This window comes from Nelumbo lutea, chromosome 8, assembly GCF_056320005.1.
Source record: "Nelumbo lutea isolate HS-2025 chromosome 8, American lotus-T2T, whole genome shotgun sequence".
NCBI lineage: Eukaryota > Viridiplantae > Streptophyta > Magnoliopsida > Proteales > Nelumbonaceae > Nelumbo > Nelumbo lutea.
In genome coordinates, this window is record NC_142691.1 from 21,369,547 (window position 1) to 21,437,104 (window position 67,558).

Sequence of the window (67,558 nt, forward strand, 5' to 3'; positions counted from 1 at the left end):
CTCATGTTTTCTCCAAAATTACTCTTTTAATTTTTAGTCCAAACGATTTCTACTACAACTGTCTCTTCACACCATTACAATCATACTCTCATCTCCTTGTCCCATTCTCTCTCTCTCTCTCTTTCTCTTAAATTAATTACTTTTTAACAAATATATACCCAGTTTTCTCTCTCATTACACCTGTCCATTCCCTCTCTCCGGCCCTCTCTCCCCCTCTCTCTTTTATTAATTATTTTAAAATAAATGTAATGTATCCAAAACTAATTATCTTATTGAGTGGGCCTAATTTACTTAATATAATTCAATTAAGTAAAATAGTTTAACACAATTCAATTAGGCAAGTTAGTTTTTAAACTTAACTCAATTGACCGATAAATATAAATTAATCAATTAAATCAACTTGGTCAATTTGAATTAACTAACAAAATGAAACTAAATAATAATTTAGGTAATTGGGATACGCACGGGTGTCTAGCTTCCCCAACCTGATAGGGTTAGGATGGGGATAGGGAATAACTAGGGCCCTATTTGGTGCATCTTTTCACGTGAGTTGTTTCCTATTTAGAAAATTGGCAATTTACGTTTTTGTCTTTTCCCATTTGGTTGGGGGAAGATCTAGCTGCCAAAAACTCCATCCTGAAAAAGCATGGGAAGTCTGTTTCGGACTATTTTCGGAAAGCTCCAAATGCAGCTTTTCGAGTTTTTTTTTTTTTTGTTTTGTCTTCACTTGGAAAAACGCATCTCCAACCAAACAATTTGTGGGCTGCCAAGATCTTTATATAAAAGCCCATTGTGTCTTTTGGGAGATCGGCTTCAGTTAGTGCAAAGCCCGTTTGAACAGTTTTTACAGCCTTGCATCGAGAACATCTCCGTAGTTCTACACTTTATTTCATGAGGAAATATTCCCAATGCAAGGTTATGATGGTTGTTTGAATGGTTTTTACACTGACTGAATCCCATTTCGTCTTTTGGCTTGTCATATCTTCCTAAAGATCTTCCAAAACAGATATGCCAAACGACACCCAAGATACCTGATTGGGGATCGACAGGGCGCCGAGGATAGAGAGTGAAGTCTCCATCTTGATAGAGAACCCATTGGAGCAAATTGGGAATTTGTACAATAATGCCACTTTGATAAATTTCCATGCTATATTAATGATGATAGTTAAGTGTTAAACCAATTTAGACTTTATTTTTTTCTTTATTTTAAGTAATTCTTTTTTCTAGAGAAAACTTTTAATTAAAAATCAATTTGGGGATTTGGGTCCTTGATGGGGAACTTGCCTCTATGAGGCATGAAGGTTCACTTTTCTCCTCAATAAGGATCGAGGATGAGGATGGGGAGTATGGTCCCAAAGCCTGCCCCGTTGATACTCCAAAATTCTATTATGTCAATATATTAGATTAATTAAATTAGATATGTAAAAGTAAAAAGTTAATAATTAATAATATATAATACCAATACATAAAGTTAGTCATAATAAAATAGTACTAAGAGAAATCGTGAAAATTATAATATGTATTAATTAATAAATAAAACCAAACAAGTTAATAAGTATATATGCCTAATATTTCATTAGATGCTTTAAATTAGCCATGTGATCCAAAATTATTATTTGTATACTACACCTATATTTAAATTCCATTAAAAATGAATAGATCTAATAAAAATAATAAAAATAAAAACAATTTACCTATCAAAAAAAGAAAAAAATAAAATTAATTTAAATTCAATTAATACTAAAAGTTAACAACAATTTATCTAACCATAATAAAAATTAAGAAGCACTAATAGAAATATTAATACAAGTTTATCTAATAATACATAACCCTGAAATAATGCTTAGGTTGGAATCAATTTGGCTTTTTCCCAATTGAAAATGTTATTAGGGTCCTTCAACTGGATTTTGTTTAATAAATCTCGTGCATAGACACAAGATCCCTCTTAGATTACATATGTCAATTTAATTAATGCAACTTAACCATCTATTCTAATTTAGTTTGCATTGAATTAAAAATCACTTAGATTAATTATACCTATACGAGGTTAAGTTAGGGCCCATTTGGCACGTCTTTCTACACGGTCTTTCAATTGTTTACAAGTTGGGAAGACCAATTTTCGGTCTATTTCCATTTGACACGCGGAAGAGCTAGCTGCCAAAAGATAGGGCACCGAAAAGATGCAAAAAGCCCATTTTAGGCTGATTTTGGGAAACTCCAAATGAAGTTTCTCGTGTCTTTCGCATTTTAATCTCGCGCAAAAAGATATGCGGAAAAATGCATATCTACCAAACATGCTTTAGGCTGCTCAGATCTTCATGCAAAAACTCAATGCCAGAAGGTCTTCCAAAAAAGACATGCCAAACAGGCCCTTAATTTATATATTAGATTTAGCTCATATTAGAAGTGATTGGAGATAAAAAAAAATCGTTGATATTAATATAGAATTGCACCATTTTGTTTATATATATATATATATATATATATATATATATATATATATATATATATATTCATTTCTATTAATACTAAATTAATTAATTAACTATCTTAGGGCCTGTTTGGTTCACAGGAATAGAGGTCTGGAATCAGAATGGACCATTGTGATTCCAACAGTTTTGTTGGACAAAATCAGAATCCCTTCCCATTCCATTCCTAATGGAATGACATCCCCCCATTTGAGGAATGACCATTCCTTCCCACTCCCATGGGAATGAAATCCCATTCTAGCTAACTCCAATTCCCATTCCAATTTTTGTTTGGACCAAACAGACTATGGTATAGACCGCAAGCCAATAAAGCCTTAGATTAATCAATTATCTATTTATATATTTTTATTACATAAAATATTTTTCTTCTCGGGTAATGATATAATGTTTACATTTCTTTTTAATCCCTTATATCTTCATATTGGATATCTGGGTATTCCCATGCATCACACGAGCCCTATTAGTATCTTTCTATAACAAATGTTCCAAGTATATAAATTCATAGCACAAGATTCCATTAAAATGCTACATAACCCTAAATTTTAAAAACATGAAAAAAAATTCAAGATAATTGAAATTAAGTGAATAACATAAATTAATATTAGTCTTTTATTTCTATGGAAATTAATATTCAAAATTGTTTTATAGTACCAATATGATAATGAAAGGGCACGATACATTGATATCTAAAAAAATTAATAAACCAATCAACCAATATCACAGAAGTGGTAATTAATCAACCATTGCTCGTCAAAATTAGTTGGAATAGGATTTGACTATGATACTAGAAACACATGATACAAAAAACTTATAATCAATCAGCTCGTATCAAAATTTGATAATCAATCACATCCCTTGTAGGTTAGAACCAATAAGTATCATAGATTTATAAAAAAAAAAAAAAGTGAGATTTATCATGTAATTTTTTGGGGTTAGATTATGATACTGATGATATTGAAAAAATTTACAATCAATCAATCAATCGACATTATAAAAAAAAAAAAAAAATCAATCCCGTACGTTTTCATCAAAATTCACGGGAAGTTGTGATTATCAAAACCTTTTCAATATAATTTTCCAGCATCATAGATTTTCCCACAACATCTTTATGGTGCCATACAAATTGCCTTCCAAGTTCTAAGCTGTGACTATTTCATCTCCAACATTACGTCACAGATGGCCCAGAGTCTGACATTTATAAATGGCATTTATGCAAGGAATGACGTTAAAATACGTCAGTAATTTTATATTAAAATGGTAAATTACAGATTGATTTCCTATACTTTGAGAGTTAGGGACAAATGGACAATTGCCTCTAAACTTTTATTGGTAATAAAAACCCCTGAACTTTTGACAAAAAATTTCATAGGAAAAACCAAATGATACGGGAAAGATATGAAATGGAAAGAGTTTTAATCAACACGTTAATGGTTTCAGTTTATTGGTCAATTGTTTTTCGGTATCATATATTTTCCTGTTTTTCATATCATAGTCGAACCCAAAAACTGCCATAAAAAAAGTCAAGAAATTTGTATGGTAACTTGGAATTGCAACAAATATACATGCAATTAATATCAGCTAAGCCAATAACCTTGAAAAAAAAAGGCTTAAAAATTGTTGATTAAAAACTATAATTTGGGAATTTAAAAAATTTCAAGCAATAAGGTGTTTGGCATTAATGTCGTTTCTTTAAAATTGATGCTACATCAGCACTACATCTAAAATCTGTTTTTCGAAATATGTCTTATGTTTGATTAACCATTTTTATGAAAATGTTTCAAACCATGTATTGGAAATCGAGAAAGGTGTGGTGTGAAAAAAACACTTTTTTGATGCCTTTTTGTTTTTTCCATTATTGCAAAATAATGTATGTTAACATGGTATTGAAAAATGTCTATGTGGCTGCAAGTAGAGGTGTAAATCTGGCTATGCCACCTGCGGCCCGGCACTAGGGGTGTTCACATTGAATGTCAAACTGACCAAATCGGTCCGATCCAACCCGAGTTGGTCGATTATTTTAACCACCGATCGGTTTCAGTTTGAAACTGTTAATTCGGTACGGTTTCAGTTTTCATACATGAAAATTGAAATCAAACCGAACTAGACTTATCCTATATGTTTAACTGTTTAAGTAATTATTAATTAGTCCCTACCCTATATGCTAAAAGTTGATATATTTTGTTTGTGTTTGTTTGAACTTTGAAAAAAAATTGTTATTTATGATAAAAACCAAAAACATAAAACCAATACAAATATAATACAATGGTATAATAGTTAATTCAGTTTTGTATAAATTTAAATATATATTGACAAAAAAAAATAGTTTTTCATAAAAAACTAATCAATTTAAATATATATATATATATATTACTTTTCATAAAAACTAAAAAGAAATAAACTTAAATATAAATAGATATTTTAGTTTAATATATATATATATAAACCGACTAAACCGATAAGCCAACCCAAACCGACCCTTCATGTTTGGGTTGGTTTTGCTTCAGGGTTGAATAGTTTCGGTTTAGTCAATAAATAAACCAATTAGGTCAGGTCGTTTGAAGAAAATGACTCAAATTGATCCAATTCGACCCATGAACACCCCTACCCAACACGACTTTGGATTGGCCTAGCACAATGGTCGGGGCCGTGCTGGGCCTAGGGTTTTAGGCCCACAGGCCAGGCTGGCATAGCATGACCAAGCGGGCTGTGCCGCTCATAGCCCGCATGTCGACACAACTCAACACGACCCATGTATATATTATAATATAGATATAGATATAATATAATATATAATATATTATATAAATTATAATTATATAATAATATATATTATATAATATATTAATAAAATAAACAATTGTTTTGAATTTTATTATACTAATTTATTTAATTATTGTATATATAAGTAATTATATACATCAAAGTTCATATAAAATTAAAATTTTAAATTTTTTTCAATTGCTTTAAATAAATAGCTTTGACCCGATCCACGGCTCAGCTTGGCCTAAGGACTAGCCCGACCTGTGGCATAGCATGCTAAGGCATGAGTCAACACAAGCTTGGGCTATGGGCTATGCCAAGACAATCCTCAAGTTATCCTAAGGGAGGGTGGCAAAGCCTGACATAGACCTATGGGGTAGTGTCAAATTAGTACCCAAACTTTCAAATGTGTCATTGCAATACCCAAAAATTTAAAAAGTGTCAAATTGGTCCTACCATTAATTGGCCGTGAGTTATTGATCACGTGATGACATGTACAACTTAAAATTTTTGAAAATATCAAAATTAACCTTCAAAAAAGATACATGAGAGTCATAAGAGAAAAAAAAAGAATATCGTCAACTCTCCTCTTTCTCTCTCCTTTGACTCCTAGAAAACCTCGAGTATCAAAAACGATACACGACCGTTGATGGCGAATCTGCCCCCAGCACTTTTGCTCAACCCTCCTTATGGCGGTCCAAGCGCTTCTTCCATTAATGCAAGGGCTGATCTCAGAGAAATTGTTCTTCTTGATCTCTCCAAGGTAAAGGTTCATTTATTGGGTTTGTTTATTTTTCCGTCCCTGGTGTTTGCTCTGTTTTGATAAGAGAATTAAAAGAATCAGCTTTAACTCATGTTTCGTCATAGATCTCTTCGCCTACTTCCATTTATGGTTCAAAATGCATGAGATTTTGCACATCTAAGAAGGCCAGTGCGGCAACCAAATCGGTGCCAAGAGGATTACCATGTAGGCAAACATAGTTTTCTGTCGAGAAGATTTTGCACATCTTTGGTGTAATGCCCGTTGGCCCAGTTATTTCCGACACCAGACTGTCCAAAGACTAGCTGATCGGAGCACAATGAGTACAGGCCGGTTTCATCGTCTCCTTCTCAGTGAACTCAACAAGCTAGCCCAACACTGGACTGTTCAAAGAATAACCGGTTGCAGCCTTGATGCTGTTGCTTTACGGAGGCGCAATTGTAATTGAGTTTCTTGAAGCTCTTTTATCCCTTTTGTTCTCACAGACTCGGAGGAATTGCAGAGAAATCTTGGTTTACACCTTCGGTGGATCTAAAAATCTAGTGATTCTGACCATTAGCATCCCAAATCTTTTGATTTGTTTCCGTTTCCGGCAGTGTTGGACGGTGATTCTGAGCACGGTTGCAGGAAAAGGGAATCTAAGAATTCGGAGAGGCATTCGAATATCAATAGATGATGGGTGAAGGGCATTATTGTCCTTTTACACGATATTTAACGCCCGTTAATGGATTTGGACTAACTTGACAGTTTTTCAAAGTTTGAATACTGTAGCGACTTATTTAAAAGTTCAGGTGCCAACTTAGAACTACTCCCAAAGTTCAGGGTACCAAAGTTCAGAAAATATTTTTTTGGAAAAACAGCCTACTGTATACTTATACCAACGTTTTGAAAAACGATCCGGAGATGGAATCGTTTTGGCCACTGGTTTTCAGGTTGATAGTCTGACCATCCGATCAAATAGACGGTTTGTTTTGAAAAATAAATAAAAAAAATAAAAAATAAAAAAGGTAAAAAACCGTTCAATGGGGTCAATGGGTAAATGGTTCGACCACCCGAGTCAATGGATTATTGACTTTTCAATGATTTGACCAAAAACCGGGTAGGGTCAATGGGTCAATGGTTTGATTACCCGAGTCGATGGATTGTTGACTTTTTTTAATGATTTTGACCGAAAACAAGGTATTGGGTAAAATGGAACTGGTTGCCTGAACGATTTCTGGGCCAAACGGCTAAACAAAACAATGAGATACATGGGTGTTTGTTGAAATGCCTATGTGGATCCGTGACACCGTTTTTTTGAAAAACAACCACAGTTCCAAACATCTCTCAAACACCCATTTGAATGTTAATGGAAGGGGTATTTGTTGAAATTAAATAAACGATAATACGACAGACATAATCAGTCTATGATCGGTTTCGTTCTTACACCGTCTCAACAGTACTTGCAATGTTGAATGTAAAATATCTCTCATGAAATAATAAAGCACATGAATAATGAGATATTCCCAATGCAAAGGCTGTAAAGGCTGCTGGAACGGGCGTTGCCCCGACGGAAGCCGAGTTCCCCCAGTCGGCCCTGATCTCAACGTAAAATAGAAGCCCCCGCCAAAGGTGACGACGAGAGAGAAATCGATGAAAGGTTCATTGCGACGGATTCGAAAGCCAAAGTTTAGCCAAAATCCATAAACCGGGCAGAATCCGGAGCGGATCCCTGGATTCTCTTATACTTTTAGTATTTCTTATATTTCATCATTTCATTCATTTTTATTTTCCGTAGTAATCTGACTTCATTTTCATTTTCGTATACAAAAGCAAGACCGAGTGAGTGAGTGAGTGAGCGAGTGAGCGAGCGAGCGGGCGGACGAGGGAAGAAAGAAATAATCAAAGAACTGCCGAAGAGAGAGAAAGAGAAGGAAAGAACAGAGGATAACAAAAACAGAAAAGAAAATGGAAAATTCATTTTTATTTAAATTCTCAGGGGAAAAACAGGTACAATGAGAAACTCGGCCAAACATGGTCTTATGTTGGTTTCTTGGTTCTTTTCGTTTTTCTCTGGTGCAAAACCCTAGATTTTCGTTTGGTTCTGGCCTGGCTCTGTTTTGAGCCCTAGCTCGGGCTGTTGTCACATCCATGGTTTGGTTTCTAGGGTTTGTTTAGGGTTTCAATGGTGTAAGTAGCAGTGGAGTTCGAAGCTTCGAGGATCTGCAACGAACAGGAAATGGCGTCCTCGGAGAAGGCGTTGGAAGAAATGCTATTGGAAGCTGGGGATAAGCTCCTCAAACCTCCCTCGTCGGTCAATGAGCTTCTTCTACTACTTGACGTAAGCCCTTGTTTCTTATCTTCTCTGGTTTCTTATTCTGAAGGTTGGATCCCTTCGGAGGGTTGTGTTGTTTGACGGATTTCTTTGTAATATGCACCTCCTTATATAATTTGGATATCTGGGTTGTCTCAGTGAGATTTCTATATTTGATGAGTTTTATTTTATTAAATAGAGCGGTCTGAGAGGTTCGTATATTATATTTTATTCTTACTTCCCGAACTGAATTTAAGTGTCAGATTTCTCTTATGAACCAAATTTAAGGTATGTAACTTCAATGATGTTTTCTCGAATGGGTTCTTAACAACTATAAAAGGAACTGTTCTATCAGAGATTGATTGCGTGTTGATGGTTTTCTTTGTTGTAGATGCTTGTTCAAGAGTGTGACAACTAAGTGTTTTGAGCCCTTGATATATTGAACACTTTTTTAATATGATTTTTAATACTTTTTCAAGTCTTATTAAATCCGGGTTTGGCATTAGGCTTTTTGATTAAACACTAGATTAGATCAGAGGAAAATCTCAGCCCGATTTTCAATCCATTCCTCAATCAATTAATATGCATACAAGTGTGGTTTCCTCCATTTTCTATACAAAAAAATAGCGTGTTCGTTTCCTTAAACTCCACCTAACGTCCGAGCTGAACTTGCACTCAACAAAAGCTTGTTCCCACTGTATGGGGCTGGCTATATGAATCCTGTTCTGCCATTCCTCTCTATTCAGTGCCATGCCTGTACGTCACATCTATGCTATGGTTTCAAAATCTAACTGGTTTGGTCTTGGAGATGACAAAACCTTCTACTGATTGCATGCCAAAATTACTCCCTTGGCAAGAGGCTGATATGTTCACATGCATATGCTACTAGTATGCTACTTCATATCATACCTGATTTATTACCATCTAGGATGGAACTCAAAAACAGGCATGGTTTATACGTTATGTAAGAAGGGACTTGGTGTGATATCTTTAGTCAGTAGGGGGCCTCTTGCATCTCTTTTAACATTATGATTTTCTTTTCTTTCATGCTAGGATATGCTACTGATTTAAAAGGAAGTCTTAGTTTTTCAATAGAAAAAAAGATGTCATAGTTCAGTCAATTCCAATTTGGAATGACTTTTGTGAATGGTTTGAAGCCTGAAAATTCAACCTCTTTGTTGGTTGCTTCTGTTTAACATTTCCACTGGTTTCTTTTTGGGTATGTTGATAAACCGTTGAAGGACATGGTTAAAAGCAACAGACTTGTTTGTTTCTATCTTTCTCGGGAGGGGTCTAATCAAAATTGTCATTCATGTGTATTGAGTTCTGGTAAAATTTTTTGTTACTTTGGTCAGTTTTTCTGCACTCACTTACAGTCTCATCGTTTTGATGAATTAATTTTCTTTTCACAAAGAAAATAGAAAAACAATCACTGTGCAAACTGGAAAAGTGCTTAGTTATCTTTTACTAATGGTTTCATGTTTGGTGTCTGAGGAAATTGACCATCAACAATACAAAGTGGAGAGGAAAGAATTGACCATCAACAATACTAATGGTTTCATGTTTGGTGTCTGTGAAATGAAAGGTCATGAGAAGCCACCAATATGTCAATAATTCTTATCTGTTTGCTTTGACATGGAAAATAGTTGATAAGAAATGATGTATACTCACTTTCAGTTATAATTGTGACCTTTCTCATCTCATGTCAGCCTATCAGGAAGAATATAGGCTAGATTCACATTTTCCTTGCCTTTTTTTTGTTTCTAATATGCATGGTTGGTTGCTGTTGCTCTATTTTCTCTTTCTTCTTTTGGTGCATTGGATCAGTTACAATGCTTCTATTTTCTTGGATTTTTTATGTTTTTGCTAAAATTTTGTCACCACTGCAATAACCTTTGAGCATTCAAGGATATTGTTTTAATATGAAATTCTAGTCTGAAGTTTTTAACTTTCTATTTTTTTTCTTGTGTTGATGTTAAATTTTCATGTTGATTATGAATGCTCAATCCTCTTCATTAGGGAACTTGGCAAGTTTGCTGAACTTATTGTGCGGCCCTTCCTTGTCATCTTCCTCTCTTGCTCGTATGTATATATAATTGGATTGATAACCAGGGGAAAAGTTATTGAGTAAATATTTTGATCAATATCCAAAATAATTCTTTTTCCAGGTTATCAATCAATCAATACATATGTACATATATCCGTCTGTATGTACATACGAGTATAGATCCTTTTTTTTGTTTCAATGGCTAACATGTCTGTTCTCTCTTCTTCAAACTGCTATCATGTGCATTTCTTTTAGCAAGTTGAGAATTATTTGTCAAGGGTGGAACAATCACCATCCAAGTCAATGCAAGCTGCACTTTGTCCCTCATTGAAGGCTCTGGTTGCTAATGAGCTCCTGAGGCATTCAGACATGGATGTGAAAGTGGCAGTGGCATCTTGTATCAGTGAGATCACAAGAATAACAGCTCCAGATGCTCCCTATGATGATGATCAAATGAAGGTAATAGGACTATCTTATTGAGTGATGTGATTTAATTTGTGTGCCCTATTTTTAGTGGTTTGCATTGCAGCTATGTATTCTGCAATTTTTGGTTTAGTTTTTTCCCTTTCCTTTTTATTTTGTACTATCCATCTGCGCAGTCTGAATTAAAATCTTCTTCTCCTCATTATTCTTTCCTCTGCAGGAAATCTTTCAACTGATTGTTGCATCATTTGAGAAACTGTTTGAGATGTCAGGTCGTTCATATTCAAAGAGGGTTTCCATACTTGAGACTGTGGCAAAGGTTCGATCATGTGTTGTGATGCTGGACCTTGAATGTGATTCATTGATTCTTGAGATGTTCCAACATTTTTTGAAAGCTATTAGGTAAGAATATAGTATTTTGTTGCTCATTGTATTTTCTGTTGATCATTTAATCTTAATGTGAGAAGAAACCTTTCTATTGACTGTCATGTATATGCTGGGTTTCTTTGTTTGTTTCGTCTTGTGTTTTGTTCTGGAGTCTTGTATTGTTACATTCTGTTTTAATTGCAAGTTGAAATTCTTCACAAAACTGGAATAACTTAGCCTGTTTATTGCATTAATATACACAAGAAACTTATGCCACTTATAGAGTGGGCATAATCTAATTCTTGGACGCTGAAGCGACTATAGAGTGGGCATTATCTTATCCCCTATTCTTTCCAAGCTTGATAGGTTTTTAGTTTCACCTGACTGGAAAGAGCATTGGCCAGGGATAATTGGGAGAAATTTACCAAGAATCACCTCAGATCATTGGCCTATCTTTTTGTTTGAGAGAATCAGTGATGGTGGCCCAACTCCTTTCAGATTTGAAAATATTTGGCTCACTCATCCAGAATTTAAAGAGAAAGTCAAGGTTTGGTGGAATAGTATGGCTGTACTTGCAATGTGGGAAGGACAAAAGTTCCTAAAGAAGCTTCAATTGTTGAAAAAGGAGATCAAGGAGTGGAATATGGAGAGGTTTGGGAGATTGGAGGAGAAGAAAGTTGATTTGATTTCTCAGATAGAGGCATTAGATAGAAAAGAGGTAGAAGGAACTCTAGTTGAAGGTGAAAAGGAGCTCAGATGGAACTTGAAGAAAGCTAGGGGAGACCTTATTGAGAGAGGAGATATGCTGGAAGCAAAAGTCAAGAGAGGGATGGATCAAAGAAGGAGATGGAAATACAAAATTTTTCCATGCCATTGCAAATGGAAGGAGAAGGAAGTGCATGATTACTTTCTTAGTGGTGGGAGAAAACGAGATCACGGACCAAGAGGAGATTGCTAAAACATTCTCGGAGCATTTTAGTTCTATTTACAGAAGACCCTTAATTGAAAGGTGGAGGATTGAAGGTTTTGTTTGGGAGACTTTGGAGGAGTTTGAAGTCCAATTTTTGGAAAAAAGGTTTGAAGATGGAGAGATTAAGGAAGCAATCTTTTCTATGAATAGATCAAAATCACTAGGACCAGATGGTTTCACAATGGCATTTTATCAAGATTGTTGGGACATAGTTAAAGGAGATCTGATTAGAGTGTTTAATGAATTCCATAGGAGAGGGGTGATAAGTCTGGGAATGAATTCTACTTTTTTAACTCTAATCCCAAAGAAGACTAATACAACCAACTAGGGGATTTCAGGCCAATAAGTCTAGTACTAGTATTTATAAGGTGATAGCAAAGGTGTTGTCTCTGAGGATTAAAAAGGTGATCTCCCCAATCGTTTCTCAAGCTCAAGGGGCCTTTGTGCAGGATAGATATATTATTGATCAAATCTTAATTGCCAATGAATGCATGGAGGCTTAAAAGAGATTAAAGAGAAAGGGAGTGGCTATCAAACTGGATCTGGAAAAAGCCTATGACTTAGTGGATTGGAACTTCTTGATTGAAATTATGAGGAAATGTAGATTTGGAAATTTGTGGTGTAAATGGATCACGGGATGCCTACAAACTAGTCACTTTTCAATAATAGTTAATGGGACAATGTATGATTTCTTTGAAGGATTTCGTGGACTTAGGTATGGTGACCCTCTTTCTCCTTTTCTATTTACTTTGATTGTTGAAACCCTAAGCAAATTGATTTCAAAATCAAATGGTGTGCCATTATTCAGGGGTTGGTCAGTTGGGAGGGATAATGTGTTAGTCACTCATTTATAGTTCACAGATGATATTCTTATTTTTTGTGATGGAGAAAAACAGGGAGGGAGTGGAAAATTTGAGGTTGGTTGTGAAACTCTTCGAGATGATGTCTAATTTGAGGATTAATTGGTCAAAGAGTTTATTGGTTGGAATCAATATCAAAGAGGATGAAGTGAGAGTTCTAGCAAATTCCCTAGGTTGCGAGAAAGGTGAGCAGCCAATGAATTATTTGGGTTTACCCCTTGGAGATAACCCTAGATCTGCTAGCTTTTGGTCTCCGGTAGTGGAAAGGATAGAGAAACATTTGGCGGCATGGAAAATGAACTATATCTCATTGGGGGGGGGAGAGTAACCCTAATTAAATCCACTTTAGCAAATCTCCTAGTGTACTACATGTCAATGTTTAGGATGCCACAAGGGATAGTGAGGAAAATTGAAACAATCATGAGGGATTTTCTCTGGGAGCTTGGGGAAAAAAAGAAGTATCATTTGGTTAGATGGGAAAATGTGAGGAAATTGAAAGAGGAAGGGGGTATGGGAATAGGGAATGTTAGACTCAAGAATCAGGCTTTGCTTAGCAAATGGCTTTGGAGGTTTCCAAATGAAAATGAGAAATTATGGCACAGAGTGGTTGCAAGCATTCATGGCATGTCAAGCAATGGATGGGATGCTAGATGTCTTCGTAGGGCTAACTTGGCTACTCCCTGGAAGGCCATCCATGATGTTCTCTCTACATTCCTAAATTTTATCAGGTATGACTTGTCTTCAGGTAGCAAAATCAGATTTTGGGAGGATGTGTGGATCGGGGATATTCCTTTAGGTGAGAAATTTCCTTCTCTTTATGACCTATCCAGGTTCAAGGGTAAGCCTATTTCAGAGTTCCTAAGTCAACCATCTCACCTTCCAGGGTTGAATTGGAACTTTGAATTTAACAGTAACCTTAGAGAGTTTGAACTTCTTGCAGTGTCCGAGCTGCTAGGATTGTTGAGTTCAGTTTTTTTGGGGGAAGGTGGGTCAGATTCTAGAATTTGGGGTCCCAATGTCGAAGGTTCCTTTTCTTGTAAATCCTTTCTACGCTCGATGGTTGCCACACAATCTTATTTTCATTTTCCAATCAAAGAAATTTGGTGCCCTTCTATCCTCCTAAAATCAGTGCTTTTTGTTGGGAAGTTTTTCATGGTTGTATTAATACCTTTGATATACTTCAAAGGAAAAGACCAAATTGGTGCTTGTCTCCTAACTGGTGTGTCCTGTGTAAATTGAATGGTGAGACTGTTTTCCACTTTCTTATGTCTTGCCCTTTTGTCAGTTTTATTTGGAATTGGTTTATTTCCCTTTTTGGGTGCAGGTGGTCCTCTCCTGACAGGGTGGAAGGCTTGTTCAACCCTAATGGTATCAGTGGTAAGACAAGGAGGGGAAGGATTCTTTGGAAGTGTACTAGAGCAGCAATACTTTGGACCATCTGGGAGGAAAGAAATGATAGGATATTTGAAAGTAAAGAGAAATGCAAGGAAGCTTTAGTTGAAACAATAACATTGAGGGTGGCTCATTGGGTAAAAAGTTCGAAGCTGTTTTCATCCTTTAAGGTTGAAGATTTATTCAGGGTTTGGGGACTTATTGCTGCTTCATCATCTATGAGGCGACAGTTTGTTGAGACTTGGTCCCCTCCAACAGATGGTTTGAAGAAGCTAAACTTTGATGGGAGTTGTGGGTAACCCAGGCCCTTCAGGTATTGGGGGCGCCATTAGAGACGAAAATGGTTCCATCATTGCCCCGTACTCTGATCCTGTGGAGGTAGGTGATGTGACAAGGGCAGAGTTTCTAGCTGCAGTATATGGGGTTGAGAAGGCTAAAGAGTTGGGGATCATTAGACTGATCATCGAGGGAGATTCAAAAACTGTGATAGGATGGTTGCAGAAAGGGGAAGGGGTGAGATGGCAGTTGAAGAATGATTTCAGAAGATTTAAATAGATGTCAAGGAACATGTCAATTCAGGTGGGATGGGTAGGGAGATCTGCCAACAGTTTGGCCGATAGCTTAGCAAAGCAAGGGGTTCAAAGAACATGTATGTTTTCGGCACATTTATAATTCTGTACCGGGTCAGCTTACTATGCTGATTTCTTTTGTAACTTATTGTTGTATCTTAAAGTATTTTAATCAATAAAAGTTTCAAAGTTATTGATTAAAAAAAGACAGCTGATTGTATCCTAAGCCATAGCTGTGGGAAAAGAGTTTTTTCCCATAATCACCCTATATGTATTTAATACACCTTAGTTTACCACCTGTACATGAGAAGCTTGGGATGATATGATCAGGATTGACTTGTTATTAAAAACCTGTCACTAAAGCTTAAATATACAGAGAAAAGAGTTTTTTTTTATATATATATATATATTTTTAATAATCCATAATCACCCTATATGTATTTAATACACCTTAGTTTACCACTTGTACACGAGAAGCTTGGGATGATATGATCAGGATTGATTTGTTATTTAATGCATTTATACAGTTATATAAGGTCTTTAGCCTTGGAATCGTGGAAAGTAAACTCACAAATGTCTTTAAATGGGTTTTCAATAACCTAAATAAGTATAGTCCTTCAGTGGCTTTAAAACAATGTTTTATCTTTTTATTTTAATAAATTTGTCTTTTCTTATGAAAAAGTCGTAGTTGATTTTATTCAAATTATATCAGTTGGAAAAGCCATTGACTTGTTATTTAATGCATTTATACAGTTATATAAGGTCTTTAGCCTTGGAATCATGGAAAGTAAACTCACAAATGTCTTTAAATGGGTTTTCAATAACCTAAATAAGTATAGTCCTTTAGTGGCTTTAAAACAATGTTTTATCTTTTTATTTTAATAGATTTGTCTTTTGTTATGAAAAAGTCGTAGTTGATTTTATTCAAATTATATCAGTTGGAAAAGCCAATTAACCCACTTATACGGCTAGTCATGCTCTTTAACCTACAATACATATAATGGAATCATGAAAAATAAACTCAAAGCATCTTTAAATTGGTTTTAAATAACCTAAATAATTCTAATATAGTAGTTTTAAAACAAAGTGCCATTAAAAAAATATAAGAAATGCCAATGTATGGAACTTTGTTCTGGTTGATTTGTAAGAAAAAAAATCCTAGTTGAATTGATTAGAATCATGTGAATTAGACAAGTCATAAGATTTGAATCAAGTAGTAAGATTCAAATAATAGCTGTAGTGCTGTACATTTGTTTTTCTGAAAAGAAATTGGACGTAAGTTCCGTGTCAACACCCTTGAGGTTCATGATCTGTATCAGAAAGGAATGTAGCAGTAATGGGCAAACTCAAAATTCAATTTTGATGGGCCTTGGGAATCCAGGAGATTCAGGTATTGGGATTATAATCAGGGAACCACAATGGACACATGGTACTTAGCTTTCCTGGGCCCATTGATGTTGGAAATTCTCTAGGGCTGAACTGCATGCTTTGATTCATGGGTTAAAACTGAGAATATGGAAGGAATGAAGAATGTGGAGTTTGAGCCTTTGGATGAGAAAACAAGATACGATTCCTTGGTAAGTCAGGCTGATGGTGAGACAGGCACAGTCCTTGAGCACCATATTGAATAGGTCATTTAACTAGGTGCCATGAGGTGCTAGTTGAACAGCAGACTCTAGCCAGGGCAGGGCTGGCAAGGAATGAGTTTGAATGGGGATGTCCTGGGCCGGGTTGCAATCTGTAATATCCATTAATTTCTGTAATTAGGGCTCCATGAAAATAGGAGCTAGTATTGTACTATCATTAATCTCATTTGTATCAGCTTAACCCTGCTGCTTTATTTTTTGATCATTGTGGATGTTAGATCCAATGAAATTTTATTGTTCCTTTCAAAAGAAAGTCATTGGACTTTGGCAACTATGAATATGTGTCTAACAGAAGGGTAGAGTTTTGATTTTCTCCCCATTATTACGTTGTTCTTCGTGTCAAGTTTTCAGCATTTCTCAACAAATATAATTTTATTAGTTTAAGGACACATGGTTCAATTGCTTATGCAGATGCTTAATACCACTCCTCTGTTGCCATCCCTTTTGTTTGATACACAAAAGTTGGGCATGTTGCTGAGGGTTCACTTGGGTGGAACTATGCCTTATTTTTAGTTTTTAGTCAACAAGTAATGTTAAAGATGGAGTTTTTTTTTCCCCCAGGCATGAGCGTCCATCATGTGCAAAGCACCTGGAATGTAATGCAGTGGGCCCAGTATTGGGAGAACCACTTGAACTGACAAAATGTTCCAGATGTCTGGTATAAGATGCAATGTACAAGAAAATGAATTTGGTGTCTGTACTGCATTGCTGTTACATCTACATGCCTGTAAAAGAGTGTCATATTATGTTGATAGCTTCATTTTTTTAGTGTAAACTTGGCATAGTGATATGACTTCTTGTAATCTCGTCTAGCTATATTGACACCATATCTGGGTGACATAATTGCAGTGTGTTTTCATTGCACTTATTTTCTTCTATATGCTCACTAAGTGACCTGGGTGACCTCTTTTTTGTGCAACTTTCAGGGAGGACCATCCAGAAAATGTATTTTCTTCCATGGAGACAATAATGAGCTTGGTGTTAGAGGAAAGTGAAGATATCTCACCTGAGCTTCTCTCTCCTCTCTTAGCTAGCGTGAAGAAGGAAAATCAGGTCTACTCATTGTTTTACATGATATTCTATTCTGTGTTTTTCAGTTTTTCTTTTCTCTTTTTGTGTCTTGTTTTATTGATAATGTTTTTTTTCCTATTTCAGGATGTTCTTCCTATTGCACGGAAGTTGGGGGAAAAAGTAATGGAAAACTGTGCTGCCAAACTTAGACCATATATGATGCAAGCAGTGCAATCTATGGGCAATTCTTTGAACGATTACAGTAAAATTGTCACATCTATATGCCAAGAGACATCTGATACTGTTGAGCATAATGATACCAATGCTTCTGGTGAACAATTGGTAGGCATCTAGCTCCTTTCTATATAGTTCTTAATCAGCATAGTTGGTGATAATGAAACTGTTAATCCCTTCTTGCCTATCAGTTCTTTCTTTTTGGGTTATGAACACCGACAGCAATCTTATTTACCCGCCTTAATTGGCACCATTTTCCTATTTTGTACCTTGATTTTTGAATGCCTTGTTATTGGAAGATAATTTACCTAGGTGAGATTAGGTGGTCCTTTGTTTGTAATGCCTAATAGCTATGCCTATATATGGTTGAAAATATTTTCTAGATGGAAACCAAACCAATTAAATGGTTCTCGTCAAAAATCAAATTATGTTTTTTGATGAGTAGTCAAATTCAAATTATGTTATTTCCTCTGTACATTGTTAATATTATCACGCTTATACCATTTGGACTCTCCAATAATAAAAATATCTTTTTGTTTTTTGTGAAACCAAGTAAACTCTTACTAGGATGGTAGAATTAAAAAGTGGAAGTGCACACCCACTGTACTCCTAATTGCAAGGAATTTTCCCCAGGTTTGGGAGTGAATTAGGTATTTTGATGTTGGATGGTGCTTCCCTTATTATGGTGAAACAAATTTCATTTTTGATCAGTTGAGCTTTGGAAGTGAGGATGTACTGGCATGTCCCAATAATTGCCTCAAACCTGTTTACATTTTTTTGAAGGTAAAAGAAAATTCTTTAAAAGAAATTAGTACAAGGAAAGTGATAAGGAATCACCTGAGAGAAGCGTGAAACCTGTTAACTTGGTCGAAAGCTGACCTCTCTGTTTGGAAAATATTTTATTGCATGCATACTCTCTTCATGTTTGTATATTGTATTTTATACAATTTAAAGGTTTAAGGTTGATTTTAGATTATTTCATCTTAGCTTCCTTGCAGTATCATGAGATCTCTTGTCCTCAATCTGCCAGAAAAGGCATCTAATGCTTAAGACTGTAAAGGCATGCCCAAGTAGACATCATGCCACTGAAGCTTCCTTTCATCACCTGGTACAGACTAAACATTGAAAAACCAGAATTCCAAATGTAATAAATAAAAAGGCAAATGATCAATAAATGTTCCAGAGTCTCTTGCCTCATGATAGTTTGTTACCTCATACAAAGCAAATATGTGTTTCTCCATTTAAAGTCCCACCTCAGACAACTTACAGTTACAGGTTACTCCAGAGGGTACTTTTCCTACCTTAAATCCTGCCTATTTACTCCTCCACATGGCAGGGTATCAGCCAGTGAGTTTACTGATTTAGGAACCCAACAGATTTTTGGTTGTAGTCTTAGACATTGATCTTGATTCCATTATTTTAAGTTCAGGTCTTCAGGGGCTATCCATGTCTCTCTTTAGCCCAATGTTTCAAAAGGTGTGGGAGGTGTACACCTGGAGGCGAGCCTCCAGATGCATGTGTCATATGTCTTGCATGAGTCATATGTCTCATGCACCTCATGCTCACCCCATTCACAAAGATAAAAAGAAAGAAAATAGAAAAGAAAGGAATGGAAAAGAAATGAAAAGTAAAGAAAGAAAGAGAAGGAAAAAAAAAGAGAAAAAGCAGAAAGGGGAAGGGGAAGGAAAGAAAGTTTGGGCGAGGGGCTCTGCTTCAACAAGACCCCCCCCCCCCTTCAGCTGGTGTTATGCATCTTCATTCTTCTTAATAGAAGACACTTTTCATAAAAAACAAAAAAAAGGTGAGATCCTCCCTCCTCTTCTTCTTCGTCCTCTCCTATTTTTTCTTCGTCATCCCCTTCCTATTAAAGAGGCTTAAGCCTCTTTGTTTTCAGGAGGCTTACAGCTCTTAAGTTCAAAACTACGGCTTACACCTCTAGGTAGTGGAACACCTTGCATCACCTTCACGTTTTAAAACATTGCTTCAGCCATGCTACTATTGTTTTTGAGTCTCTTTCCACTATCATATCCTGGCTTTGTGCTGCAAGCATGGCTAGTTTTAGCCCTTGTGCCGCTTGTAGCTCTGCATCTATAGAATTCGCATTTCCAATAGGTCATGACAAAGGCTGTAACAATATCCCCAAGATGATTTCTTATAATTCTGCCAATGCCTGAAGGCGCTGGATTGCCAGTACTGCAGCTATCAAAGTTCAGCTTCCTTGCTACCATCAACCAACCTCTTGAAATGTCATCAGATGAGAAACATGACAGGTCTTTAGAGCTTTTTTGTCTAATGAATAATTCTTATCTTGATCAAATTGATTAGATCTTCTAGAGTGACTTTTCTCTAGAAAAACCCTTGCATTTATTTCTTTCCATATAGGCCATAAAATTGCAGCTCTTGTTGACCTCCATAAAGTCCTTGCATTTATTTCTCAAGAGAGTTCTGCCATATACATAGGAGATTAGTAAGTGGAAAATTGTTCCACTGCTTGTCTAATACAAGAAAAACATATGAGGTGATAATACCCACTTCAGCCGCCTTCTTTGTAGGACTTCCAGTGTAGGGGGATTTGGTAGGGTAAGGCAGTCTGGAATCCCTAAAAGTGGTGGTGAGATGTGCTTGGGTTGGTTTGTCTTGGTTTGATGAGCTGGGGGTTGGGTCAACCCTTGTAATGGTGGGCTAGAGGTGGGGCCGAAGGCTACAACTAGTAACCGAAGTTAGGGTTGGTTGAAGACTTTGAAAAGAGGGGACTGAGACCAAGACTGAGCTAGGTATTCTGTTGCCTAGAAAAACTTGTTTGTCTTGGGGATCTGTTCCCCTTTTTATCGTCCCTCTTGGTCTGTTGTGCTTGGACCTTTCTAGAATTGCTCTTTTTCTTTATTCTTCTTTGTTTTCTTCTCATAATTGTCTTCAAATATCTCGAAATATCTTTTTTTTATTAAGGGCACGACATTTACGTTTGTTAGGAGCTGTATCTCTTGTTAGGCGGCATGCTAATCAGTTATGCCATGTCAGCCTGGTTGGTTATGATTTAGTTCCCATGGGACATGGTAGTACTATGACACATACCTTTCCTAGTCTCATGTGTGCCGCTTTATGCGCTTGGTGTTGAGGGGGTGTGCGGAACTCATTTCACTTTCATACTTGAGTTTTGTTCTAGGTTTTGTAAATGGTGTTTCACAAGTCTATCCAGCTTGAACTGTGCGATTCGCATACCTACTGATGTTTGTGGGCGGTGTTGTGCATGTCTATGCTCTCACACTCAGGTACAGTGATTTAAAAGGTGCATCTCAGATGTGCCTAGGCACTCAGGCGTGGCACCTTTTAATAGGGGTGTACAATTGGTCGGTTTGGTTAGAACCGAAGACCTAACCGACTATTTGGTTTGACCATCTCACCCAATCGAACTGAACCAGACTATAATTTAGAACCACACCGGCCCTAACCAAATTCAGTTCGGTTTGTTTTTTTGTTTGGTTTAATAATTAATGAACAATTAGCTATTAATCTTTAGTCTAGGTTTTAATGAACAATTAATACAACTACTGTCATTTAATGGGCAATTGAATGACTAATTATTAAAGCAACTCCACTCATTCTTCACAAACAATTAATGAATAATTAATAATTAGTCTAGATTTTAATACTCTAGTTGTTTAGAGTCTCTAGGCTATTTAATTAACTATTATATTAATTAAAAGCTATACTAGGCCCAACCACCCAAAGCACAATGGGGAATTGTGAATTGACCATTGCCCATTGGAAAAGATAATAATTATTAATTAATGAGTATAAAGTATTGAATAGAATATTATATATTTAATATACTTAATTAAATACAGCCACTAATTCAGTTTTCGGTGTGGTTCGGTTGAAAATCTCAATCAAACCGAACTGAAACTGAAAACCAATTTTTTAGTAAATAAAAACCAAACTGAACTGAAACTGAAAACCAATTTTTTAGAAAATAAAAACCAAACCGAACCAATACCTGAATTATAACCGAACCAAATTAGCTTAAACACCCCTAAATTTTAAGGTATGCGCCTCGCCTAGGCCCTAGGCATGACATTTTCAAAAGTCGTGTGTTGGTGTGCCTTGCTAATGCTGTTCATTCATTTGTCCTAATAAAATATCTTCTTAAAAGGCAATTAAAATTATAAAATCATTTTTTGTGTGAGAATTAAGAATTTAAGACCCTAACATGGACTTGTTTGGGCTTGCCTCGAGGGGCTTGGTACAAAGGTGGCTCGTAGAATCAGGAAACAGGAATGCAAAATGTTTTACATCACATTAGCTATTTGTCTCTAGTTTTGTGCCAAATCTGGCTCTTACATGTAGTCGATCTGGGTTCTCTAATGTTTTTGGGCGTCTTCTTAGCACCTTCGGTTGTATACAGCTTATGCTCTTTTTCTTTTAGTGATACCTTACTCTTTAAAAAAAACCATTAGCTATTTGAAGTAATCAAATTGAGGAAAAAAAGAGATTGTGGGTTTTACATGCTTGAAAATGTTTTTTATGTTTGTTTCACCAATTCTCCTTTAATGACATCTGGAAGAATCAGGCAGCAGTGGCAAGTTGTTCCTCTTCCAAGATTAAAGTGAGAACAAGCTGGTCATTACCTCCTGCAGGCTTCTTGAAGTTGAATTTTGACAGAAGCAGTATAGGAAACCCAAGTCCTTCTTTTGTAGGTGGGGTGTTGAGGAATGAAGTCGGGAAAGCGATATTTATCTTCTCAGGTCTGTTAGGAGTGGGAGACTCTACTAGAGTAGAAATATTTGCCACCCTGCAAGGTGTAAAGTTTGCAGCTCAATTAGGGGTGAACCAGCTTATAGTTGAAGGTGACTCAAAGGTTGTAATAAGCTGGTTGCAAGACCCAGAGACAGTAAGTTGGTGCTTCAGGAATGAAATTAAAAATTTTAAGGTGCTGACAAGAAACATGGACCTAAGAATACAATGGGTGGGGAGATCAGCAAATGCTATGGCGGGCTGTCTAGCCAAGCAAGGGGCAGCTAGGGAAGTTTTGTATTGGGCACAACTGTAACTTATTACTTTTGTTTTCTTCTTTAGTGGAGAGATTGCAGCTCATGCCTCTCCATGGGCTGCGTTATGTTTATGTATTTTAATTTTAGATAATAGGTTTTTTAAAACATATATTTTAAAATTTAAGTTTATATTTTTTATTAATTTTATGTTTAATATTTTTAATATTTTGCATTTTTTTTGAAAAATTTTGACATTTTTTATTTTTTTTCATTCTTTTTGCTAACAAAAGGGTGTGCACCTCAGGCACAAATTTCCCCTTGCGCTTTTAAAACATTGCTTTGATATTGATCTTTTGATGATACACTTTTCAAATTCCAACAAAAAACTCTTATTATGAGAGGTGTAGGTCCTATCCAAATTGCTTGTTGGAAAGGATTGGGGGGCTGAGATAGTTCTGTTAGCAAGAGGACATGGAATCTTTTTAGTCAGGGTCCAAGCATGTCTCATCTAAGTGCTTGCTAGTATACCATTTGGGTGCTGACCATGAAATACCCTTGAATCTTAGGGGTGATAATGAATTGAGCTTTTCACGAGCTATTCGAGCTTGACTTGTGAAAAGATCGATTTGGCTCGGTTTAAACTGGGCTCAAACTCAATATATAGGTTTGTTTGCTAATTGAGCCGAGCTCGAGCCCAATGAAGCTCGGCTGATTAGGTTCGCGAGCCTAATCAAGCCTAATACATATATACATATATACATATATATATATATATATTATATGTGTAATAATGGTTTTGTTTTTTATATATAATAATAAATAAACTTTAATAAAAATAATTTTTATATGTATGATAATAAATATTTTTTATTCTTAATTTTTGTATGTAGAATAAAAAATAATTTTTATTTTTTTATAGAGCATCCGAGCTAAGTCGAGCTCGAACATCCGAGCTTTGAGTCAAGCCAAATTCAAGCTCAAGTCTCTAGCTTGAATCGAGCTCGAGCTCAAGCTTGAACCTAACACTTTTTTGGCGAGCCAAGCCGAAGTCCTTGGATCTAGATGGTGTACCTAACTACCTACAGAGTTTTGTAAATTTGTGGGTGCCCTTCAACATAAATGTTTCATCAAAATTGGAAAGACAAAGAAAATGCCAAGCAAATGGACGAAAAGTACCATGGTGCCTATATACAGTAAAGGAGACAAAAAATTGCAATAAGCGTGAAGGGATTAATCAAAGAGCTGATTATTTAGCTAAGTCAGGTTCTGAGAGGACGTTCTCGTGTAGTATTGAAAGTTTCCTGATGTTTGAAAGGCTTTTGTTTTCTTTTGTTAAACCCTGTGTTTTTTGTGTGTACATACTTTCATGTACTTTCTCTTTTTGATGAATGAAATTGTTAGCCTTTGTCAAAAAAAAAAAAAACAGAAGAAACTATTAAGGGATTAAATTGTTGAGTTATACTATAAAACATTTTTGGAGTGAAGGAGCAAAGAGCAAGACAAGAAACCAGGGTTTCAGAGAACCAGTGCAGCTTCATTCCTGGAAGATGAACCATAACCATTGAAGCTATCTTCTTACCAAGACAATTGATGGGGAAGCTTAGAGAGAAGAGAAGAAATCTCCACTTGGTCTTTATTAACTTGGAGAAATCATATGGTGGAGTGCCTATCAAGAGTAGGGTAAATTGGATACCCGGCTTTAATATTTTACACTGCATTGGGCCCGGTTTCTGGGCCGGGCCTATTTAAATTTTGACTAAACCCCAGCCCAAGCCCTCCCAAGTATTACCCCCTTCCCAATTGAGAAGCTGCAGAGAGGTTTTCTTTGGGAAAATTCAAGCAAAAGGGAACACCTAGTTAGTTGGAAGGTTGTTTGAAAACCCGAGAAGGAAGGAGGTTTGAGAATTGGGCATATTTTGGACAGAAACCTCGCACTTATCGACGGTTCCCCCTGAACAATTAATTAAGCTTTGGACTTCCATCGTTTGAAGCAAATAGGGAATACATCTGAATGGGTGGGACAACAAGCTGAATTTGTACAAAATTTCCTCTGTCTAGCCTTTGAGATAATACCTTTTTCCTTCTTTTTTGAGATTCAGTGTTGGCATTGGGAATAGAATTATGTTTTGGACAGATTTATGGTGGGGCTCCCAATTATAACCCTATCCCAGCCTTTTTAACCACTCATTCAGATGTATTAAATCAGCCTTTGCCAATATTCCCCAAAGATCTATAGATCCATATAAGTCTCACAAGAGATAGTATATGGGAATATTGGCAAAGACTGATTTAATTAAAGTGATTCTCCCCCCCAATGAAATGTAGAATGGAAAAACAGTAGATCTGGTGTTATCTCCTAATGAGAGTCCTTAATAATGTGATGGCCACTCCACTGCTGATGAGCCAGTAATTAAAATGGTCACTTAGGCATCTCCTCTAATTTGGAGGCATGGGACATAACCCACAGAATCACAGGCTCTTCGTGGTTGGCCAGCGGGCCTGCATGCACCCTGCTCTATCGCACCTCCGAGTCCCATGTAATGTGTAGTATGTGAGTGATACCCAAATAAAGTTCATTCCAGAAATACAGCTTTGCCAAAATTGACCTTCATGTTTGAGATACACTTGGAGCACTTAATAAGGTGCTCTAAATTCCTGTTCTTCCTTTCTATCTTCACAGAATGTAATGATATCATTTTGTGAACTGCAAGTGGGCAAACACTATTTGATCTCTCTTAACTTATATTCTTTTTGTGGCATAACATTTGTTGAATGATTTGAGAATTGATATATTTTTTCCATTATTAGTTTTGTCATATCTAGCTGTTGTAGTTGGTTCGTCTGACCGATTGCATCATTAACTTGATTCAGGCAGATGAGAGCAAACTGTCAGAAAGGAATGTTTCAGATGAGCCACAGCAGGCATGCAACTTTATTGGATAATACAAGCATTATTTCCTTTTTCTTTGCTTTCAATCATATCGTGTTTATTTGGAAAAACCATTTAAAACTCAATTGGTCATTCATCAGGTAGCTAAAGAGGTTTCACAAGAAGTGGCTTGTCCTGGAACATCTGATTCTGGCATGGAGAAAGCACCAAAATCAGTGATGAGCAATGGAACTGCTCGGGCTGTGACAGATGACTCTACAGCAGAGCCACAATCCCCTAAAAAGAAGCTTGATCGTTGTCATCGTGTTAATCAATCTAAAAGTAGTGATGGAGCAACAAAAGCTGAGACTGATGGTTTAGAATCTCAGAAGGTTGTTAAATCAGAAACAAAATCTGATCAGGCTACTAAGAAAACAAGGGGTCGAAAACCTAATACTTTGATGGCTCCGGCAGAGGCCTCTGATCCTTCTCGGACTGACAGTGAGAAAGAAGCTGTGCAGATGCTTGATCGTGAAAAGGGTCACAGTAAGGAAACTGACAATGTGCCTTCAGAAGGCCCATCTACTAAGGATGAAGCTGTGCCATCTGGACAGGAAAAGGAAACTCAGGTGCAGTTATCCTCTCCGACAGGATCACAGGGTGAGGTTGCAAATGTTGCTTCACCCCCAAGCCAGAACCTTACTGATGGAAGTCGCTCCAAAAGGAGCCGGCGAGGTCCAAAGAAGAAAGAGAGCACAAGTCAGGAAGCTGACCCAGGATCACCTTCTGTTCCAAAGGAAGTTTTGCCAAGTGATCATGCTGAGGATGAAGCAAAACCTTCTACTGCTGCAATCTCAAAAAAGGAGTCTGAGGCTACAAGTGATTCTGAAGCAAAACCACATAGACGCTCAGGTAAAAAAGCATCGTCTGGGAATGCTAGTGATAAAACTCCTGCTCCTGTGGATATTGCCAAGGAGTCTTTGCGTACAAGTGATTCAGAAGCAAAATCTCAGAGGAAGTCTAATAAAAAAGTAGATGAGAAAAATGCACATGAAGATGAATCATCAGGAAATGAGCAAGAAGGAAAAAAAAAGCAGGGAAAGGGCAAATCTGTTTCTGAAAAGGATGTGGTTGAAGAAGCCAGTACCAAGGTACTATTTTGAGGGTTTGGTGATTATTGTTTTACAGTTTTGCTGGTCTTGGTTGTTCTTTTCCAATCATGTGTTTCTTTTGAGAAGTTGTCTCTAAGTGGATAACACATGGTGGTAAAATTATTTTTCCAACCTCTAGGCTGATAAATTCGTGTTGTTATGAATTGTACAGAAAATAGTTTCTTCACCTAGGGCTGCAGCCAAGACATCAAAAAGAGATCAAGCTCAACCTGAAGAAACCTCAGTGACCAAGTCAAAGAGGAAGCGCACTCCAGGGAAGGAGGAGGTATGGGCATCTGATTGTGGTTTTTGGGCCCTTTTAGGCTTTTCTTTCTGCATTTGCATAAACTTTAGCTGAAAGTTGTTGGGATTGTTATTTGTACTTCTTAGGACTTACATGTATGATGAATCTAAAATTGATGGAATCTTGTGATGATGTAAGTCTGCATACCAAATTGGAACTTTTTCCATGTAAAAACATGTAGTTAAATAATGAGGATTGCTTATCTTGGTCAAGCATTTTATTCCATGATAGTACATTATGCCTAGTATTGTCAATTTGTTATTAGGGAAATAGAATTTAAATATTAAATTGGAGAAAGACTTGAATTTAGTTTTAAAAGAGTAGATTTCAAATACTTGGTTGGTCCCTAAACATGCCTAGGGAGTTGTTTCTATGACATGTGAATGCTGAACCACGCCTTGAATGGTTTAGATGTTCAAGATTGGGACTAGCTTACCGTTGCTCCCAATATACTCTAACCTTTTCTTTTCCTTCATTGCCTTAGTTGTGAACGCAATGTCTTCAATGATTTTTCCAGCCAAGGATTATGTTTCTTTTATGTTTTGGGAATTCCATAGGTAGCTGGGGTGGTATTAATGGCAAATAAAATCTCTAAGTTTTGTTCCAACATGAGGGATAATAAGTATAAGATCAATATTGATAGCAGACACTGGGCATTTAGAAACGATGGGGATATGGTGAAGGAAAAAGTAGTATCTAAGAACCACATTAAACTAGATGGGATGATTAGACCAGGTGATAATGCCATCCGTCCCCAGAACTTTTTCTTTTAATTTTGAGAAAGGGTAAAGTATTGCATTAATTCATAATCAATATTTTTAAAATGTATGCCTGCACAATAAGGCAATGTGCAAGAATGACAATTATTTTGTACAGCATCTACTTTGTTTGATTAGATACAAAAAGTATATTCGAAAAAAGAACTATAGTGGTATGTCCTCGAAGCAATTGCCACCTATGAATATATCTTGCTCCATAAAATCTTCACCATTGAATCTTCTATGTTGGCTTTGTTCTCAAAAGGCTTCAAATTTCTCTTTGCCTATATGGTCCATTCCACTGCCAAAGACATTACCTCCCTTATGATTTTCCCCTTTTGCTTAATCCTTTCAATTACCAGCTCCATAACAATGCTTCCAAAGTCCTTCGGAAATTGGAACTATAATTGTGCTCCAATAACTCCTAACTTATTGCCACAAACACCTTGGAAACCTGCAGTGAATGAATAAATGATACACTTCTTCTATTTCCTCTTCTCCTTGATTCCTCTCCTTGCTAGGTTATCTGCTGTTAAGCATTCAAACAATGTAGCTGTCCATACCATAAAGACTACTTTTGGGTGAGCTTCTGTTTTCCAAACTCTAGCCTCAAGGAATCTCAGTGTCTCAGCAACAGCTAGATTTTTATAGAAAGACTTCACTGTGAAGTTTCCTGATCTGTCCCAATGTCACATTCTTCTCTCTCTCTTCTTGCTCTATTCATCCTTATTGAGTTAATTCTCTGCTTTAGTTCCATCCATGGTCCTACCTCCCAATCATTTAAATTCCTTCTAAATATGGGGCATCACTTGGTTCTCTCTCTCAAAAGAAAAAAACATCTGCAAACATGCACTCTTTGTTCTGGCTCTTCTGGGCAATCTTATATGTTGGATATGCCTCTTTCAGTGTCTGATCTCCACACCATGTGTCCTGCCAAAACTTTATCCCAGCTCCTTTTCCCACCTCATACTAGATTACCTTTTTGAAGCCATTGTGATGCTTCTGTATACCTCTCCATACTGCATACTTGTATGGTGTACTGGTTACTCCTGGGTGTTAATTCATGATACTGGATCGATACTTGGCCAAGATTATTATCCAAAGGCTAATTGGATGCTCACTCCATATTCAGTACCACTTGTAAGAGGTATTTCTTTTGCTGGGTTGGGGTTGTCCAGGGCCGGGCTGTAACCTGTAAGAGGTATTTCTTTTGCTGTTTTTGGTCTTGTTGGTCTCTTTTGGTTTGATTCAAAGGCTGTTTGTATTTTAGGCCACCTTGCGGTGTGGTTTCTGTTCTTTAATGAATTGTTCATTGATGCTTATCAAAAAATAAAAATGAAAGTGTCTTTAAATCCAAGTTAGTAAGCAATCTTATCTAGAGTGCATTGTTTAATATCTAGGCTTAGCTTTGGAGGGAGTATTGAGATGATCTATTATGCATTTAGGGGCTGTTTAGCAATTGCATTTATTTAACATTAAGGGGAGCCTAACGAAGGGAACTCTTTTCTACAAACTTAACCCTAAAATATCAACAAACATATTTAGAGGTTAAGAGATGAAAATGTCAGAATTGTGGCTATGTTTTCAGGACCAATAGGAGACTCATTGAGAGCAGAGGTGATGTCCTTGCTTCAAGGTGTAAGATATGCCAAACAGTTGGGTTACACCAGATTGAGATAGAGGGAGACTCTAAGTCGTTGATTGAGTGGCTGCAATTCGGTAAGTTGGGAGCCAGGATTTATAGACAGCACATAAGGGAAATCCTTAACACAACAGGGGAGATTGGTGTGTGCTTCAAATGGACAAGGAGATCAACTAATGGTTTAGCTGACACGTTGGCTAAACAAGGGACTGTGGGAGAGAGTGTTCTGGGCAGTTCTGTAAGAAAGATTACTGGCGGCCCAACACCTGTTTATGGGTTGACAGCTGTACTTATTACCGTTTCCTTCAAAAAAAAAAAAAACTTAAGAGATTAAGTTGAACTTGTAATAGGACTTTGGAATTCTCTGGATGTTTTATTTTTGGCATGTACGGCCATACAAGGATCCTTGCACTAATGCCATTTTGTAGGAGTTAGTGTTGTAATTTGAAATTTCATCTTCTTGAATTGGATGTATTTAGTGATGGAGCTGATTATGTACTTTGTTCATAGTTGATAGTTTGCTTATTGAATTGTTATTCTTGAATCTACAAAGAATGTTTTTAAACATCAAAAGTATTATTATCATTAATATTATTTCTACAAACTTAACCCTAAAATGTCAACAAGCATATTTGGAGATTCTTAAATCAAACTTGTAATAGGACTTGGGAATTCTCAGTGGAGGGTTTTTTTTTTATTTTTTTTTGGAGGGGGGGGGCATGTGATAGCCAAACAGAGATCCTTTCTCTGATGCCATTTTATAGTTGTGTTAGTGTTGTAATGTGTAATTTCATTTTCTTGAATTGGATGTATCTAGTGGTAGAGCTGATTATGTACTGAATATAGTTGATAGTTTTCTTATTGAATTGTAATTCTTGACTCTACTAGGAATGTTTTACAATGTCAAAATTATGTGTTAAGGGGGTTGATATTTGCCAATGTTATCTGTTTCTCTTGCTGTTATTTAGTAGTGACCTGTGGTCAATCTCATACTGTGCCTGCTGATATCTTCATTGATAAATATTTTAAGAGGAAAAGGGGAAACCTAATTAATACTGCTTAATTTTCAGTTAGAACCTTTGCTTCATCTTTACATAGATGTCAATGTTCTATCCTTTGTAACTGTACATATTAACGAGGAATAATAACCATTTTTTTTCAGGCTGCTGAAACACCGCATAGTGTTAAGGATCATGGTGAGAACTTGGTCGGTGCAAAGATCAAGGTTTGGTGGCCAATAGATCATCAGTAAGTTGTGCTTTTGTCATTCCCATTTTGTAATAAGTGCAGTTATGCATACTTTTTCTTTTGATCTTTATACTTTGTAGGCACATAGTGAATTGTAATAAGGAATAATTTAAGCACCCATAATTCAATGATGGATATGGCACACAACAGAATGGTGAGACAGGATTCATGTAGCTGACCCCATAGCTGGGACAAGGCTTAGATGATGATGTAGGCACATAGTGAATTATAAGCTATTTTTCCTTTTCTTTTTTCAACAGCTGTCTTCTCCTCTGACCCTGTTGTATTGTTCAATAAGGTATGCCTAAGGTCGATTCATGTTATCATTGTTTTGCAGTTAACCAGCTGATTATCTCTTTTATGAGCAACTATTAGATACCCATCAACACACCTGACAAGAATAAAAGATACAAAGTGTCGAGTGAATTCCTTTTCCCTTGGGAGTATTCAAGTTACAATCTCCTGGCTTGTGGAGAGTACCTTTGTGATACCTGTAGCTTGATCATTCTATGCATTGTGGACATACTTTGTAAGGATGGTTCCATTGTTGAGTTTTATGTATGGGATTTGCCTTGACCTAAATCTGCAATACAGTCATAAAATGAAATGGCTAGATGGGCCAACCAACTTTTTCACTTGAGTTCTAAACCATGTTGTAGTAGGAAGTTCCTTTTGCAGTATCCCTTTAGTCTAATTACATCAATATAATGTAATGTTCAGTGTCTTGGTCAGCTTTTGCTGAAATAGCAAAAGCTTTTAGACCTTGTTTGGTGTTTTTCATGAGTCTTATGTGATGGTGTTATTGCTTTTCAGTGAGTTACATATTCCAATATTTCTTGTTTGGGGGTCTTTATTTGGTACATGAATGGTGTCCATTTTATATTCTGTCTGGCTTGTTTTGCTGGTTACTTAATGAACTACATACATAGGTCTGGTATTGGTCAAAGTTTTGATATAGCAACTCTCATGTATTTTATCCAAATTGTTATTTTGCAGGTTTTATAAAGGTGTTATTGATTCTTTCAATCCTGTTAAAAAGAAGCACAAGGTGAACTGGTTCTCATGGTCCACATGTTTATACATATCTTCTCAACCTTCTGCATTATTTTATGCATTTCTACTTGGTGCAGGTTTTATATGATGATGGTGATGAGGAGATATTGAATCTCCGTAAGGAGCGATGGGAATTTATTGGAGATAAAGTGTCAGATGGGGTGGGTGTGATTCCTAATTCTGTATTAGGAATTTATTATATCTGATTTTGGTATGTAGTTGTATATGATATGTTTTTCTTGACAGGATCAAGAAGCTGACCTTTCAAGTCCTGATGCTTCTGAAATGTAAGTATCTGTTGGCTGATATTGAACTCTGTTTAGAAGCATGCTAAATTATGCATGGAATCTCTGCTGGAGTCTGAATTGTGGTATTAATTTCTTTCTTTTTGAAGAATAAAGAGAAATTCATTGAAAGAAAAAGACAATACAAAAGGAAGGTGATAAGAAATCATCTGAGAGAGAGAAAACAGACACTAATACAAACTTATAACCAGTGTTTTAAAAGGCGTGCCTAGGAACATTTCAGGGTAGGTGCCTCACCCAGGTCCTAGGTACAGCCCTTTCAAAAGGTGCACGCTTGGTGTGCCTTGCGCCTCAGCCCAGGCATGCACCTTTTGAAACTTTGATGCTTTTTTCTTCGAGAACCCCCTATTTGGTAATGCTGTCCATCCATTCATCCTAATAAAATGTCCTCTTAAAAAGCAATTAAAACTATAAAATCATTACTTTTTGTGTGAGAACTAAGAATTTAAGACCTAACGTGGACTTGTTTGGACTTTTCTCGAGGGGTGTGGTACAAAGGCGGCTTGTAGAATCATGAATGTAATATGTTTTACATCACATTAGCTACTTGAATAAATGCAATTGAGGAAAAAAGAGATTGTGGGTTTTATATGCTTGAAAATGTTTTATATATTTGATTTGATTTTTAAATTATCATTTGAATATGCTTTTTTTTTTATGAATGCTCATTTGAATATGCTTTACATGTTATCTTTATGTATTTTAATATTAGGTAATAGGTTTTTAAAACATTTATTTTAAAACTGAAGTTTATGTTTTTATTAATATTATGTTTAATAATTTTTTTAATTTTTTTAATTTTTTGAACGTTTTTGGATTTTTTTTTTGTTTTATAGCCCTTTGTTTTTTATTTTTGCGCCTTGCTTAAAAAGGCGCACGCCTCAGGCGCAAATTGACCCCTGCACCTTTTTTGCACCTTGCGCTTTTAAAATACTGCTTATAACCATTGACACCAGATTACAAGACAATCAAAATGAACCAAAAGCACCATTTCCAGACACTTATAGTCCTTCACCCGTCTCTACGAACTCCAAGACTATTCAAGACCCAGACATTCATTTCCTTAATCCTCTCCCTCGAACACTTCCTCCTGCCTATCATCATCCTCATCCTATGTCTCTCCCTTCCCAATTACCACTTTCTTCAAACTCTCTTTCCTTCCTCTTCCTCTTGAACTCCTCAAAGGCATTCTTCTTAGCAAACTCCTCACCTCCAAAAAACCAAAAGAACAAGCCAAGACTTTTGCCAATCTCAACATCCTTCTCCACAATTTTCACTTTTTATGGTATAAGTTTCATAGAATGCTTATATTTCCATCTTATTGCACAAGGTGTATGGTTTGAACTTTGAAGATATGGTAATAAATTACGTGAACACTACTAATGGGTGTCACAGTATGATATTTGGTAGTTTGTTTAAACTGTTAAGAGTTCCTAATTTTCCTAGCACATTCTTTTTTTTTTCTTGCTTTCATCGTGGGTGTCCTCTGTCATACATGAGGTCAATTTACTTGGGCATCGCTAGACTCTTTGACGTGGGCAATGTATTTTTGTTTGGCTTTTTGCAATTTTTTAAGGCATCTTGTATATGCATGTCCTCTGTCATACATAAGGCAAGAGAATTGGATTTGTTGGGCATTGTTTTTGGTCGTCTTTTGTGAAGTTGGTGGTTTTTGTCAGTCTTCTACTTTTCTCCTTTTTCCCATGTCATGTGAATGTGGTGAATTAAGAAGTTTGTACATTGGGAAGAAGGAAATTATAAGAAACCCAGGCATTACTAAAAGTTGAGTGGCATTTTGCATATTCTTGCTCTACAACTGGTCACTATTTCTGGTTATGTTTACGTCCATATTTTATTTTAATGATTATCGTATTGTGATTGGTTGTTTGACCAGGCACCAGAAGAAGAAAACAAAAACAAATTTAGATTCTTCAACCAAGCAAGCAAGGTCTGATGCTTCCTCAAAACGGTGAGTAAATATCTTCTCTCATTTATTTTTGGTGGTTAGTCCATTAATTTTGAAGATTGAAAGTTCAAAAAATGGGATTCTAGGGGTGGAGGTACTTCAGCCAGCAAATCGAAAGTTGAAGCGAGAAAATCTGGTAGTAAATCCAGGGATGATGGTAAAGTAAATAGCAAATCCAAAGAAGACACCCCTAAGGCAGTTGGAAAGTCAAAGGATGGTGGTGGAAAATCCAAGGATGATACTCCTAAAGCTAGTAGCAAACTGAAAGATGAGACCCAAAAAACGGCTGGGAAATCCAAGGACGACAATCAGAAGGTGAGCACGAAGTCCAAGGATGAGACACCTAAGGTTAGCAGTAGCAAGTCCAAGGGTGAAACTCCCAAAACTGGAAGCAAGTCCAATGCCAATGGAAGCTCCAGTAAAGGAAAATCTGGTTCATCAAAGGTGCATGAAAGTGAAGAGTCGTCTAAAGGGAAATTGTCAGATTCAGCCAAAGCACAAGAAAATGAAACAAAGAGTGGGAAAAAGCGGCCGAGGAAGGTCAATGGATGATGATGTAACTCAGAGCTGATTCTTCCTCGTAAATCAAGCGTTTTTTTAATCTTGTCACCTGGGTTCCTGATGGTAAATATAATCTTATTTACTTTATTCTCTCTTGGAGGAATACATTGTTGCTGCATACACTGCACTGCAATGTACTTCATGGTGCCCAATGTGGTTTGGAATTTCTCCAGACGTGGCTAGTTTGTAGAATCAAGGTTAGGACTTAGGAGGGTTATTATTGGCGATGGGGAGGGAGGTCTTGTAATAGTCTCAGCCTTTCTTGTTCTAGATGGAAAAAATCTTTTGCGCGGTTTCACAATTTACTTGGGGCTCTTCTGTTCATCTATTTTTATAGATAGTGAAATAGTTTAATCAACTGTGATCCTAAAATTTCTTTTCTCTGGTTTTCTTAAATGTTTGTGGAGAAACCAGCATATGTTCATAAAAGCTGACGATAGGAGGGTTTTTACTTTTTAGTGACTAAGATGCCTTTGGAGCCAATTGTTTGCATGTTTCTCCCAAGGAGTCCGAGTTGTGTGATATTGAATGCTGTATTAGTATTGAGAGCCTTTGGGGTTTTGGATTTAATTAGGTTGTGTCGGGATTGCGGGGCGGGAATGCGAATTAATTCCGTTCCTGTCGTGAATTGCTTGGAAATATCCCATCAAAAAACTGTTTTTGACACTCGAAAACGCAGAAAAGAAAGCTTGAATACTGCCGTCATCATCGAAGAAAATCCGATAACAGCAAGGGGAATGCTAGATTGCTAGTGCTGCGGGTGCATGGGCCTCACGCATCATTCGTGGCACGTTTTTGGATTTTGTGGGGTTCATGGAAAATTTATTTTTCAGATTTACCTGGATGAATGATACCTCTCACTCAAGTGGATAACTTTTTCATCAAGGAAAAGTTGCCAATACTTGAATAAGATAAAATCATGGTTTTTAAAACTGACCTGGTGACTGAACCGGTCAGTGGTCTGGTTAACGGGTCAAATGGTCTGATCATTTGACCCAAATGGTTGGCCTGTTCTGACAAAAAATAAAAAAATAAAAAACGTAAGAAAAATTTAAAATAATAAAAAATGGTCAAAACCGTTAGAACTTGTCGGATGGTTAACTGCCTGATTCAGCAGTTTGCTGACTAAAATTAATGGTTTTGGGGGAAAAATCTGATTTTGGTGGAAACAGAATTGGTCACCTGACCGGTTCCTGATTTTTCTGGTCCGATCATTTGGTCCGGTCCGGTTTTGAAAACCATGGATAAAATTGCTCCTTTAATAATAATTTTTTACTTGGAAAATAAATAACATGGGTAAATGCAATGAACTGATTATTGATTGTTCAATCATAGACACTTGATCAAAATCAAAATCGATGATTATCAGAATTTGGCAAAAGTTTTAGTCCAAGCTGTCAATTTAACGGAACCCTTAACTGTAAAATATAAGCTCAGACTGCCATGGTCATTTGAGCACCACTGCTAGCTTATTGTCAGGCATTTCAGTGGGAAAGACTCGATCCAACATTTTGATCCTGCTGTCGGGATTCTGAGCATGAGATTGATTGTGTCAGGGTAAGAAAGGAGGTTAAAAGCAGGAAAATAAAGATGACAAACATAAATAATCAACGAGAAAAGGGGTCTTGACTCTTTAGGGGCTTCAGATGCACATGGAATCTCCTTTGGTTTGATGGACATTTGGGGGGGGGGGGGGGGGTTCTTATCCTGGGGTGTCACATAAAGGTCCTAGTAAAAGCTGTTAGTCTTTGCATTCTCGTACAATCAATCACGTACGCGTTTGGGAGACATCTGGTGGAGGTTCCATGGCAACTGAACGCCATGGTTTTTTTTGGTAGAAAATTGAACGCCATCTGCCTTTTGGTTTCGTTTTAAATTAGAGGCATATTGAGAAAAAACGAGGATAGATGGGATTCTGTCTTCACAAGACTATGCTTATACCATTCTCACAGCCTTCTACAGCCGTGTATTGAGAATATTTCTATAATTGTATATTTGTTTTCACGAAGAAATATTCAACGGGACCAAATTCTATTTCAACCGAGGAGGGATGATGAGACAAGAATAAGCAAGGCTGAGAAAATCATGGCAAAGAATTTTACTTTTTGGAAGATGGGAGTACGGTGAATTGGTGACACAGTGCTTACAAAGGCCAACATCTATGTCCTCTGGATGGCAATGGGAGCTGGAAAGAAGGTAGAAAAGTAAAATAAAAAGGGTTGATATGAAGTCAAAGATTCTAAAGAGCAAAGAGCTTGTGATTATCCCAGTCCCAGATATTTTGCAGTCAAGATGCCTAGATTACATACACTCTTTTCTGCTAGTTGGGTGCTGATCCAAGATGGGGGCCGTGGGGATGGATATAGGGCTGACGTGTGTTGCCAAGATGACACAACACGCACGGATTTTTCTTAGTTCAATCAATATGCCAATTAGGATTAAAAGGGGAGGGCCACTTAAAACTAACGGTGGCTTCACCCGTGTCCACGAGAACTCTATCCATGTCTATAATATATTATCACCGTAAATTGGGACTATCTCCCCCTATATAATAATACTATGTATGAGGATGAGATGTTTTTCATGTATGACTACGATGCTATGTGGATAGAGTTTGTGTGGGCAGAGGATTCTTTATAGAGTTCAAAACAAAATAAAAGTTCACACCGTAAACTTACCATCTCCCAGTAAAACCTTATGCCAGATAAACTTTCTTGGCATATCTATGATTGGAGGAATGAACAGCTCGGGTGGTTTTTATCTTTCCAGTTTCCATTACAATTCCTGTCTGAACCAAACCATCAAATTATGGGATAAACAATTCCTCTTTCAATTCTGGGCAAAACACTCTATAGTTTTTTGTTAATTAATTAATAAGTTAAAGTTAATTAAAAAATTAATCGTAGGATGAATCCGTCCTTCTTTGAATGAGTCAAGAAAAATCCACAACACACAAGGTCGATGCCTATCTAGAGGCAAGGCTCAGCGTTAATCCTAATACCTAGCTGTGAATTGAAATATATATCAAACTGAAAATGTAATAAGGAATATGAATACTTTGAACGCTGACAAGAGGGCCTCTAATAGACATAACATATTCAGTGAGTGCATTGTAAATATTCTGATAATTGTTAAAAATTGTCTTTAATGTTTTGAAAGAATAGATTGAGGGTATTTTAAGGGATAGGTGTAAAAAAATGTTCATTTAACGTACTTACAATGACATACCTATTTGATCCGAACTCGTTATAAAATGTTCAAAATATTTCAATGTGCATTGTATGATATGTATCGATTTTCAGGGTCACCGATATGTTGTTTCCTTAGAATATCCAGAGTCATCAATACTTTAAACCTAATCTAAAATGCCAACCAAAGATGATTCATGTTTTCGTAACAGCAGGTTGCCAATTCTGGGTATTTGACAGATTGTCAAGGTGAAAGAATATAATTAATTCACTCAAGAGTCATAGATCCATTCTTGACCTCCTTAATTGGAAGCCGATTGGTTTGAGAGAAACTAGGTATTTAGTTTTTATATCATGTAAATACAGATATACATGATATAAAAACATACAAAATATAAGGTTTTGCACTTTATGTATTTGTATTTACACTTCTTTCAAATTAGACCTCAGTTTGAAAATAGTGTAAATATAAATATATACGGTATAAATACATACAAAATATAAGATTTTACATTCTACGTATTTATATTTACACTCCTTCCAAACTAGGCATTAAAAGAGTTATTTTTCACTGGCTTTCACTCTACTCTCCGCTCAGGGTAGCGCTTTGTGTAACTGAAACCTGTGACATGGGGTAGGCTTTGACACTGATTGATAAAACTCAGTCTGTACATGATGGCCCTATAGATAATGCAATACATCAAATCATTTTTCTTTTAAGTTTTGATGGTCATGAGTGTAGGACAAGCCATAGTCAAATACCAAGATCAAGTATATGGCTGTTGAGCAATGTTGTAACAAAATCAATGGTTAGATATTGATAATTATAGAGCCTACGAACAAGCTCTAATCTGGACAGTTATTTATTAGTACTACTAACTCCTTAATCTCCAGAAAAATTCTGATTCAATTCATTGCTTTTTTTTTTTTTTTTATCTTAATTTGGTTTTATTGTAAATTAAAGAAGTATGAACTTTGAACCTAGATAAACGTGATGGAATCTTAATGGAGCGATATTTAATGATAATTACATCTTATGGAATCTGAAATAAAAAGTATGTAGATCATATGATGTTTTTAATATGATTAGTTAAAATATCATAATTGAATTTTCGAAAAGAAAAACTACCATGAAAATTGATGAATATATAACGTAGAGGATTAATTAGCAGCCATGGATGAAACAAGAGATTGAGGCTTAATATCTTCGGGGGGTGTGATGGAGTGGAAAAATTTATTTTGGGTTCATATAATCCGAGCACAGGCAATACTTTGAAAATCAAACTGGTCAATGATGCCAAAAGAAGATGATTTGGTTGAAGACAATCTGGGCAGAGTCGGACCAGGCTCTTGACATCAGATATTGTGAGAACCAGCTTGAGTCTGTATAACATCCAAAGTATCGATATGATATTGTATATATCATACTACTTGGAACCCGTGTGATGTAAGTGCTTAGTAAGTTGTATATATCATTTGGATTTGGTAGAGTCATTCTTACTTCAATTAAAGTCTTAAATGAAATTTGGGAGTGTTTATTTGAAAAATAAGTGCTTAGTAAGTCTGTAAGTGTTCATAAGAATTTGGTAAAAAAGCACTAATTTCAAACAGGTAGTATAGGCATTTTCAAAATGATGCGATAGGCCAAGATAGGTCCAAAAGCCTAAAATTTGGGCTTCTTGACTAAGTTTTTATTCTTTTTCCGTTTTTCGGGCTTATTTTCCAAAGTTAAATAAGTGCATATTGGTGTAGTCCCAGCCTATAATAAATGCTTATTTTTAGGTACTACCAAACTTAGCCTTAATAAGGCCATTACTCTACCAAAAAACATATAGGCATTATAGTAATAAGATAATTAAATTGATTTAATAATTAATATAGACATTATAATAATTTTACAGAAAATATCAGGGAGGGGGGGGGGGTTGCATACGTCAAATTATAGGGGAGGTTTAAATAATTTACCCATTAATCTAAAGCTCTGTTTGGAACGTCTTTCCGCATGGGCTGTTGAGTGTTTAAAAGTCCAGTAGCTTGCGTTTTGGACTTTTCTCATTTTGTTGGGAGATCTAACTGTCAAAAGATCGCATCCCGAAAAGATGCGAAAAGCCCATTTTAGGCTAAATTGGAAAGCTCCAATTGAAGCTTTTCGGTTATTTTTTTTTTTTTGTTTCGTCTTTAGGCAGAAAGATGCGTCTCCAATTAAATGATTTATGGGTTGCCAAGATCTTAATGTAAAAGCCCACTACATCTTTCGACTATTAGAGCTTCTAGAAGATCTTTCAAAAAAGATTTGCCAAACGACATCTAAATTAATTCCCAAGTATAGGTTAGTAGAGAGTGTCGATAGACGTAGACCCATCCAACTCTCAAGTTGTATGATTTCCTGGTTGCAATGATTTAAATCTTTGAATCTTTATTTACCAAAAAATAAGGTATTTTATTAAACTATTAGTAAGTTAATTAAATTAATTTAATAAATAGTAAGGGCATTATGGTATTTTTGTCTATATGTTCAGGGAGGTTTTTGCAAGGTCCAACTATAAGGGAGGTTGGTTGCATGGGTATCCAGTTGGGGAGATGGACTGCAAGGAATAGCCTTATAACCCATAGTCCCATAGATCAAAGCATGTTTTCCCCATTTTTACAACATGCAAATGGCTAAGAAGCATCACGACCATCATTTTCAAACAATAATTTATAATTTCTTTTAACAGTAAGTGATGGTAATTACTGTTAACTATAATCAACAGTAATTTCTTTAAATTATAATTTACGTGAAATAATTTTGTATAGTTGTAATTTATAATTTTTGTGAACAAAATTAACAATAATTTCTATTAAATATAATTTTGTTAATAATTAATAGTACTATAATTTGTAACTAAATTAATAACCAATATCAGCTGATTATCCAAATTTAAGTATTTTATCTATTAATTTAAATTAAATAATTAATAGACATGGAGTTTCTTCTTTTACCTCGTGAACAATGAACAATGGATATGTGGATTTCTTCTTTAATAAGTACCTTAATTTTACTTAAGTTTAACTAAAGTTATCTAAATATAATTAATTAATATTTAAATTAATTAAAACTAACATAATAAAAATTATAATTAAATAGAAAATTGATTACTATAATTAAATTACACTTACATAATTAATTAATTTAAATTTGATTAGCATGAGACACAATCAAAGCATGAAAGAAAAATGGTTGAGAAAAAAAAATTCTAATAGAGATGTAATAAGAGAGGTAATCCTACGTATTAATCTAGTTGGTCCATCTTGCTTTATACTTATAGATAAATTGGGTGCACCTGTTATTAATGGGAGTCTTGAAAGAGGTATTTAAATCTCTTAGCAAGAAAATGGCTTGTAAACTTGCTGGTTGGAAGAGAAATACTCTTTCCCTTGTTGGCAAGTTTACTCTGATCAATTCTGCTGCCTCTATGATCCCCCAATTTGTAATGCAATCCTTCAAAATTCTAAATAATGTTATTAGTGAGTTGGAAAAAGCGCAAAGGGATTTTATTTGGTCTAATTCTAATAGTCAAAATCCTATTCATCTTGTTAACTGGAAGAGAATGTAAAGAATTTATTGGTATGATCAAAGCCAAGTATTTAAATAACTTAAGACTTTATGGAGGTGGAGTCTAAGAATGGTATCTCTTGGTCTTGGAGATGTGTTCTTGCTTCTTGAGATCTTCTTAGGAGAAGTATCAATTGAAAAATAGGTAATGGAAACTATGTCAATTTCTGGAGGGACACTTGGGCTGGTAATTCCCCTTTCATTGAGATTGTTAATCCAGAGTGGTGTCAAATTTGGATTTTTGTGCAAACAATGTTATTGACAGAAAGATTTGGAAGGAAAACCTTATTAGGAATCTTGATCCTGATAGGGTTTGGCATTGCATCAAACCAATCTTGATTCCCTCTAATTTATCTGAGGATAGAATTGTTTGAAGACACTACGAATGACCATTTTTCTATAAAATTGGCCTACAATGAAGAGTGTAGTCGGAATAGTGAAAGTGGTTTTGTTGCTAGTTGTCAAATGTCTTTTTGGAGTCTTAAGATTCCTTCAAAAACTATTCTTATTCCTCATGTTCAATGACAAGATTCCAACTAAAAGTAAGCTCATTTTCAGAGGAATGAATTTGAATCCCAAATGTTAATTCTGTAATCAAAATGAAACATCTGATCATTTGTTTATTCTGTGCCCTTGTACTAAGCAAATTTGATTGAGGGTGGGATCCTTGTTGCTGACCCCAAGTTCTAACGATAATTTGATCAATGACTAGTAGTCTAGTGCTTTGAGAAACCAAAGTACTATTAGTGAGCAGTTTGTTAAGGAAAAGTTGGTAGTGTTGCTTTGGTTTATTTGTAAGAATAGAAATGACAAGAAAAGTTGGCAGCACTGCTTATTGGGGAAAAGTCAAATCTTAATTTTCTTCTGGTCCCAATGAGACTTCTAAAGAGTGGAATTTTATAAGATGGCACAATCCCAATCTTGGGACCATCAAGGTTAACTTTGACGCATCATGCAGGTTGGATAGTTGGTTCTCTATATACTGCATTGCTAGGGACCATATGGGTTTTATTTTGGACCTCAAAGCCTATTGTATTGGGGTATCTTCAATTAAGCAGGCTGAGGCCTGGGCTGCTTGGGAGGCATCAATATTGCTCTGAATTTTAAGGATTTCCCTATCATTATTGAAGGAGACTCGAAGCTCATGGTTGACTGCCTCAAGGAGAGAGTAAAGCCCTTGTGGAGATTGGAAAGCATCATCACTGAGTGTATCTTCCTCAAGACTGGGTTGGTTCAAGCATCAGCTTTCGGCATATCTATCGTGAGGCAAACCAGGTGGTTGATTGTCTATCGCGCAACACTCCTTCCTATCATCCATCTAGTTTAGGTTTAGTCCCAAAAGATCTTAGATAGATATGTTTATTTTTTTTTTAATTCCTGGGGAAGGGCTACACCCCCCATCATGTGTAGCCCCCAACTTTTCCTATAAAATAATAGTAATAAATTGGGTGGTGGTGATAAATATGGAAAGTTTTGGAAGAGAGAGACTTTAGCAGTAATTTTAGGCAATTGGAAAAGGAAAGGAGAGGAATGAGGGTATAGAGTGATGACTTGGAAGATTGAGAGTGGTGGGAAGGGGAGAGGAGAAAGAGTCAAGGAGAATGCAAGATGGGGATAATGGAGCAAGAAGAGGCATAGTGACGTGGACTGTCTTGCTATATAGATAGATAGATAGATAGATATCGAGGGTCATCAAAATGATAAATATGGACGTTTTAATAATTTTAAATGTTGATGCCCATTTCCAACATAATTATCAGTGAAATATCCAATGTTTTAAAAATTAGATTGGACACAGAACCGTTTTGACCACCAGTTCTTGGGGTCAAATAGTTCGACCGTATGGTTTGAATAGACGACCCGTTCTGATTTAAAAAATAAAAAATGACCAAAAACCATTTTCCAGATTGATGGATTGACGGTTTGATCGCACAGGTCAGTGGGTCGCTGATCAAGTCAATAGTTTTAGGGTAAAACAAAACCAATTGCTTAGACGGTTCCTGGGTCAATTGATCTAACCATCCGATTTTCAAAATGATGAAAATGTCAAATCAAAAAATGAAAAAAAGTATATTATATTGATATTTTAAACCTTGGATCAATATTATTATATTTTCTCTCCAACAACTGGTTCACATTTATTTTTAACAAAGCTCTCTAGTATTGGCTTAGGCAATTTTAATTATAAACAACTACTACTTGGATTTAAGGAAAGGATTTGTTACTTTTGAATGAAGGATTTTATGTAATCCGTACTAGAACCTTATTACATCATGGTGCAATAGGTTGTAAGAGCATTATGATCTTCATTCCTCTGCACATAAAATATGTGAGTAGGTACTAGAATTTGACATCTATTCTTGTATGCTTGTTATTAATTAAGATTATTTTTCACTTAATATATTCTTACTAGACCAACTTCACTAAAATCCTTCACAATTGGTTAATTGCCTTCTATATTCTTCATGTCCTTTTTCTAATCTAAAGTTGTTGGGTTATTTCTTTCTTTTATTTGGGTAATCCATTATTAGCCCCCAATTGTCATCTAGTCTAAAGCTTCTCTAATCTCCAAATTTATTAATGTTACTTATCTTTCACGCTTGTAACAGTTAATAGTTTCTTTTTCTTTTTTCTTTTTTCTTTTTTTTTTTAATTTGTGTATCCAATCTGTGAACTCCATGTAGAATATCTCCTTGACCTTATCTTTATCATTATTGAATGCTTTTAACCATTCCAGTCATAGATTAATTTCTAACTGTTCTAAAGAAACAGAGAAAAAGAAAAGAGGCTAGGTTTGGTTGAAGTAGGAACCAAGCATGATCTGATTGGACTAATTTTTGTGTAGCAGATCTCTTATAAAAACCTCTTAATTGGTTAAATTACATTAGATGTGTTCTAAAGGCCTAAGCTTCAGTTAATACTACTATTTGAATCTAGGTTTTAGGTCCCCGGGATTTTCTATTGTTTTGTTTTTAATAGTTTAAGAGTTTACCATGGTTTAGAATAATCTCACCGATGAAAGGCATGCGTACCTTTTGGTTGTCTGCCTTCTAAATATAAAATGACAGAAAAATGAAAATTTCCATTTTTATGGCCGACCTCCATTAGAGAGTCTAAATGGATTCAGCTAGAAAAATTAAAATAGAAAAAAAAAAATCTACTTTGATCTTTGGGCTCCCACTTGGTGTGTTCTCTCAACATTGTCGCCCTAGTTGAGCATGAAACTTTTAAACATTTTATACTAAATGGTAGGGTCAGCTTGGTTTGTTCACTTTTTCCTTATACTGCATTTGGAAATGATGCAAATACAGTGTAAATTCTGGTTCAGAGTAAATTTGCACTCTGGTTCACTTTTTCCTGTATTTGGCAATGTTACATGCATTGACGAATGACAGACCAATCCATTAGATGTAAAAGTACATTAATAAAAAAGAAGTAAATTTGCATTTAAGTGGGCTTTTGATAAAAAAGACATTTTATTGAAATTCGTGTACAAGTCTATTTGGTAAAAGGATAAATTTATTAATGCAAAACTAATCTAACTTTACAATTTATATGAACTATTTTACACTATACATATTTGTATTCACACTTATCTGCTCTTCACACATGGGCGCCTCACATGCACATCCACCATGCATTAGGAACATCTCTCATGAATAATAACTTATAAGTACAGGAAATGTTCTCAATGCATGGTAGGATGTACGTGTGTGGCCGGTGTGAGGCGCCCTGTGTGAAGAGCAGATCAGGTCTCTAATTCCCCTTTACTGTCAGCTCTGTAATACCATAAAACACAAAGGAAAAAAAATATTGAGTAGAAAATGAAATATTTTTCTAATATTACTGCTGTTAGGCTTAACTTGGAAAACAGATCTAGATGGTTTGGGTAACGTTGCATGCAACCAAATACCAGAAATAGCCTTTTCTGTGAAAATCATCCTTCATTTTAGGTGTGACCCAATGCCAAAAAATTTAAAATTTTAAGGGTAATTAATATGACCTCAAGAAAGAACAAACACTTATTGAGATATATAGTTGGCATGGAAATGTGTGAAGACATGACCAACATAGGGGGTGTTATCAAAGTGAATTGTTTATCTTATTGTGCATCCAAAAATAAATCAAAACCATCTGTTTTCAAAATAAATTGGTTCTTAATTAAAATAAAACAAAAATCATATTCTTAATTGGTTGTATACATTATTTTTTCCTATTGCTTTCAACCCCCACCCCCACCCCCCAAAAAAACTGTGTTATTTCTCGTTTGAAAAACATGTTTTCTTTTGATGACCCCTTATCATATTTCGTAAACCATCCTTTTATTGGTATCAAAACATAATTTTTCTGTGTTTTTCAACATAAAAACACAATTCAAAAAACATATTTCAATTTATTTTTCCTTATGTGGCGATTTCAAAAACAAATGTAAACAAACGTATTATTGTTGTAAAACACCACCCTAGAGGGCCCCTATAATTAAATATGGAAACAGGTTTCCCAAGGCTGTTTTTGGCTAGAAGGAACACTAAATGACCTCATACTAAATACGGGGCTAGTATTTATTAGTTTTTTATTCATGTATTTGTTTGACACCCATTTTTTTTTGTTGTAATTTTAACTTGTTATTTTATTTGATATATAAATTTGTTTTTAATTTAAGAGATTAAATCAAATGTTATTTCTAAGTAGTTACCCACTTTGTGGATCCTACATTATTTAAAATGAGTTTTATTTTATTTTTCTTTCTTTTTAATGGAGGTAATTATCATTGAACTTTTTTAAAGTAGGGGTAACTAACTTTTGAATTCATACTTTTTTTTTGAAAGAAAGCTTTTATTTGAAAGTTGGAATAACTACTTCTGAGGAAGGAGCCTTTATGAGGGAGAAACTCTTATTTTGTTTCAGAGTTTTCCTTTAATATAAGAGACCACCAAATTTCTGTTTATCTTATTTTCTGTGAAATCAAGAATATCCTTAAGGGGGTGTTCTTTTTTTTTTTTTTTATTTGGATTTTGAGAAAGGGGAAAGTTGATCAATGGGATTTTGGTTCCCATTGACCAAGAATCACATGTTCTTTTTTCAGATTTAAGTAAGGAACAGGGAAAGTTTATTGATACCCATCTCCTAGGGGGTAAATAACTTTCCCACCTAGGGGGAAAGTTGCTAACAATTGAATGAGACAAAAAAAATACATCTTTTAATAATGGATTATTAAGGTTAAAATGGTCATTACTTTATTTACCTAGGAAATAAAAGAACATGGATAAATACATTTACTCGGGTAAGTATTTCCCAGGAAAAACTTACCTAGGTAATTGTATTTACCCGGATAAATAATTTACCGAAAAGTGAACGGGACCTAAATGATATCGTATTCTTCCACTTGGGAAGAGGAAACTAGTAGATGACTGTTCTATTTATCTTAACTTCCTCCACCCACCAATGAAATGATCCCACATGGAAGGACAGCCCATGTCAGATAAGGAGAGAAACTTAACGAAGATTCATAAATAAGATCCTTCGTCAAAGTTGGAATTGCTGTCTGCTCCAACTTGATGGATGACTCATTTTGTGTTGAGCATTAAATTGCCCTCTTGATCTGCCGCCCTTTGATGTGGGATATCTCAATGGTCTGTGATGTGATCTGGATGAGGATATACTCAGGCAGATGTACTTGGGATCTGCTCCTCACACAGGGCGTCTCAAAACGACTTCACAGGCATTTCCCACTGTGCAATAGGAACATCTCCCAATGCACATGTATATCCCACTGTGATCTGGATGGGAACATCTCCCATAAATAATAACACACAAGTATGGGAAATGTTTCTAATGCATGGTGGGATGTACCTGTGAGGTTGGTGTGAGGCGCCATTTGTGAGGAGCAGATCCAGTCTCACGAGGGAAAGGAAAACTAATAGCATACCATTGAACCATTAAATATCATTATGAGGTAAAGGAGGTAAACAATTAAAAGTAGGAAAGCAAAGGGTCAGGTTGAGTAGGAATTGGGTCTAACCCGAACCTGACCCGACTTGATCTGAACCCGGCTGTGAATAGACTTGGCTAGGGTGGTTCTGGGGCCACAGAGTAGAGAAAGGCAAAGGTGAGAGGAAAGAAGAAAATATTAATAAAACAGTAATAAAGGAGAAAATATAAAAGCACTTAGTGGACATCACAATCCAAACCCTTTGACAAGTTGCAATTTCATAATCGGAACTCAACCTTTAGCCCGATTAGGTTCATATCAAACCCATCCCAATGGTGTAAGGGAGTCCTGATTAATTAATTTCTCCATTGATATCCCCATTCAAAAGGCCCTCTTTTTGAATTTGATTGATTAACCTTCTCCATTGACATTATTTTTTTTATGCTAAATGTTAGGGTTTCGTTTGGAAAGAGTATAAATACAAATATGTAAAGTGTAAAACCTTGTATTTTATATTATTTTGTATGTATTTACACTATACATGTTTGCATTTGAGCTCTTTCCCAACTGAGCCTAATGTTTTAGACTATTTTATATGTATTTGTACTATACATATTTGCATTTGTATTCTTTCTAAATTAAGCATAATGTTTTGAATTGATTAATATAAATTAATATAAATTAACATTCAACTGTTATTTGAGGTCATTTATAGTTGAAACAGGAACACCTTAAAAGCATTATGAGAGGCCGTTTATAGAACTGTGAAATTGATTTTTATTGCTGCAGTTGGGGAGGGGTGAAGTTTAGTAGATCTAGCTGAAGTAACTATCATAATATATGATGTGAAAATACTAATCTCTCAGCAATTTGGGTGGACCTTTCAGGTATAAACAATGGAGGTAGAAACAATAAGGCTATGTTTGGTATGAAGGAAAAGGTAGGGAAAGGAAGGGAAAGACAAGGAAACTAATACAAGGGTCGTAAAAGTTTCCTTACCTTTTCCTTTCTTTCCTTACATTTTCCTTCAAACCAAACATAGCCCAATGGTATCCAATGCCCTGAAAGTAAAGTAAGTAATTAAACTGCATAGGAAGCAAATTGATGACCTGATATTGAAAATGCTTTTGCATTTTTTTTTTTGACGAAAACGCTATTCATGAAGGTTTCAGCTTAAAACTCCCTTTCCAATTTCAATGTTGCTAAACTATTGTTGTATTTGGATAAGCTTCAGGATTTTGTTCAGGCTTTTGTGCTCTGTGGCTTAAAAATGTTTTGACTTTATATTGCTATGCTTCTAAAAGTAACTGTTACCGGATGCTTTTAAAACACTTTTTGGCTCAACTTTATTTTCTAGGACCCAAAGCTCAAAAGCAAAAGCCTATTCAGAATAGCCAATAAAACTTTTTCTCTACAGTGATTTTCAAAATTAGAATACTACAAGGGTATTTATTCATCAATATGCATGATTTTGTTTTTTTTTAATAAAAAATGAAAAACAACTGCCAATGAATATATGGCTGATTTTGAGTGGAGAAGTAAACACGTTGACCATTCACAGGGGCCCTATATATCCAACAAAGCAGAAATTGGTGGTGTTGTCTAATAAATTTGCCACGTGGTAAGAATCATAGATTGGCCAAAAGGAAAAAACTTTGGCTGTTGGAAACGTTTTTGAGCATGATACATCAACCCATTCAGTTTCTTGCTTTCAGTCAAAAGAATATTAAGTGCAATTATTAGTGTCATGCCCAAGAACGTTTCCAACAGTGCAGGCTGTTCACCCCCAAGAGTCAAAGTTTTCTCGGCCAAAAGAATCTTGTTATTCATCTTTCCAACCTTTTGGTAAAATTTGAATGGGCCCAATCCGAAACAGTATAAAACTGAGCTGAAGTCTCATGAGATTTGGCTCTAAGACAGGAGACTGGACTGAGCCCGATCTTTCTAATCTAAGACCATCTTATATTGTAATTTGATGCATTAGGGTTGCGTCAGACCTAAATCAGGTTCGAGATAGTTAATGAATCTATTTTAAAATTATACATGTATGTATGCATTTCTGCAAATATATATGTATATATGTAAATATATAATATCTCTCTCTATATATATGTATGAATGTATATAGTTGGGTCAAATTTGGATCGGGACAAGGTCAGGCTGAGCTTACGCAGATTCGGTCTATTTGAGGGCTAAGACTGGGCCGAGCCCAAAAAATAAAAAAAGTTCAAAGTCTTGGGTCCAACCTCAGCCCGAGAATAAAAAATCTAAGCGCAGGCTGTGTAAAATTTTGAGATAGATTGGTCTGGGCTCGGATTGGGCCCACCCAAGTTGCACCCCTATTCGTGAACAGGTCTATTAGTGGTACTGGCTATGAAATACCCGTTCTAAACAGTTGAGCCAAATGATTGAACCGACCATTAGGAAGGGCTAAATTGGCACTATTAGTAAAAGTGTAAAAACTGTTGCTCAAGCTAAGTCAGACCATTAGTTTAATCAGATAAATAGCACCACCGACCATGCGTCACCAACCAAAATTGATTTTGAATTGAATCGGTAGGAAGCAATTTTGCCCTACTAATGGACAGTTGTGAAGTAAAAAAGCAGGTTTATTAGATGAGATGAGGAGAAGTTGAGCTAATTAAGTTGCAGTTATGAGTTAAGCCAGTAAGCAAGGCCTATACTGTGGCCCCTATAAATTTCCATGGCTATCTAGAGTAGCTAGGATTACTTAAAAGAAATGAAGATAAAGAAGAGAAGGAGAAGAAAATTGAGAAAGGATGTCCCCATAAAGTAGCCGTTCAATGACAAAAGAAGATGATGAGGCTGATATTTTGTTTAAGGCTTTGGCATGGGCAATGGGTGGATGAGTTGTAAAGAGTGTCTGTCACCTGAACAAAAGTGGAGATGTGATTGGTACGGGACAAAGACATTTACCTACATCTTTGGTCATGACTATAAGCTTTCCTATTCTTTTATTTTAGCCTCTGCAATCCCTTCCCTTTGCACCCAACTCCCAACTGACTCAGCCCTTCTTTGCTTCTCTCTCCTCTCTCTCTCTCTCTCTGAGTTTCTATGGGAAAACAAAGAATATTCTGTACTGTCCATGTAGCCCATCAGCCTTACACTCGTACAGTGGGGACTCAAATCATGCTTTGGGACTTGGGCATTCATGCTGGACCAAGTTTAACTACATTTTTGTCATTGTTTACCCCCAGAGAGTCCTTTATTTGGTGGATGTGTTTGTCTGATAATGATATTAGAAAGCTCATCTTCTTGGCTATGATTATGTCCAACTACTAGCATCAGTCTCGTAGTCATCACAAGGAAATTCTTCGAGCAAAACTCCGGCATGGTTGAGCTTGTCTTACATGGGCTGTCCCTGGCTTGGAATGAAGAGAGATTGCTCAGGCCGGCAGCCAGTCGACGTGGATTGTGAAATTCTTTCCCAACCTCATGACAGTGGATTTCTATTTGCTTGTACAAGATGGGCTAAGAGCCTAAGACAGAGTGAAATGGCTTGGCCAGACTGAACAGTTGGGAGAAGGGTTGTTTATTTGAGTTAGGCATGTAGTGTTTGGAATTAGAATCCAGGGGAGGATGTCTTGTCTTGGTCATTGCACCTAGGAAAAGTATTGAATTTGTTTATGTAACACAAGTCCCCAGATGATCCTTCTAACCAGAATAAAAGTATTGAATTTGTTTACTCATCATGCATGTGGCAATTAATTCCCATTCCTAAGTTTTAGGGCTGCAAATGGATTGGCCTAGATGCAAATTTGGTTTATGAATATCTAAATTCGAATTGAATCTTTATCTGTCAGATTTATCAGATTAGAATGGAATTTGGATTGCAATAGGTTATTGAATGATATTAATAAAATAAAGTAAAATTGGTCAAAATGTTATCTATTCTTAATGGCATCAAGTAAAAATGGCATTGATATTGTATGCCATGAAAATTATAAATTAAGAAAACTATGTAAAAATAATAAAAAATAATTTAAATCCCATTTATGGTTGGGTTGGATTTGAACTAGCTTGGCCTACTTAACAAAATTATAGTTGGGTTGGATTAAAGTCAAAATGACATCTAAGTATAAGAGCTCAGAGTTTTCTACACAAACCCTTGTATTCCTTCCAAGGGATGACAACAGGGAGGGTTTTATAAATTCTAAACCTTATTCACCTCCTTAAACCTTCTAACCCATACCTGCCCCAAAATTTGCAGCAGGTTGGATTTTGAAAATACAAACCCTAGCTCCCTGCACATGAAAATGCAAATCCCTCCCCTGACCCTACTCTCTTTGCATTCAGGGGAAGGGCGATTTAGGTTCAGAGCCCACATCTAATTTTTTATTATTTCTTGTTATATATAAACAATAAACAAGAAAAAAAAATCCAATTATTTCATTAAGACACGTAAAAAACACATAAATCATCAATTATCCTTCACATAAAATTCAAAACATATATTATTAAATTTAATACCTAATACATAAAGTTTATATGCTTTCCAATAATATACAGGGAGGGTTGGGGTGGGTACCCACCGAGTAGAATCCCAAAACACATCCTTCAAGCAAAAGAAAACCCACCCATTGGGGCGGGTACCCCACCCGGTAGGATAGAAATTGTCATCCCTATTCCTTCCTCTACCTTTTCTTTCAAACCAAACACAGCCTTAATGTTAACTCACTAAGCTTAAAACAATATAGGAGGATTATATCTACATCATCGTCACCTATCACTAACACTACCAAGTGGCTTTACTCTCTCTAAGATCATTTCCTTCGTGACTGACTACTCTCACGCCTTCGCTCGACTCTTCTATCATGGACCCTTCCAGTGAGTATCCCATAATGGCTACAAGTTCCTCTCATTCTCATCACACCACCGCCATTACTAGTTCCTGGTAGATTCTGTTCCTTCGTGACTGACTACTCTCACGCCTTCGCTCGACTCTTCTATCATGGACCCTTCCAGTGAGTATCCCATAATGGCTACAAGTTCCTCTCATTCTCATCACACCACCGCCATTACTAGTTCCTGGTAGATTCTGTGAACTAGGAGTCTAGAAGTAGGAATCCATGAGATGACCCATTAACCCTACTAACCTGACCCGTTTGGATCTTCAAACTGATTATCAAACCAAATAGTAACGAGTTTAAAGCATACTTGGAGATTTCCAACAGGATCCGGATCTCCTCTCATGGCTACCTCCATGAAAGACTGCTATTTGCAGCGCATCGGTCCCTCTCTTCCTCCATTTGCAGTTATGTATCATGTGGGTTGTCCTGAAAAGTTCATTGATTCAGATCGTCTTTTTGTCCTCACAAACATGTTGTCGAAACATGTTTGCATTTATGGATAAGAGAGAAAGATGCTCTATCCTTTTTATCTTTTATCCTCCATGCTTATAATCCATGGTGGTTGACTGCAACCACTTCATTTCTTTATGCTGATATGAAGCTGTTGCTTGATGCAATTTCTATATTGTCGCTTCGCAAGTGAATGGAGCAATTAATCAAGATTAGACTCTGGGACATCTCAAGAATCTATTGGCTTATCTGGTTTGATAATTATTATGATGGACTAATGAAAGACCAAGAAAGAGAGAGATAGATAGATGATAGAGAGAGAGAGAGAGAGAGAGAGAGAGAGAGAGAGAGAGAGAGAGAGAGAGAGAGAGAGAGAGAGAGAGTTCTATGGTTCAATTCAAAATTCTTTGGTCACCAAACCAATTTATTTATTTATAATAGAATGTTACTGGAATCTGGATAAGCTAAACTTAGATGGCTGAATTGAGGGTTGTTATAACCAATAATAACTCCCCACGTCATCCATCAAGTGTATATATATACCCCATACAACTCCAATCTCTCACATTGCATGCACAGCTGACGTGGGGCCTTATTATTGGTTAAACAGCTTCCAAGAAAGCCATCAAGTGCAGCTCATCCGGAATCTCAAGTGTTGGATCATCAATACCAAACCTAATCTAACTTCTTTGGGCTGGGCTTCACAGTCCAAGCCCACCTTACCATAAGTTGTAAAATTTCAGCAAACCATGGGTTGGGTAAAGGGTTATTTGGGCATGTATAGCTTTCCAAATCAACATAAGGTGTAACTAAGGTTTTACCCAACCCAAATCAACATGGGTTGGGTAAAGGGTTATTTGGAAAGAGTACAAATACAAATATGTACAACGCAAATATATACAAAATAATACAAAATACAAGGTTTTACACTCTATGTATTTATATTTGTACTCATTCCAAATGGAGCAAGTCTTAGTTTGAGAGGAGTGCAAATACAAATATATACAGTACAAAGTCTTGTATTTTGTATTGCTAAATCTGTATTTGTATTGTAGGTATTTGTATTTACACTCCTCCCAAACTGAACCTAAATGCAGAATCAGTTAATCACCTAATCTGCTCCAAATATATCAAATTTGTAAATTGGTTTCATTTGAACCGGTTTCAGGTCCGGTTGTTGCAATGCTGCGATTGCTAATTAAACATGAAAATGGTTTTAAATTCAAAGCTTCAATTGGTTTATTTTATTTTTTGAATTTTATCACTAGCATCTCTGTGCTTTATTGGGTGGTTGTAAGAAAGTGCTAAAATCATGGTTCTAGTGGATCTTATTACTACATGAATTAAAGTTAGTCTTATTTATCCAGCCACCATGAGTGTCAAACAAAATTTATTAAAATACATAAATAAAAAATATCAGAGTATGGGCCCCATACTTCATAGAGGGGGATCATTCTCTAGTTATTCATTAAAGTTGGAGAAAGATTCATTGATCATCATAGAAATTTAGTACAAGTACAAACTAAGCCAAAGCAGAAGTAGCAATTAGCAAACTACTATTATATAAAGCAAAAGCATTTAGGCACGAAGCTGCAAAGATAAAACTGACACAGAACAAATGAAAACCCATCATAATAAATTGATAATTGATATAGGAGATCACTTTGTAGAAGTCAGATATCTAGATAATCTTATGGTGCAAGTGCAACCTAGGGACTAAGGAGCAAGGACCCATCAACAACAGATAAATACACATCCAGCCAATAAATGTTTGAAACTTGACCTAATGAAAACCCATACCAGCCATCAATTTTCAGCCTTGAACAAGGTCTAGAATCTCTGGTTCAATTCAGTTTTTGCTTTAAACTGAACCTGAATATAGACAAGAATATTGCCATTGTCATCATGGTTGTCTACATCATCATTGTCATCATCAACATCATGTCCTTTGAGGACCTCTACTCTAGATTAGACAAAATTACCAGTTAAACAAGATCTAGATTTAATGGAACCTCAAATTACTCAGAAAGATTAATTCTACAGAAAAAATAATGAAACCCTCTCACAAGATAGAGAAACCTTCCCAAGGAACCCAATAAAATAACAATTCAAACTCCTTTTAGTTTTTCCATTTTCCATATAATGGAATGAGTAGACCCCAAAAATGATGACTTATAATTCAAATTATACCAAACAACAATACTGGCCCTACTTGAATTCGACAATACAACTGCACACTCTCAAAGAATTAAGTCAAAGCAGAAAAGCATACATCAATTTGGAGCGCGTTAATTCCATCTTTCTACCAAGACCATAAACAACTTGAAAATAAATTTAAAGAAAAAAATGAAATCTCATTCTGATCACCCAGGAAGAAAGAACTGGAAAGAAATTTAAAGTTTTAGAATCACTGCATCAAATCATTCTTTGGTTGAAACCCCAACATACTATCAGTCATATTCTAACCGTAAATATCAGTCAAAACATATATATAATGCTCTGGTCATTTCATGACAAACTCTAAAGAGTTGGAAAAAGTAGTAGCCATTCTTGACCAGTCAATCCGAATGTTTTATCTGGATATGGGTTGGTTCATTTACATCCTCTTTAAGTTGGGCCATGTTTGGATAAACATTTTCTGACCTGTAACCATGATTCTTTTCCGGGTTGGATCATATCCGGTTTGGGCCATCTCCTACCTGACCCTTTTCAATCTGCTCAGATACATTACATATTTTTAGGTCTTAATTAATTAAGACATAGGTATCGTGACATGATATGAGGGTAGCTTCAGCCTTGAATTTTTAATCAAAATGAGGGAAGAACCTGCAGACTCAAAGGGAGATCTAATTCAATTCTCCAGTTCTCCTCTCGAAATAGTAAAAACAGGAATCATTTCACATAACAAAATGGTCTTGTCGGAAGCACAATTTTCAAGTTGGGTTTTTTGTTCCAGATATAAAATCATCAATAGCAAGATTGAATGTCTGAAGCTCTTGGGTTGTGTATTTTTTAAGGGCATCAAAGCTGGTTCACTCTGAACGAAGCAGCAATAAATCTGAGCAATACTTGTTTCGGTGCACATGGGTACATTAAAAGTGCAAAAGCTTAGCAAATTACAGCACAAAAGAGTGCAAATATCCAGGCCCCATGCATGAGATTTGCCGGGCTACCATGAGAACAATAACCCAATTATTTGACTTCCCAACTCGTTGATTTCTTCAATTTGGAGGGCCAGAAAATTCAATAAAACTAGTATAGAAGAGGTCTATTTATTCTGTTATAGCAAAAATTTGGTGTAGAGGTCTATTTATTCTCTTTGTGGGTTCAGTGACCATACATACGATTTGGCCTGAATGAAAGGCATACGTCATTTAGGGAATCAAACCCTAGCTATTACCTAATTTTGTCTAGGAAGAGAAATAATAGATAAGAGTCAAAGTAAATCAAAGAAGCTATATTGACTAGTCTAGAGATTATATTATCCTCATAATTCAAGGGTTCTGCACGAGTAGGTCCATTAGTTAAGTACTCCCTCAGTCCCTCTTTATGTATCAAACAATAACGTATTCTTTTCAACCAATCATCTCCATTATTTTATTGGTGGCAGTTTTTAAAAAATGAAAGGGAAAATGTCTTTTCTCTGGATCAAATTGTCTTCAACTCTCACTAAAATCGAAGTTTTTCTTCATTATGGTTGTCTGTCGCCAATCAAATTAATTATCATTAGCAAACACTCCGGATTTGTCTCTTGGGTCATTCTCGCTCTCACCAAGTAGTCAGCTTCATAACTTATCAGGTTATCATGTATTCAAGTTGTCCTATCTAAATGACAAATGGGTTTTGTGTTTTTATTCTGTTAATTTGTTTCCTTTGAAATAAAAAGAGCAGGGAGAGATGGGACCCTTCTCTTGTCATGTCCAGGAGGTCCCACAACATGAGATTTGGTCAGTGAAGAGGTAGACAGGTGGTTAATTGACTGACCAAACATGTGGACCCCTTTAGTCTCAAAACCTGAATCACAATGTCTAGAAATTAAGTTTTTTCTTTTTTTTTTTGTTCACCTCAATTTTTATTCTTCAAATTAAATGGGTATCGATCTTTAGATTCATCCCAATTGTTGGAACTTTGTAATTTGTTTATCTTATATTATACACTTCTAAAAAGATATTTAAGAGATATTTCTGCTAAATGTATGGCCATTAAAATGTGAAAATGAGATAAAAACCCATAGCCACTTTATTGAATATGGATAATCCGGATGCATGGAACCATGGTTTAATGAAAACCTTGGCTTTCATACTTCTTGATTTTTAGAATTTCTAAACTTTCCAATAGCTCCAAAAATATTACAAATTGCACCCCATTTTGGTCCATCAGCAGTTAGCCGCACCTCAATGAAATATACCTCTAACTTTTGTTTTTTTTTCAATATTTTTTAGTAATTTTATTAAATTTTTCTATCTATTACATTGAAAAATTGTTTGATTTTCATGGGTTTAACTTGATACGATTTATATATTTATGTGTTAATTAGGTTATTTAATGTTTTAAACCCAAATAATTGCTCTCAACTATTATTTCCTTGGAGATCAGAGAATATATGTAGAATTTAGAACAATTGCAATATTGTCTTCTTTTGTTGTGGTCCAGATGAATATGTCATTGTTTGTCTTACTCCTATCTGTCTCTTGAATCTTGATTAGATATATAATTTAAATTTGGAACCAGGCGACAGCAGCTCAAATGGAGATTTCAGAAATATTGTAGAGAAGGAAGCCAATGTGCTGATTTCCTGTCAATGGGCCGGTTTTGGGGTTGAAACCAATCTAAATCAAAATGAATGTGAACAGATTGGATGGTTCAGACATTGATATGGACCAGTCCAAATTGGTTCAAAACATTCATTGGATTGAATTGGACCTGGTCCATTTATAATGGACTCACATTGGACCAAATCCAGTCCAATTGACACTTCTACTTACATAGCTTTTGCAGCTTATTCAGGTAAGCTACACGGCCTTAAAAGTAGCTTCCTTCTCTATATATAGAAAAAATAAAGTAAAATAAAAATAAAAAAATTTGTGTTCAATTCAATAGTTTTCACATAAGATTCATTCTTTGCTCATATATCAATTGCCTACTCCATGAAGTCTTCTATTTTTTTTTTAAGCCATAAGGCAGAATACATTATATAATAAATGCACAGATTACAACCCAGAGAAATCATATAGCGAGAAATGTTAAAAAATACAAAATTATAAAGCAGACTAGTCTTGCATAAAAGAATGTCACCTTTTTAGGTAGAAAAAGGAAGTAACCATGAACACCGGGAGAGAATAGCTTGAGTAATCTCTGCAAACGATGCAAAAAGTAATGAAAATGCCAGAACGGAGGGTTCATTTCTTCTATTAAATACAAATACTCTATAGCTACAAATTTGTGGTTAGACACGAATTAAAAAGAATAATAAATACAAATACTCTAGCCACAAATTTCTTTAATCATTGAAAAATGCAGTGCAATAGTATATTAGTCATGTCTCAATATGGACATTAATATATATATTTGTATGTGCACTATTCCATGGAGCCAAAGTTGATAAAATATGTGTTAGATATTTAGAACCAAACAAATATGAATTGTACTGTTTAATATTTTATCCAAATTTCCTTGTAATGTTTCACAAGCTAGCCATAATAAAGTGATTATTAACCTCTTGTAAATAAATGTGGTTTGCTAGTGGATTGTTTATATGTGGCAAATTAATTTGGAGCTCCAACGGGCTATGGGGATTGGTTATATGAATTCCATTGCGTCATTCCGTAATTCCCATTCTGTCAATACCATATCCATTGTCTAAATCTCTCTTTCCACCTTCTATTTATGGAAAAAAAAAAGAAATTTTCTCCAAACACACTTTCTCATTTGTACAAAACAAGCCTACTTTTATAAATAAACATACCAAAAGATGGTAAGTTTATCTCAAAAAATAAAAGGGATTCTAGATGACTAATATTAGTTGTGAAAATTACCAATACAACGTCGGCCATTGGCTGATGTGGATTTTGGGATTGACCATGTAGGCAATCCATATGGCTGACGTGGAACCTTTTTGCTGTTTACATATAAAACCACTTTGAGCAGTGTTTTTTCTATCCATACAGACAGTATGGTGATCTTTACCTCTTTTGTTCTAGTTGATCTGATTAAAGCTCACGGCACCAGTCAAAGCCTGGTCATCAACGTTTCTCTTTCTCTTTTATTTTTCCCCCCTTTTCATTCTGTATTAGGTACTCCTACATTAAACAAATCCTCAACCGTAGAGCTTGCTTTCCTAATCCAGCTTTAAACAAGAAAGACAAACACATAAAGCTGCTTTAGCCTTTGGGTTGCTTTGCTTTTAGCCTTTCATTTCAAGACTCTGACCTAACTCCCACCCCTTCCCTTGCCACTTCTTAACAAAACCCATCTGGCCCATGGCCTTTTCCAACGAACGGCCTGGATCTTGCCACATCATCCGGAGTTTTTATACCTCATCATTAAAGAGGCCCCACCTCCCCTCCCCACAAACATATGATTATATCATATAGTTGTAATCATCTGATCAAACCAATTCAGGCTTACCCACTTCTGCAATGTGGTGGGCCCCAGTCTCCCAGATCTAAGATCGTGACTCCAAAGGACAGCTTGATCAAGTCACACGTGGATCGGCGAGGCAATTATACGATACATCTCCGGAGGGCAGCGCCTCCTCCTATCGCGAATCTGTCGCAAACTACATGCGTCCGATCAGCATCGGTCAACGATGCGCCGCATTCGGTGGATTTTCAATGTGAAAGAAGAGGAGAGAAAAGTTTATCTATAATCTATCTTATCTAGGTTGACTTTTATGGTTGGCAAATAACGTACTAATAATTCTGTTTTTCTTCGAAATTCGAAATTCAAACTCTTTTCTCTCTCTGCCTCCCGATTCGCGAACTCCTGCGATCGTCATACTCATCGCCATATCGCACATACGGAAAAAAAAAATAAAAAGGAAAAAAAACAAATTTCGTTAATAAAGGGAAAAAGGCCAAGAAAAAGCAAGGTGAGTGCTGAGGTTGCAGCTATGCTGAAAATTACAGAAAAGGACTAGACGAGAGGGATCGCATTGATTCCTTACCCAGGGTATTTCGGACATTGTACGAAGAACGGAATGATAGCGAACCCTAACATGCCTGGCCGACCAATCGAACTCCTTGAGTTAACCATAGTCAGGTCGATGTCTTAACCAGGGCTGCGTCCACTCATTCTCACAGTGAGAGAGAGAGAGAGAGAGAGAGTATTTAACCAATCAATCAAGGGAGAGAGAGAAGGAGAGAAGCTTTGCTTTTGCTATTTATTGTGTTGTGTGGAGTAGAGCCTATAAAAATATCGAACGAGATGATATCTTGTCGCTCTTCTTGCTGGTAAGTTGTAATCTCCATGAAAGCTCTGGTTTGGAGATTCGAGATCTGTTACCAAGTTTGAATTCGAAAAGGAAGGAAAGAAAGAAGAGATCCATCTTAATCTCACGCAGACTTTAGGTGAGATCTCCATTTTTTACTGGCTTTCAAAGTTATACGTACTAGACGAAATTCATGATCTCTGTGTGTCGTTGTTTCAATTCGCATATTGCGGTAGGAACGTAGAGAAGAGGAATTGAATCGATATTGGATTTTGTGTTTTGGGTTTTGTTTAGACTTGATCATGCAGCCTTGCAGTAGAGAAATGCAAGGAATGGCTTCCCTATCTCAAATGGCTCTTCAGGAGCTCCAAAATGGTCAGCAACAGCAGCAGCAGATGCCCAACCCGCAGCAGATGCACCAGGTTCAAGGTTCCCACTTCGATCACTCCTCTCACGATGATTTTCTCGAGCAAATGCTCTCTAATCTCCCTTGGACTGACCTTCCCGGAAACCCTAAATCTCCCTGGGAACTTAACCCTCAAAACCCTAACGGCAACGCCGCACCCAACAATAACGGCACCAATAACACTGCCACCAATCAGAAGCTCTTTAACATCCCAATCGGCGCTTCAAACGGGAAACCCAGAGACTTAACGGAAGACCAGTCTTCGTCGCAACCGGAAAGCCTTCACTACGGTTTCGACGACTCCACGCTCCTCGCGTCACGTCTCCGTCAGCACCAGATAAGCGGGAATTCTCCGGCAGCCAAATCGATGGCTTTTCAGCAACAGTTACTTCTTTCGAGGGGTGTTGGCGGTGGCGCTGGAATGCCGAGATTGCCGACGTCTGTTCCCGGAGCTGCCTCTCTCGGCGCCGAGTCGGGGCTTCTGCAGCTTCCATTAAGCTTAGGCAGTGCTGATTCCTCTGGTTCCCGCCTCCTAGTCGACCGATCCCGCGACGATGTTGTCGGTGCTTCCTTTAAATCACCAAACCCCGTAAGTCCCTCAAAAACCCTACTCGAAAAAAAAAAAAAGAACAAAACTGCCTATTTCTTTCTCTTTCTTAATTTTTTTCTTTGAATTTCAGAACGGAGAGGCTTCTGTTCAAGGGCTCTATAGCGGATTCGCCGGATCTCTGCCTCGAACCGGTCAGACACCAAACCAGCAGCATTTCCACCATCCTCAGGTCTGCACTACGCAGTCATTCACTTGTTTACTTAATTTTACTCTCTCGGTTTGGTTAAATATTCAATTGACTCTTTTAGTTCATGTAGACCGGATCGATGTCAACACAAAATTTCGATGCACCGGCAGCGACGGGAATGAACCAAGCACCGCCAGCGGCGGGGGCGCCAGCAGGTGGCGCCGCTCCCCAGCGGCAGAGAGTTAGGGCGAGGAGAGGCCAGGCTACCGACCCACACAGCATCGCCGAAAGAGTAAGCTAATTAAATTAAAACAAAATTTTGTTTATTTTTAAATAAGAAATATATAAATGGAGATGTCAGGAGTCAGCTAGTGGAGGGTGTGTTTGGTTTTTTCTTCCGTGTCGTTACTTTTGCTTCTATTCGCTTCTTCTGAACCCGGACGCGGGCGTGGCTTGTGGCAGTTACGGAGGGAGAGAATCGCAGAAAGAATGAAAGCTCTGCAGGAACTTGTGCCCAATGCCAATAAGGTATTCCATTTTTTATTTTTCTCTCGTTTTTTTATTAATGAAACTACCATGTTAACCTATGAAGATAAGTCGTAATGGAATGGGTAATTTGGTCACCACAGGAACAAAGTTTCCCGGTTGATGAATTTCCTGTGCACGGACCAAAATACCCCTCTTAATGATAATTAATACGCAAAGAGGGCATGTTGTCAATTCCTTTAATATTTGTATCTTCCATTTTATATTGAAGGCTAAATGGGTAGGGTTATTTTGGTCATAAAGAAACCTTAAAGATGCATTTATTCGAGAGGTATCGCCGGGAAAAGAGGGTAGCGTTCGGTGTCCATCATTTCTTCCGTGCGTACTTGAAAGCCAAAAACGTCCCTATCCTTTATACCAGCAAGCGTGTACTATTCTTAAAACCCGCAGGGTTGTTTTCGTCTTTTCATTGGCTCGAGTTCAAGTTATTAATTTTTATTTCTCTTCTGTCCTCGTTAATGTTTTTGCTTGTCTTTACGCGTTAATTTTTAAAATTATTTTTTCTGTGATGGTGGGGGGTTGACAGACTGACAAGGCATCGATGCTGGACGAGATCATCGACTACGTGAAATTCCTCCAGCTTCAAGTCAAGGTGAATATATATATTAAACGTAACCCCAGAGAAATTAAAAGCTTATAATTTGATTCCATTAAGCTTCCCTTTCTCTTTCTCAAAGCAGAAAAGATTCCCTCTGACACCTTTGCTTCTCTGATTCTTTCAGTTTTTATGGGCTTCTCTGATTCTGGGGTTCGTCCTCTCTTTTATTTTTTCTTCGAGATTTGCAGGTTCTGAGCATGAGCAGATTGGGCGGTGCAGCAGCTGTTGCTCCCCTCGTGGCTGATATTTCCTCCGATGTAAGACTCCAGTCTCCACCACCACCACCTCCACTACCACTAAACTAATTCGAGCTCTAAAGTCTAAAACCAATGCTGGAAAATCAGAAAGAATTCAATGATCTCTCCGTTTTTTCGTAAGAAAGCAAGGAGTCGGTCCCATCTCAAATTCTCAATCAGGACTCAGGAAGACGACGAAACGAAAAGGAGCACGCGTGCGTGCACGCTTTTCAGATTCCGAAAATGCCCCTAACCTTCCTCCTCTTTTGTCCTCTACTCCTCTTCTCTTCCTTTTCAACGTAAAAATAGTTTTTTTTTTTTTATATGTAGAAATGGAAATATTAATATATATGTTGATTTTTCTTCGTGTCGTAGGGAGGAGGTGACTGTATTCAGGCGAGTGGAGGACGGAGCGGCAACGGCAACCAGACGGCGTCGTCGAACGACAGCCTAACGATGACGGAGCATCAGGTGGCGAAGCTAATGGAGGAGGACATGGGGTCGGCGATGCAATACTTGCAAGGGAAAGGCCTCTGTCTCATGCCAATCTCCCTTGCCACCGCCATCTCAACCGCCACGTGTCACACCAGGAACCCGACCAATGGCAACAACCCTCTTCTCTCCTCCAACGCCGAGGGCCCTTCGTCACCCAGCTTGTCCGTTCTGACTGTGCAGTCGGCGACTATGGGGAACGGCGGGGGAGAGGCTTCCGTTAAAGACGCCACCTCCGTTTCAAAACCGTGAGAAGAACAAGGAAAGAAGACTGACCGACAGACACAGAAGGAGAGAAACGTGTGCTGAACAACCAAGGGAAAAGAAAAAGAAAGGTTGAGAAAAAGGAAAGGGAAGTTTGAAGGGGGCCGTCAAGTCTACTAAAATAAGGTGGTCTCTGGTGTTTGCCGCCGTATTTACATAGACTTGGCTTTGTAGTACAACTTCCACCCAAACCCGAGAACCATTTTTAATCCTTCTCTCTCTGCTTACTGTTTCTTCAGTTGTTTATTAATTTATTTTTGTTTATTTTAAGTTTGTCGTTTTATTATGAAATGAAATGTTTAATCTAAATAAAATGATAATTATGGCGATGATTAAAATTAGAAGATAATGATGACTAGAAAAAGAGTTGTTGGGGGCTAAAGAAAGTGATGTCTGGTGTGCAATACTTGCCAGAACTGTGGAAAACCTATAAAATAATGCGTAGTGGGGTGGGAGCGTTGGCCAAATGGGGAAAAGTTGCCCTGCACGGGCCGTCTACGATAGTACCCCTTTTAGCCGCATCGCGTGGGCCATGGCAATGATGTGTGTGGGTCCTATTTTCGTGGTGGGACCTGCTGTTATGAGACGGTGGATGGGGGGCCCGGCCCGTCGGCCCATCCCATATGTTACTGTTATTGTTGCAGTGCCGATGCATTGGCCTTTGGGCCTTTGGCAAAGGGAAAAGATCGGTTGGTTGGTCGTGGGAGAAGCATGATGCGGGGCATGCGGCGGAGAACATGTGCAATCTAAGCACAAAAAAAAAATGAAAAACTAGTATTTGGTGGTGTGGTTGAGCAATTGAGATTTGGGAGCAAAGACGTTGACACACTTGGGGTCATCCTGGGGCATTAATGTGGTAACAAGATCTGAAGATCTAAAGATGGTAATGGGTGGTGGATAACGTCAACGCGTTTCTTGCATTTGACTTGAGAGTAAAGAAAACTCATAAGAAAGGGTATGTTGTTGAGACTTGTTAGGAGGATGTGCTGCTTCATGAAAATCCATTGCCCACCAGGATTCGATGATGATTTCATCTCTGCCAACATGTCCCAACCGGCCACTGCAGCGCTTCTTATTGGTAGCCCTACCCTGATTCCATATTTTGCATCTTTACCCTTTCTTTTTCTTTGCTGTGCCACTTAATTAGCATATTTACTGTAACTAATAATGAATTTTTACTATTAATTGTTTGATATAATAGTACAATCTTGGGCTGACAAATACGAGTGCGAAAAGGATCACTTTGTGTCGACTGTGGACGGTGAAAAATGCCAAAAATCAAGTTCACATCTGGTCTAGCCCTCCTAAGACCCCAGATGGATTGGACCAATTTCAGATATTGGCCTTCTTTTTTTAACAAGTCTCCTCTCGTGGTCCCCTTAACCAACTGCAACTCGTTGAACCAATACCCATTTGGAAAAACCTGGCTAGAAAACTTATTTTTAAATCATTATATCAATTTCATCAGGCCCATGCCAACGAGGCCCGTGTGTAGTGAACCAGATCTGGTTCTCTGGTGCATCAATTAGTCATGCATTCCTGTGACTTTTGCTTTTAATTATATTGGAAAAAGTCTGCTGGTGGAGTTGTGTAATGAATAATGAGCTTTCCAAAATAGAGATGTCAGTGGGTCGGATTAAGTGGTAAATCCACACTGACCCGATCTTATCAGGAGGTTATAGTCGCGTTTGAGTTGAAGTGGACCCGTGCTAAACCCTGTCTATCGTTGAGTTGGGTTTGACATTCCATGATCCCAAGTCCCGTTTCAGGTTGGACTGAGATTAGTCCGGTCAATTGGCATCCCTTTTCTTAGGTTGTATTTAGGCTGCACTTTGCATTCTTTATTTTAAGGATTTATCTTTTTCTTGGGAAAATCTACGATGCAGAAAAGATATGGTATGAAAAGAGTTTTGATCAATCAAAAGTCACCTACAAATTTTGATAAATAACATCTTATTTGCTCACATTTGTGGTTTCAGTTTATTGGTAAGTTATTTTTCCTATATCATATCTTTTCCATATCATAGTCGAATCCTTTCTTTTTTCTGTTAAAATGCTCCTATGAAAACTTAGTTTTTAATTGCAAAATGTAGATAAATCCTTAAAATAAGGTATGCCAAATATAACCTTAGATTATTCATGTGGGAAGTTAGTTTGAGATTTGAAAAAAAAAAGATCAGATTAAAAACTGTTGATGACATGTTCTCTAAGCTCCATTTGGAAATACTAATTGGATAATTAAGTACTTATCCTAATAAACGCTTATGAGTGTTTGGTGAAAAATCATTAAGCATTTCTTCTAAATGGGAGAAAATCTATAATGCCCGAAAAACATGATACCAGAAAGGTTTTGGTTAATCACAACACTTATTAATTTGATGAAAATCAAAACGTAATTGTTTATTACTTTAATAATACAAGTTGATTCATTGTAAATTTTTCTAATATCTTATCTTTTTGGCATCATAGTCGAACTCTTTACAAGGAGGTAGTATAACCATTTTGAAAACTATATCGCGGGCTAAGATGGACTAAAAACATAATAACCACTTTTTGAATAAAAACCAAAAATTTCAATTTATTCAAACCGGGCTTACTTCATGAATAAGTGCTTATTTGGGCTAAATTCATATAAGTATTTATCAGTGTTGCATCGTAGTTTCAGCTTAAAATAAACACTTTTTTCAATAATCATTAAAACACAGGCACCCCAAACAGAAAGAGAGAGAGGCTAAGTCATGTACTGATATTTCTGTGGAAAAACCTAAAACCCATGATACATTTCTCCAGCTCCAATAATCTTTCCCAGAGTCCAGACAAAGTAGTTGCTAAATTCGGTAGATTTTAATTCAACTTATACGCCGAAATCAGTATAATCCAAATAAAACAATCTTATCTTATCTTATATATATATAATCAGTATAATCCAAATAAAACAATCTTATCTTATCTATATATATATATATATATATATATATATATATATATATATATATAATTAAGATAAGAGCAACCCTGTAATTAATTACAGCAATTAATAGATCTACTGATTATTATAGTAATTAATTACTGTTATTTAATTAATGGAATCTACTGATTATTACAGTAATTAATTACTATTAATTACAGTAATTAATAGATCTATTGATTATTACAGTAATTTAATAAATATATAATTAATGATTATAATTAATAATTGCTATTATTATAAATATTGTTAATAACTAGATATTTATTTTAAAATTATAAATACTAATAAATTATTTATTATTACAGTAATTTAATAAATATATAATTATGATTATAATTAATAATTACTATTATTATAAATATTGTTAATAAATAGATATTTGCGTTAATTTTACTTTAAATTAAAATTATAAATATTGTTATTAATAAATTTAGTAATTATTGTTATATTAAAATAATTAAAAATAATATTAAAAGTATTGTTATTGATTATTTAATAAAATATTGTAATTATTGACTATTACTAATAAATATTGTTAATTTAATTTAATTTTGGTAATTATTAATTTAATGGATATTGTTAATGTTAATGTTAATTAATTTAATGTTAATAAATCCTATTCATAAATTTAATATTTATTCTTATATTAAAAATAACTAAATAATATTATTAAAACTATCATTAATGATTATTTAATTAAATACTATAATTACTTACTATTATTGATAATTGTTGCTAATAACATTTTGACAACCAACGGTTCGACTGTCCGGTTTGAACGGATGGCCCATGTTGACAACAAAAATTACAAGCAAAAAAGTTACAGAACCATTATGGCCACCGATTTTTGGGTCGATAGTTTGATCGTCCGATTCGAATGGACGGTCTGTTCTAACAACAAAAATTATAGGCAAAAAATTGAGTTTGTGAGGTCCATTAAGTAGTATCATACGTGTTATGTCATTCGAGCATGAGTCATACGACCTAAAAATGGAACTGTTCTGGCCACTGATTTTTGGGTCAACGGTTCGACCGTTCGGTTCGAACTGACAGCCCGTTTTGATAACAAAAAATTACAAGCAAAAAATTATGAAACCATTATGGCCACCGGTTTTCGGGTCGACAGTTCAATCGTTTGGTTCGAATGGACAACCCATTCTAACAACAAAAATTACAAG

At 36.2% G+C, this 67,558-nt stretch overlaps 2 protein-coding genes and 1 long non-coding RNA gene across 5 annotated transcripts; all 3 read left to right on the forward strand.

The window, feature by feature from the left end:
- Positions 1-5,823: 5,823 nt before the first annotated feature.
- On the forward strand, positions 5,824-6,930 carry LOC148843278 (uncharacterized). The gene is made up of 2 exons (XR_016103295.1): positions 5,824-6,012; positions 6,117-6,930. It is a non-coding gene; the product is annotated as an uncharacterized LOC148843278 (long non-coding RNA).
- A 314-nt stretch (positions 6,931-7,244) lies between these two features.
- LOC148843279 (sister chromatid cohesion protein PDS5 homolog C-like) lies at positions 7,245-35,037 on the forward strand. 3 transcript variants are annotated; one of them, XM_088957967.1, is made up of 16 exons: positions 7,508-7,620; positions 7,822-7,998; positions 8,156-8,329; positions 10,605-10,808; positions 10,993-11,174; positions 17,502-17,628; positions 17,731-17,928; positions 25,680-25,730; positions 25,839-26,828; positions 27,001-27,114; positions 30,695-30,780; positions 31,777-31,828; positions 31,911-31,994; positions 32,080-32,120; positions 34,033-34,107; positions 34,191-35,037. In XM_088957967.1, exons 3-16 carry the CDS (start codon positions 8,228-8,230, stop codon positions 34,654-34,656), a joined length of 2,772 nt encoding a protein of 923 aa, XP_088814093.1. In that variant the 5' UTR covers positions 7,508-7,620; positions 7,822-7,998; positions 8,156-8,227; the 3' UTR covers positions 34,657-35,037. The 3 variants fall into 3 exon arrangements, with proteins under 3 accessions (XP_088814091.1, XP_088814093.1, XP_088814092.1); XM_088957966.1 differs by having other exon boundaries at positions 7,517-7,998; XM_088957965.1 differs by having other exon boundaries at positions 7,245-8,329.
- Positions 35,038-59,998: 24,961 nt separating this feature from the next.
- LRL3 (LJRHL1-like 3) lies at positions 59,999-63,679 on the forward strand. Its single transcript, XM_088958245.1, has 8 exons — positions 59,999-60,269; positions 60,425-61,125; positions 61,217-61,315; positions 61,404-61,565; positions 61,736-61,801; positions 62,346-62,411; positions 62,606-62,674; positions 63,029-63,679. Exons 2-8 carry the CDS (start codon positions 60,433-60,435, stop codon positions 63,395-63,397), a joined length of 1,524 nt encoding a protein of 507 aa, XP_088814371.1. The 5' UTR covers positions 59,999-60,269; positions 60,425-60,432; the 3' UTR covers positions 63,398-63,679.
- The last annotated feature ends 3,879 nt before the right edge of the window (positions 63,680-67,558 follow it).

Bases quoted from the DNA above. Each gene is read 5' to 3' on its own strand.
- LOC148843279 (XM_088957965.1), top strand. From the start codon at position 8,228: ATGGCGTCCTCGGAGAAGGCGTTGGAAGAAATGCTATTGGAAGCTGGG. The intron at 26,829-27,000 runs GTACTATTTTGA...TGAATTGTACAG, and splicing joins TTGAAGAAGCCAGTACCAAG to AAAATAGTTTCTTCACCTAG. The intron at 31,995-32,079 runs GTGGGTGTGATT...TTTTCTTGACAG, and splicing joins GAGATAAAGTGTCAGATGGG to GATCAAGAAGCTGACCTTTC.
- LRL3 (XM_088958245.1), top strand. From the start codon at position 60,433: ATGCAGCCTTGCAGTAGAGAAATGCAAGGAATGGCTTCCCTATCTCAA. The intron at 61,566-61,735 runs GTAAGCTAATTA...GGCTTGTGGCAG, and splicing joins CACACAGCATCGCCGAAAGA to TTACGGAGGGAGAGAATCGC. The intron at 62,675-63,028 runs GTAAGACTCCAG...TTCGTGTCGTAG, and splicing joins TGGCTGATATTTCCTCCGAT to GGAGGAGGTGACTGTATTCA.